Source organism: Alosa pseudoharengus, unplaced genomic scaffold (genome assembly GCF_046254945.1).
Source record: "Alosa pseudoharengus isolate Yale_2024_CS ecotype anadromous, Long Island Sound unplaced genomic scaffold, YU_APseudo_1.1 YU_APseudo_1.1_scf_5, whole genome shotgun sequence".
Classification (NCBI taxonomy): Eukaryota; Metazoa; Chordata; class Actinopteri; order Clupeiformes; family Clupeidae; genus Alosa; species Alosa pseudoharengus.
The window spans coordinates 29175637-29242186 of record NW_027468837.1 but is presented as its reverse complement, the minus strand read 5'-3'; the positions used below and the strand labels follow the sequence as shown (position 1 = coordinate 29242186).

At 43.6% G+C, this 66550-nt stretch overlaps 4 protein-coding genes across 6 annotated transcripts; 2 read left to right on the top strand and 2 right to left on the bottom strand.

Annotated features, from left to right (window-relative positions):
* The first annotated feature begins 11135 nt into the window (after positions 1-11135).
* On the top strand, positions 11136-17978 carry cyp24a1 (cytochrome P450, family 24, subfamily A, polypeptide 1). The gene is made up of 12 exons (XM_076267818.1): positions 11136-11537; positions 11775-11965; positions 12052-12145; positions 12250-12343; positions 12478-12569; positions 12955-13066; positions 13985-14130; positions 14387-14553; positions 16102-16180; positions 16544-16741; positions 17222-17333; positions 17637-17978. The coding sequence occupies exons 1-11, from the start codon at positions 11298-11300 to the stop codon at positions 17330-17332; spliced, it is 1524 nt and encodes a 507-aa protein (XP_076123933.1). The 5' UTR covers positions 11136-11297; the 3' UTR covers position 17333; positions 17637-17978.
* Positions 17979-20430: 2452 nt separating this feature from the next.
* Positions 20431-38530, top strand: nfatc2b (nuclear factor of activated T cells 2b). 3 transcript variants are annotated; one of them, XM_076267808.1, is made up of 10 exons: positions 20431-20824; positions 21407-22334; positions 22852-23020; positions 27740-27942; positions 28515-28687; positions 28808-28948; positions 32146-32201; positions 33944-34076; positions 34657-35409; positions 38015-38530. In XM_076267808.1, exons 1-10 carry the CDS (start codon positions 20686-20688, stop codon positions 38065-38067), a joined length of 2748 nt encoding a protein of 915 aa, XP_076123923.1. In that variant the 5' UTR covers positions 20431-20685; the 3' UTR covers positions 38068-38530. The 3 variants fall into 3 exon arrangements, with proteins under 3 accessions (XP_076123923.1, XP_076123922.1, XP_076123924.1); XM_076267807.1 differs by having other exon boundaries at positions 28805-28948; XM_076267809.1 differs by having other exon boundaries at positions 28805-28948; positions 34657-35437.
* Positions 38531-39126: 596 nt separating this feature from the next.
* Positions 39127-40293, bottom strand: manbal (mannosidase beta like). Its single transcript, XM_076267826.1, has 3 exons — positions 40156-40293; positions 39658-39852; positions 39127-39370 (listed from the first exon to the last, which is right to left on the bottom strand). The coding sequence occupies exons 2-3, from the start codon at positions 39808-39810 to the stop codon at positions 39257-39259; spliced, it is 267 nt and encodes an 88-aa protein (XP_076123941.1). The 5' UTR covers positions 39811-39852; positions 40156-40293; the 3' UTR covers positions 39127-39256.
* Positions 40294-46571: 6278 nt separating this feature from the next.
* Positions 46572-60470, bottom strand: syt2b (synaptotagmin IIb). The gene is made up of 8 exons (XM_076267820.1): positions 60263-60470; positions 59612-59769; positions 56818-56949; positions 52267-52434; positions 48339-48506; positions 47762-47879; positions 47096-47229; positions 46572-46787 (listed from the first exon to the last, which is right to left on the bottom strand). Exons 1-8 carry the CDS (start codon positions 60468-60470, stop codon positions 46572-46574), a joined length of 1302 nt encoding a protein of 433 aa, XP_076123935.1.
* Between the last annotated feature and the right edge of the window lie 6080 nt (positions 60471-66550).

The following is a 66550-nucleotide window of genomic DNA, read 5'->3' as shown; positions in this document are numbered from 1 at the left end:
TATGTAAATCGCGTGGTAATTACCTTTATGTTGGGGTAACTTGTAACTTCTCACATGAGGAGCTGGTAGTGTTAAGTGCATAGACAGTAAAATAAAGTGACAACGCTAACCAGGCTAATAAACAAACCATGCTACGGTGAGTTAACGTCAAAGGGCAAAGTCACGTGACTTCTAGTTGTAGTCTGTTTATGAAATGAAAGGAGCAATTTCGTTTCGGCAAAATAGTGTGATATTTTCACAGTTAGTAGGCTAGATTATTACTTTACACACAATGAAAAATATTGAGGCAAATTGTAGACCCTTCCATATACAACTAAACACAGATGTTGAAGGTCTTACTTAAGTGGATTTTAAAAAATCATTTTTCTATGTAATTTGCACTTTCAGAAATAAGAGATGCTGTAGATAGCTGATTGTCTTATTTTGTTTACAAGTTACAGATGGAGTCTGGGTACTTATTGTACTGTTTAGCCTACATCTTACACACTTCAGGCTGTTGCAGATAGCTCAGGGAAGAGACTGTATGACACTAGGTGGTACAGCCTGAGACATGCACAATAAAAAAAATGCTTTCTGCATTTTTGTTTTGCTTTTCCCTCCATTGTACCGAACTCGTACCGAACCGTGATGTCCGAACCGAGGTATGAACCGAACCGTGACTTCTGTGTACCGTTACACCCCTAATGGGGACATTTATTCATTTAGCAGACACTTTTATCCAAATCAACTTTCATTATGTCAGTTATATTATAAGGGCCAATGTCCCTGAAGCAACATGGGGTTAAGTGCCTTGCTGAAGGGCAGAATGGTGGAAGCCAGGAATTGAACCCACAAGTTTTCAGGCTACTGCATGCTAGTCCAGCTCCTTACACACATTACCACCACTACTTGGACAAATTCATTGATGTGTCAACCTAATGAAATGTGTTTCAAAATGAACGATGACTAGTTTGTGTAATTCCATGTTTTGTGGTTTAGTAACTATGATAACCTCTCGTTTCCTTTTTTAACAGTTCATTCAGATAGTGATTCAAATGGAATGCTCAATTGGAATGACTGATTTAACATAATAAGGTTGTGTTTCATACAAAACTAGACTGGTTCATGCAATTGTAACTTAATAAATTGGACAGCCATGACTTTCCCTTATGTACAGTCTAATTTCTTAGGTGTGTCTGCTGCTGCTGCTGCTGTTACATGTATTGTCAACAGGTGATTATAGTCACTCCAGCCTTGCCATAAATATCTTAATCTTGAATGTTTAACATATTTAAGGATCAAGGGGGGGGCCTCATGACACCCTGGCTTTTTGTTCCCACACAAACAGGGACCTGAGCAGCCTGACAGGTCTGTGCGGGTAATCTGCCCTGTCAAAGGCTGCTGGCTACTAAGCTACTTTGGGCCAATATACAGTACGTTATTTTGTTCTCTCTCGTGTTCCATTTTCCGCTCTTCTTAACTCTATTTAGAACACACCACTTTCTTGCCTGCAGTTATGTGTGTTACAACACAACACATGGTCATGTGTCCTGAAGTTTGGAAGTCAAGTGAAGTAGCTCAACTACTTAAATGTGCTCTAAGCGATGTTGGGTAACATCACTTCTGTTGATGTTCAAACAAAACAGAGGTCGCCCCTCCCTCCCCCTCCTTCATGTGCAATTGAAACTCTCCTGAACGCGCATCTCATTGGTGAATGGCTGGGAAAGTTTGTTATTTTTCATGGTCTAAGCTGTACCAGGCTGTTTTTGTTGCCGTTTTTGGAGCCAGGGCTGAGAGCGTTTTTTTTACAGTGCAGGAGACAGGAAGCTAGCGGATGGTAAGGAGATGTTTGCTGTATGCGGCAAAAAATGTTTTAGCTTAGAAACCGCGTAACATCGCTTAGAGCACCTACAACTACAATGACTGACTGACTGACCATTCAGACTAATCACATTAAGCAGCCAGCACCTGGTGATTTCCTTATCACCGAGTGATAGCGGAGGAATGGGAATACACACACACACACAAACACACACACACACACACACACTCTTACAGTTACTTCAAGCCATGAGAAAGTAATTTTCTCAGGAACCCTAAGAATGAATGCCCAATCATGCATGGAGGAATGCCTATACTGTACCTTTATAGATCTCGCGGACTAGTTCTCTCTTTTCACCCACTCTACCGGAATAAAGAAGTCATGCTGTGTTTAGGCATGAATGTTTATATTCATTGATTCTGAGTACAGAACATCAATTTTTATTTCTAAGTGAAGTGAAGTAAAATGTACTATTTGAATATGTACATTACAATTAATCATTACACAGGTGACTAGTAATATTCTGTAACAATACATGTGTATAGAGAAAGTAATTCACTGTCAGGAGCACACAATCTTTGAAGTGAAGAAAAACACGCAAGACTGATTGCTTTATCCCAGAGCCCACTGATGCCTATGTCCCTCAGATAGTGCTGCACATCCAGCGACAGTGCTGAGGTTGAAGTCCTAGGGTGAACGAGGCTTTGTCAACAGCCTGCTGCTCCCACTCATCACCAGCCTAGAGAGCAGTAGCCGCAGCAGGACAGAGCTCGGCCCAGATCTGGCCCTGATCCGCATTGGAATTTAGATCTTTAAGTCTGAAGTCTGAAAGCCATAGTCAAAATCCATCATCACCAGCCTAAAGAGCAGCCACAGCAGAAAAGAACCCACCTCAGTCTGGCCCAGAGCTGGCCCTGATACCAACGGCTTCGTGCAATGTATGAATATAGACGTCAAACTGTTTGTTATTTTGAAAACCATCTATTGTCTATAGTCTTTACCCAGCAAACAATTTTTGGTTCGGGGAACGTTCAGCGGATGTCTGCTGAAGAGTGCGGGAACGTTCGCTGCTCGTTCGCTAACGTTCCCTCACGGTCATTCAGGAAAGTTTACTTGACAGCGCCGGAACGTTCCTTCATGGTTAAATCTTTGGTTCCGGGAATGTCCGCGGAATGTTCTTTAAACCATGAATCTTTGGTTCCAGGAATGTCCATGGAACGTTCTTTGAATCATGTTTAAAACACGAGCAGAGAAAAAATTGCAGCCAAAGCTACTAGACAGGCATTGAGAATGGTTTGATTTGGGAGATATATCAGTGTACGGCAGGTGAGAGAATATGCTCATATTACCTCATGCCATCAGCTGATTTTGCAATCATCCATTCACAATAGCTACACCCTCCACCACAACATTTATAAAATTACCAGCTGGACATTTATACCGAGTTAGACTCACGTTAACGGTGTCTTTCTTCACGATAAACTAGCCTAACTAAACTGTTTTCAATGGGCATATCCCGTCATGTCAATGTTCAAAACACCAGCGAGAGAAGGTTAAACTGTTTCAACCATGTTTAAAATCAAAACAATAATATACATGGCAACTGACTTTAAATGCATGCTGGGAAGCAAATAGGCCTAACGGTAAATTACGAAGTGTTGCAACCTCAACATGAAAGACGCTTCTAAATCAGCACAGCTTCAGTGCTTTATTGAATCTGTGGTCGAACCAGATGGAGAGCTAAAAGTATAATACTAGGTTGAACCTTTGGGTCGAAGTTTATTGTTACCAGGCAACCCCCAAAACAAGTCACACTCTCTCTCTCTCACACACACACACACTCACACACAGGCACATTAGGCAAAATCAGCTGCGTATGACACGGTGACAGATCTACTCCACTGATTATACAAAAATTCGACCTTAATTAATCCTTCAGGGAACGTTGTGATTTTATGGTTTGACAAAAATAAGTATTAAGACCTCAAGCCAAGGGATCGTTCTGGGGACGTTCCTTAATGGATAAAGAATGTGTCCTTAAATGTTATATCAGTGATTGCGGGGTGACGTCACTTCTGTTGATGTTCAAACAAAACAGAGAGCTAGCTCGCTACTCCCTCCCCCTCCCTCTTAAACGCGCATCTCATCGATTATTGGTTGGAACACTTTATTTTGCCTTTGAGTGGTTGCCAATACTTGTTGGTACCAATTGATTTTGTGTACAGATCTCAGAGCCTAGGCTGCCTACAGAGACGCGTTTTTTTGCAGTTCTGGTGCTTAAAAACACAACGTTCCATTCAGTCATAAATCATTTAAGCTTAGTCCTCCTCATGAAAAGAAAACAGCGGTGTAAAATTTCCAGGAGTGTAACAGTAAAAGGCGCACTGTTCTTAGCAGTTATGCTGAAGGCAGGGAGATTAGGCATTACATCCTACAGTCACTCTGTTTGGAACATCGCAGTTCGGGTTTCTATATTTATAAGATTTAGTTAATGCGTATAGTATGGATCATCTCAAAGTTTGGGACAACCAAACAGCAGTGTAAGCAAATCCTTATTGTTAGGTTACCATAGCTGTCTTTTCTCTAGGCCTATCACGACATAAGCTCATTTTTCTTTTTTTACCTTGTTCGCGTGTTGGGTAGTGAAACGACAATGCAATGTTCACGTCATGTGAGCCAGAGCCGATATGGCCAGAGCTGATTTCTCTGTAAAGGTATTTCTGTCCCACCCAAATTGCGTTAAAATGCTGTATTTTGCTAGCCTAGAAATCTAGACACATTACATTTGCTGCCAGGGCTAGTCTAGCAACTCTCCTTTTGCTTGTGAGCTGGAAAAATTAAACTTCTATCAGGCCAATCAAATCGTGTATGGAGGCGGGCTTAACATAATGATTGATGGCAGAGTTGCAAAGGTTTGGCTTGAATTCCCTGCTAATTGAAAACAAAGATGATAGATGCTGCTGTTGGCGAACAGCGTGACACGAGTTAAGCTTTTTTTAAGTTGGCAAAAGTTTGAACTAGCCAACTAGCTCCGCTGGTGGGAAAACGCATGGGACTCATATCGATGTCCTATTGCGTGCAGAGGGAATTTGAAAGACAACAGATTATCCCGCCCCTCGGACGGAGCACTGTCAACGGTGAGTGCCCAGACCCTGCCATTTAATGTGGGTCTGGTTTGTCAGGCTAGTGTTTAGCAGCCAGAATTTCAAAAAAATTCCCGGGGGTGAAACCTCCCTCATCCCGGAACTTTAAAAAAAGTTTGAAACACCTCTGTGTAGGGTAGCCACCGTTAATTTTTTTTTTTTCGGGGGGTGGGGGGGGGTGGTAATTAGTGGCCTGGCCATGGTGCGTACTATGGAATACAACCCTAGCGGCGCCCCTGCTTAATATAACCATCAAGGAATGTTGGCAAAAGGTTCCCTGACAGTTGCACAAAACTATATCTTTAGGGAACGTTCTGGGAACGTCAGTTAAAGGATAAAAAATGTAAGTCTTTTAAAGGTTCCCAGAATGTTGTGTGTTTGCTGGGATAGTCCATCTGGGCCCAGTTCCCCAAAAGCATCTTAAGCCTAAGAGCGTCGTAAAGTCCCTCTTACGAACATCTTAAGATTTGCCAACTGTTTCCCGAAACTATCGTAGCTTAAGAGTGTCGTGAAAACACTCGTAGATCTACGAGTGCTCCAGGGTTCTCGTTACCGGCTAAGATCGTCTTAACAGTACTTCTCACTGAGGTCACCAACAGGACATACAGAGGAATTACAACTTAGAATACATAATCCAATTTACGTTCCCATTCTTTATTGTGTTTACCTGATGAATCAGATTTTAGTGTGCAAAATAGTATAGCCTACATTTAATGGTTATAATGTGATGAAAAGCGGACAAAAATGCAATCCAGTTATGAAAGGAGACGTTGCCAGAATAGTTTGCCATTATCTTTGCTAAGTGAAGGCTATATTTTATTAGGTCTATAGGTAAAAGCAGAGAAAGGAACATGTGGTTAAGTCTGTACTGCATCAAAATTTAAGCCTACACATTTCCTCACTTTCTTACTCGACTTCGTGCAACAATCAAATCTTAAATAATTACAATTATTTATGTCTGTGTGTGGTATATAACCTAGCCTACTTGGGATGCCTACATACAGATGTCTAAGTGTTTCTATTTTCGTATTGATGTGAATTAATGTGTAGATCCGAAGTTTAAATGGTAGGCCTATAGCTGTGACGTGCAGTCACCTGACATCACCATCAAACTAGATGTACCGCAGAGCGGTACAAAATATGACCGCCGCTCAGTCCAGCACATTTTTTCCACAAAAATAAATCACGCTGAAAGGCCTATATGATTCTAACTGTCTCACTAAATTGCATTATTCCCACTCAATTCTCACTGGTATCTGCTAGACAACAAGTACCAAAACATGATTAGTTCATAGATTTCACATGTAAAATTAATTTTATACAACCCCACCTCCATCTTGCCTGTTCATAATTCTGAGAAATTCTTGAATTGTGTGCATGTGTGCATGTACATGTTTATGTTATGTGTGCGTGTGTGTGTGTGTGTGTGTGTGTGTGTGTGTGTACCTGCAATTACAACACCTCATTTTTACTTTTTTGTGTTTAACTAGGTGGCGCTATACATGAAATGAGTGGTTATGGAATGGGTTGACATGGCTCCTTGAGATCAACATACAAAAAAAAATGGTCCTCCTAAACCCTACGGTTCTCGAGATATTCACAGAAAACTGTGTCTGCCCTACCCTCCTTTCGGGGGGTCCAGTCCAGCGGGGGGGCTACAGATCAAAACAAAAAACGATGGTTCCATGCTATCCATGTGGGGTTACATGCCCACCAAGTTTCGTGTACTCCGGTCTTTCAGTGTCCTGGGAATCCTTGACGGAAATTTGGGCATGCGAAAAAAAAAAAAAAAAATCTGACTAAACCTATATGACCGCCGCTTCGCTGCGCGGCGGTCATAATTACAGGATATTTCAGAACTATTAACGTGGACAGCTCCCCTTAAGAGCATCTTAAGAGCAGTGCATGTGCGTTCATGCTACGAGCATGTTCGTGAAACAGTCGGAAAAAACAAACGAACGATCGTAAGATGAATCGTAGAAAACCCTCTTAAGAGCGTATCTCCGTCGTTATCGGGAAACTGGGCCCTAGACTATAGTCAAATATCTGCCTTTGTGAAACCGCCCCCAGGTCTTCCTTGCTAACCTAGCTCTGACCTAGTCCAGATCTGGTGTGCAGTCCAGCACAGATATAGAGAGCTGATAGAGACCCTTGGTGTCCTGTCATATTTGCTAATTTGTTGCTCAATAACAACTGTCGCTTGTTGTTACTGGTCTGTTAGGTGCTGAGGAATAAAAGACAAGAAACAAGCGAGAGGGAGAGGGGATCAAATCAAATATACAGAATGGGAGACTCTTTGCAGCTATGAAGAAAAGAGAGGGACAGAGAGAGAGCAAGAGGTAAGGGTGGGGTAACAGGCAGAAGATAGAGAGACAGGTGCAGAAATAAGGAGGCAAGGGCAGACAGTGGCAGATAAAGGGGTAGAGACGTTGATGCAGGGGCAGTAACAGTGACATTGGAACAGTATGAGCAGAAAGAGATAGGCAGCAGCGGTAGCTGAGAGGTCGGGGCCTTTTTCTACTCTGGGCAGTTGCACTTTTGTGTGCATGGGGGGGGGGGGGGGGGCACTGAAGCCCTGGGATTGAGGGGCATCCAATGGAACATGCATATGTGGGTCAGCCTGTGTGGGTGTACCGATGCAGACTGGGGATAGGAGTAGCCAGCTGAAACCCTGTTGAAGTGTGAAGATTCCCCCCTCTCCACCTCTCCTCTCATCTGTCCATCATATTGCATCGCTCCAATTTGTTCATTCTCACACATACACACTGTAGCAGCCGATAATGTAATAACGTCCAATAATGTAATAACGACCGATAACGTAATGATTTTAATGTAATAAAGCCAATAACCTAATAATTTGAATGTAATAAAGCCAATAATGTAATAATTTGCCAATAATGTAATAACATTTCTGAACCAATAATGTAATAATGTTTTGCCAATAATGTAATAAGTTATTACATTATTGGCTGATTATTACGTTATCGGCTTGGTTGGGAAAAAAACTATAAAAATGTAATAACACACAGACACACTATCACGGTTTTTGCGGGGAGAGCTAGACCAAAACACAAGGCAAGCTGAGGAGCAAACAGAAATCTTTACTAGGCCGCAGCAAACCACATACATCAACATTACAGCACAGGCGGAAACACAGGCATAGGAAATAGACACATGGCAAAAAAACAAAGGAACACATGGAACAGGACACAGGAAGTAAACAAGAGGAGCAGACATGATGGAAAAAAACACTAAACAGGGAAAACAGAACAGGAACGAACCCCCCCCCCCCCCTTTGCGGGCCGGATTTCAGACGGCCCAAACCAACAAAAAAAGTCCAAAAAGGTGGGTGGAGGGGGCCACAGGCAGGAGGGTCAGGCGGACGGCTGGGTGGACGGCCGAATAGGGACGGAGGGTCAGGCGGGCGGCCGGGTGGATGGACGGACAGATCAGGAGCCTGAGTCGGAGCAGGATCAGGAGCTTGAGCCGGAGCTGGAGCCTGACTCGGGCTGGAGTGGGAGCTGGAGCCGGAGCCAGAATCGGGATTAGAGCCGGAATCAGGACTGGAGCCGGGCTCGGAACTGGAGCCAGAGTCAGACTCGGGACTGGAGCTGGAGCGGGAACTGGAGTCATGGGAACAGGGAGCTCAGGAATAGGAAGGGACCAGAAGGCACACGGAGCTGGGTCCGGAGAGCGTCCAGGGGCCGGGTCCGGGGTGCGTCGAGGGGCCGGGACCAGAGTGCAGCGTGGAGCCAGGACTGGAGCGAGGACCGCAGACGGAAATGCAGAGAGTTGGGGAGCCGGAACTGGGACTGGAGCTGGAGAGGGACCTGGCCAGTCCTCCTCAGAGGACCAGTCGTCCTCACTGGTCCCTGCATCCTTGTCCTCCTCCCAGAAAAGCTCCCAGGGCATCAGGTGCAGTGGCAAACCAGAATAAAAACTTGCCTTCTTGATTCATGTTTTATGGTCGGTTATTCTGTCATGGTTTTTGCGGGGAGAGCTGGACCAAAACGCAAGGCAAGCTGAGGAGCAAACAGAAATCTTTACTAGGCCGCAGCAAACCACATACATCAACATTACAACATCACAAAACGACTAATAACCAATGAAAACTGAGGCGAGACAGAGAGTTTAAATACACAGTGGTAACAGGGCACAGGTGGACAAGGAACAAGAGACAGGTGGAAACAAACAAAGGAACACATGGAACAGGAGACAGGAAGTAAACAAGAGGAGCAGACATGATGGAAAACACTAAACAGGGAAAACAGAACAGGAACGGACCCTTACACACACACACACACACACACACACACACACACACATACAGACATTCATTCCCTCTCCCTTTCCATCATTCTCATTTCTCACAAAAACAGAGTGCACCTGAACAATCTGAAACTTCATCCTTCACCTGTCTACTGACAGCATCACCTCTCTGTCCCTTTTGCCCCTTCCTTTGTGCCTGTTGCTCCTCACTTCCGCCCCAGCTCCCTGCTTTTACCCCCTATCGCCTCACTTCCTCCCTAGCTCTCTGCTTTTACCCCCTATCGCCTCACTTCCGCCTCACCTCTCTGCTTTTACCCCCTATCGCCTCACTTCTGCCCCAGCTCCCTGCTTCTACCTCCTATCGCCTCACTTCCGCCTCACCTCTCTGCTTTTACCCCCTATCACCTCACTTCTGCCCCAGCTCTCTGCTTCTACCCCCTATCGCCTCACTTCTGCCCCAGCTCTCTGTTTCTGCCCAGCGCTTTCTGGGCCATCGGAGCGTCCCGCTGACTGGCTGGCTGCTGGCTGGCCGGCCGTCTCCCTGGACCCGCGGGCCCCTTCAGAACCTGGCTTCTTGGGTGGCTGCTTGTGACCAGTGAATTCACTTGGTGTCTCATGCCTGAAAAGCTCTTTGTTGTCATCAGATTCATCCAGAGGGATTTCAGCTAATCTACCATTCGAGGCTCCATTCGAGATGTGGTCCCTGGACTTAAAGGTCTGGTCTCTCTGCTCAGCAGCGCCGATCGCACAAGCGCACTGCTGGCCAGAATACTGTAATAAACTCAACTATCCTTGACTAATAATAGGAGACAGAGGAGAATTCCTACCATTGACCATGGGATCAACAAGGGGGGGACTTTATGTCAAAAGAAAGAACAGGGTGGCCTAGTAAAATTAATTGGTGATTATAACATGTTTGGAGTTGGGACTGCAGACCTGGTTGAACACGCCAGGATAGGAGTGATGAGGCAAGAGCTGAGTGTGTGTGTGTGCCTGTGCGTGTGGGTGTGCTGCTGCTGCACATGTACTGTAGGGGTCCTGTGCGACTCTGCTACCAGCACACCCTGCACTTAGTCCAAGGTTAGGATGATGATGCCACCTGATATGCGATGAGTAAGCACTTTTACATTGCAATAACGATGTGTGTGTGTGTGTGTGTGTGGAGGGGTGGGGGGTATAGTGGAGTGGAGTGGAGTGGGTGTGGTAGGAAGGTGGAATGTTCACCTCAGCCACTCAGTCATTTTATCATATGACAAATGATTGGAATGGCATAACTGCCCCCCCCCAGACACACACAAACACACAAGAAAACACACATTGATTTTGTATGATGGGGAACTGGTTGTAGGCTAAGTGTGTTCCTGATCTGGTGCCTTGACATGCTTCTGTAATCTAATTTAATAGTCATGCTCGCCAGGTCATATGATACAAACAAACAATGCTTGTAAGGGAAACCGAATGCTTACAGCTGCTAATGAGTAGAGGGACAAACAGACTGTGACACAACGGGGATAAATACGTGCTCTCTGGGACAGTGCCAAATGCGATGTTGTTGTCTTGAAAACAAGCTTCCAACCAGTTTAGTGGCTTGTGTAAAGAGAAAAAAAAAACCCGTGTTAGATTAACTGGACGTACTTGGCCAACAGTACACAGGCTGAGAAAGAGTGTGTGTCTCTGACAAATATTTGCCCAAATTGGTGAAGCGTGGTGGTAATATTTACTCTGTCAAAAGATATGGTTGTTCCAATCGTACATGACGGAGCGCTTCAAGCGAACCGCCTCACCTTCACAGTGTGTATGTATGCAGGGAGGGGGCGAGAGCACTTCCTCGGGCTCAGAGGGGTCGAGATACTCACAACGTGGATCCATAAATTAATGGTGGGCTCGACCTCCACATCATGCAGGGCCGATTTCTGATTGGTTCCGTGTTCAACTGGAATACACGCGGCCATGGGTATATATTGTGGCAAGGTGTAACACCCTTTAAGCGAAAGAGGAATTTGAAAGGGAACGTTTACGCACTCTCCAAATATTCTCTCCAGATAACGCAGTGTTTTTTGGCAAAGGACGGGCTTATCGAGAACATGAGAACGCAAATCCAGAAAGCTCCGCAGATCATGGAGCTACTGAAGAAGAAGACTGTGGGGCTGCAGCATTGCAAACCGACGTCGTCGGTCTGCGTACTGGACGCCAAGGATGCTGTTCCCACCGCGACGTGCCCACACAGTCTCGATGCTCTCCCTGGGCCAACCAACTGGCCATTATTTGGCAGTCTCATCCAACTACTCTTTAAAGGCGGGCTGAAACGCCAACACGAGGCACTGGTAAATAATAATAATGATGATAATGACGATGATGTTGATGATAATAATAATAATAACAATAATAATAATAATGACGATTTCCAATAGGTGCATTTACCATATATCCATTCATAACTAGTGCTATTATTTTAATGCTAAAAGTTTGCCCCCCCCAAAAAAAAATATATATATAAAATAAATAAATAAATAAATAAATAAATAAATAAAATCACTTACATTAAAACTCTATTATTTCAGGTGGATTACCATAAAAAATTTGGAAAGATTTTCCGCTTGAAACTTGGCTCTTTTGAATCAGTACATATCGGTGCACCCTGCTTGTTGGAGTCGCTGTACAGGAAAGAGGGCAACTATCCCCAAAGACTGGAGATCAAACCGTGGAAAGCCTACAGAGACCTTCGGGACGAGGCTTACGGGCTTCTCATCTTGTAAATATACATTTCTGTACCCGTGTAGTGTTTGATGTTTATAGGTTTGTCTGAATATGTTAAATGACACAATGAAATCCACACAGGGAGGGAAAGGACTGGCAAAGAATGCGGAGTGCTTTCCAACAGAAACTGATGAAACCGACCGAGGTGATGAAACTCGACGGTAAAATCAACGAGGTCCGTCAGAGCTTAATTTTAACTTTCATCACATCTATCCATATGGATTGCGTGGAGAGATGAACTAACATTCAACGTGTTTGTCGTTTTTTCCCCACAAACAGGTCCTTGCAGATTTCGTCGAAAGGATTGGAGTAATCAGACATAACGGAAAAATCACCGACTTGAATCATGAACTGAACAAGTGGTCTTTTGAAAGTAAGTTTTATGGTCGTATTTGTCCGCTGTCAATAATATACTGAAGTTATTTGATTACACCCTCTTTCAAGTAAAGAGGAACATTAAGAATACTCTGAAATAGCCTATAACTAACTGTCAATTTCCCATTCCAGCAATTTGCTTCGTTTTGTACGACAAAAGGTTTGGACTTCTTCAGGAACATGTCAATGAAGAGGCAACAAACTTTATAGCAGCAATAAAAACGGTGAGCGTTTTAACTACAATCTTGTAATTTGTTTGTAAATTTAATCTTATTCAGTGCAGACCGGATACCGTTATCTGTTGTTCTAGCAGCACATCTGGTTTGGAAGGTTGCTCAGGAATCTTTTACAATGTAAAGTTCACTGAGTTCACTGAAATTCGGTGCTTTGCCTATGTTTACTCAGGGCTACTTAATGTCACAGTGTACCCTTCATTTGTAATAGGCCTATACACTGTGGCTTTTGGGTGAAAGACAAGAACACAACTTTTAAATGACAATACAAGTCTAAAAGATTATAAAGCAATTATTAGTTTGGGACACGGTGTATCTGTTTGTGTAATGCAGTTTGCAAGTTTTGACACAATACATCCTTCCCTGCGCTCCGCAGATGATGAGCACGTTCGGTACCATGATGGTAACTCCGGTGGAACTTCATAAAAGTCTAAATACCAAGACCTGGCAAGACCACACGGCAGCCTGGGACCAAATATTTAGCACAGGTAGGCTACTTGACAGCTCCTTGCTGACGTGATGTGTGACCTACAATCCGCTCTCTGCATGTACACATTTCCAGTCAGGTGCTGCAGTGCGCGCTCGCTCGCTGTGAACCGAGCGCTTCGCTCCCGCCTCATGTGCACTGCTCGCCATGTGTTCCCGGCGGGGGAGAGTCGTAGTAAACTGGATGACCTAAGGGGTGAAATTGCAGCCAAATATTTGTAGTAGGAGGGAGGGAGAGAGGTGAGGAGGGAGAGGGAGGGTTTACTGCGAGAGCAGAGGAGGGGGGAAAGAGGGGGGGAAACAGAGTGCAGACTGGGCTTGGGCTGTGCTGCATTTGTTGTGCTGCACTGGCTGCCACTGTGACACACACACACACACACACACAGAGAGAGAGAGAGAGAGAGAGAGAGAGAGAGAGAGAGAGAGAGAGACACACAGAGAGAGAGAGAGAGAGAGAGAGAGAGAGAGAGAGAGAGAGAGAGACACACACACACACACACACAGAGAGAGAGAGAGAGAGAGAGAGAGAGAGAGAGAGAGAGAGACACACACACACACATGCATGCAAACAATTCACTTTCCCCTGCTGCACCAATGCTCAAAGTCAGGCTAAAGTAGGACATGTATGTCTGTTTTATCTTTGTGCTCAGATTTGTTTAAGTTTACTGTGTCAAAACAGAGTGATTCATTGCGTAGAATATAATGACAATTTGACAAGCCCAGTAATTGATGCATGTGTGTGCACTTACAATATGTAGTAGCATGTAACAGTATACTTTATAAGTGGCTGTAAATTCAGGGCACTAAACATTTCGACACTCAACACAATGCAGTGATTCAGCTGTGGCTGTACTGATTTGCCCTTTAAGGGGAATAGAGGGGAAAATATGTTGCATAACACAGTCAGTATGTGTTCTTAGCTAAGGTGTACATTGACAAGAAGCTGAACAAACAAGGAAGTGAGAAGGAGGAAGACTTCCTGTGTGACATCTTTCACCACAGTCACCTGACCAAGAAGGAGATGTACGCCGCCACCACTGAACTCCAGATTGGAGGCGTAGAGACGGTTAGCATCAAATTACACATAGAGCATCCTATAACTGGAAATCACCGTGTGGTAACAGAGCAACAATACTGACTTATGGTATTCCCTCCCTTATCTTTTCCTCGCTCTCTCTCTTGTTCTCATTCCCCACTGCCTCCTTGCTCTCACTGTCTTTCTCTCTCATTCTTGTTCTGTCTTTCTCTCATTCTTCACTTCTTCCTCTCTCTATCACCCTTCCTCTCTCTCTCTCTCTCCATCTCTACTGTTTATTTCACAGACGGCCAACAGCATGCTCTGGGCTATTTTCAACCTCTCACGAAACGGCTGTGCCCAGGGGAAGCTTCTGAAGGAGATCCAAACGGTAGTGCCTGCGGGTCAGATCCCTACCGCGGAACACATCAAGAACATGCCCTACCTCAAAGCCTGCCTCAAGGAATCCATGAGGTATGCCACCCCCAAAACCACACAAGCGCTGGCTCTCAAACAGTCACAGTCATCGGGTGCATTTCCCGCTGGCGTGAACAACCTGAACAACTCCCATCATGTTGTAAATTATTGAGGGAGAGACTATTTGAAGAGTCATTTTGTACGCTTTCCTGATTAGTCACCACAGCGATTGCTCAACAACACTTTTGGAATTCGCAGAGCTTGGGTCAATCATATCCAAATTAGAGAGAGGTAACTCTGTAGGTAATGTATTTTTGGCGATTGTAGAGCTCCCTCTAGAGTCGCGATATACACTATTTACATTTTACTCTGCTGTTGTAAATGTTGTGACTTATCCCACCTATACACAATGAAAATGCTTTGTTGTGGAGGTGAAGGATTAACAACAGGCAAATAATATTTCCAAAGAGCTATATCTACTAACAAGGTAATGTTTCACGATTCTCACGAGATTTGTCGGGCCACCGTTCTTGAAGTTGCATGGCTGGTTTTCTCAGTAGTGACTCGTTATGTCTATGCTGTATAGCTATACCTATAGTAGGTAAACGATTAGTCTATTACAAGTTTGTTTACCATCAAATTGGCTTCGGAAAGGTTCTATTAAGGTGAAAATCTTGTATAGTGTACCTTTAAGTCTATACCAGAACTGCCTGCTGTCTGGGATGACTTTGCCTCATTGCTGGTTCTCACTGAGAGCAGCTTGGGCTCTTTTTGTTTGATTTGTGGAGAGAATGTAGTAAAGATGGAAGGTAGTTAATTTCTGCAACACTTGATATTAGATCTATAATGCAGTATATACCAGTAAGCCTAATCCAGTGGCTACAAATACAAATCTAAAACCCCGTACATAAAGGGGGTGTACTGACAGAAGCTGACTCACTGGCACTGGTGCCCTGGTGAGGGTGGGGGGAAGGGAGTGCAACAGATAGCAGCTGGCACCAGATCCAGATCCGTTTCCATTCAATGGCTATCTGAGTGAGGACCACCAGTTGCCCTCTCTGCCCAGTGGCTAGAGAGTTCAGGCTGAGAGCCCCCCCCGCCCCCCCCCCCTCCACTCATGCATGGATACCTCCATAAAACAATAATGCATTGAGACGTGAACGAAATGTCCCGAGACCCTCAAACAGGGCTTATTCTCAAGCATGCGTTGGGAATGTTTATGATGTTTGTGGTGGATTAGAGGTGGCCATCGGACTCCTGTGTGCATTCATGCTCCTCATTCCATGACGTTCTTAATTATGAGGGCTTATACAAACACTTTGTCTCTCTCTCATACATACAGTACATACTCAAACAAACACACACACACATACAACACACACACTCACACACACACACAAACACACACACACACACACACACACACACACACACACACACACACACACACACACACACACACATACAACACACACACACACGCAAACACACACACACACACACACACACACACACACACACACACACACACACACACATACACACACACACACACTTGTTTACCCTCAAAGTGCAAATTCTAAAATGGTATTCTCATGTTTTTAGGCTCACACCGTCTGTGCCCTTCACCAGTCGTACCCTGGACCAAGACACCATGTTGGGGGACTACACACTGCCAAAAGGGGTAAGGGACTCTAATGTGACTGCCTCCTGCCATTCCACCTAAGGGTGATGGGGTGCTACTGCACTCTTTACAACAAAATATTAAAAGATAACGTTCATGTAAAACTTCTGCGGAAGTACTGTATACAGATCTGGAAAAAATTAAGAGACCATTGCACATTTTTTCTGATGTCATTCTACGGTTGCAGAGTGACATTCGAATAAGTTAACGGTCATATTCAGACCACTACAAATTTGAATATGACCGTCAAATCATTCGAATGTGACTCAGCAACCGTAGGATGACATCAGAATGATGTGCAGTGGTCTCTTAATTTTTTCCAGTGTGTGTCCTATGCTAACAATGCTTTCTCCATCCACACAGACGGTTCTGGTCATCAACAGTCAAGCTCTTGGTTCTAACGATGATTACTTCAACAACGGGAAGCAGTTCCGTCCGGAGCGCTGGCTTCAGGAGAAAAACTCCATCAACCCTTTTGCCCATGTGCCCTTTGGCATCGGGAAGCGGATGTGCATTGGGCGCCGCCTGGCCGAACTGCAACTGCAGCTGGCACTCTGCTGGGTAAGGACATGTCCATGCCTTACCCATGCCTTTCACACTCATGTGTAGTATGCCACACATAGAGTGATTAGGTGAGAGAGAAATAGTTCTCCTCACTCATCACTCGTCCATAACCTTATGGACGAGTGACATATGCAGTAGTTGAGGATCACATATTCAGCACAGTCAAGCTAGGAACGATGCTTAAAAAAGTATTCTAAAGTTGTAGGAAGTGAGATGGTGTTTTCATGAAAGTTCCACGGAGTACATAGGAAATTAACATTCATAACCTTATGGAAGAGTTTTTTCTTTACATACCCTTAGACACACCATACGTATAGCAAATATGCCACTTTGGCTACAGGTCAGCCATATGAGGAGTCTTTTACTATAGTATCCCAAATCACACTCGTGTCTTGATGTTGAAAACGGTCTTTCCCCTGTCCTTCTGTATAGTCTTAATGCTACGCTAACCTCTCTCCCTTTGGGTTTCTGTTACAGCTGGTGCGAGACTATGAGATTGTGGCCACAGACCAGGACCCTGTGGAGGCCGTCCACTTTGGTACTCTGGTGCCCAGTCGTGAGCTTCCCGTGGCCTTCGTACAACGCTGAGGTAATCAGCATTCTGCTATCCCAATCAACAGACCAGGTTCATTAGCGATAGTTATTGGTATACAACTGATGCATCATATCATGATTTATAGCTAGTACAGCGAGGTATTATGAAAAGTCAAAATAGTTTGGCAACTGATAAAAAAGGGATCCTCTCCCTATCCTCTATTGGTTTTTGTGCTGCTTTAATGAACTGTTTATGACTAAATGTGAGCATAGTGATGAATGTATAGGGATGCTGTCAGGTGTGTGTCCATCCATGTGCACACCTTTGATTTCTTACTGTGTTTTATCTCTTCCACAGGGGTAAATCCACTACACTCAGATGACTCCTACAGTGCAAGAAGCCTGAAGATGCTGCTATATGACTTTACTCTTCCTCCCATATACCTCATGTCATGTATTCGTACATATCTTATTATATATTAACAGTAATGATTAGTTATTGACCAAATAGGCTAGTCAGTCATGCAGACATACTGATATGGTCTCCCATGGTGACTGCTTTTAACTACCTTGTAGTTATGTCTTTTGATAGTCTAAATGAAATGCAATCATTTCTATGTATACACTAAAATGTTTCTATGTACAGTATAACTTATGTATTCAGTAAATGTATCTAATAAGAGCATGGTATTTATGTATATAGATGTAACATATTCTCATTTATTTATATATTCAAATAAACCTTCCATTTGCTATTGGTGTTTCCCATGTTATTTTAGTTGTGCAAGCATAACTCTACATACATAACTATATTTTTAATTGCATATTATTTCAGACTAAAATGCCATTATATGCCCCCAAAACTATATCACATATTTGAATTAAATGACATGATATGCCCCTAAAACTATATCACATATTTGTGATCAGTCCACCTTGTTTTCTAGTCTATCAGAAAACCGACATTACAGTAATATGAAGCTTTGTTCTAATGCCACCTACTGGTGATAATATACATTCTCTACAGCTGCGTGCATGTTTATTCTCATCTATATGAACAGATGGATTAACCCGCATTCCTTACTTGGTTTTCTACTCTTGAATAAGCTCTCCCGTGTGTTTACATACATGAATGAGAATGTGATGTGTATATTTCTAGCACAAATACAGAGTTTTGGAACACCAAACATAATATGCGTGCATGGTTGTGTGTGTGAGAGTATATGAGAGAATATATATATATTAGGGCTCTCAAAATAACTGATTAATTTCGATTAATTAATTTGAGAAAAAATAACTGATCAAAAAAATTAGTGCAGATTAATCGATTCCGTATGACCTTTGACCCCGAGCCGTTCTAGTCAGTAAAAATTAAACTGTAAAATGAAGGAGAGAGAAGAAAACGTGCTGCCTGGATCATTATTTGAAACATCTACTTTTAAAAAATGGCCTGATGGTGTTGATAAAAATAAAGTGTTGAAAATAAAGTCCTTTGCAATGTCTGCAGCAAGGAATTTGCATATCACCGGAGTTCATCAACGGTATAGTCGCACATCAATGCAAAGAAATAAGTATTGACATTGAGGGGAGTGTTAATTTATTTTCATTGTGTCCCCTAGGTTATATCTGTGGCCTGAAATGCCTTTGATGTGAAAAAAAAACTTCTTCCCGAAGCACTTTTGAATTTATTTCCTCAGCATATTAGGTCATATCATAGATTATTATGGCAATTATTTGAACAGTGAAAATAATAATAAAAGAGTTTTTGAACATTAATGTCACTAATGCTGATTATTCAATGATTCGTTTGAATTTAAATATTTAAAATACTTTCACAGCAAAAATTATATATGTGATTAATTTAGATTAATTAATCACAGAGTATGTAATTAATTAGATTATTTTTTTTAATCGATTGACAGCCCTAATATATATATATATATATATATATATATGTGTGTGTGTGTGTGTGTGTGTGTGTGTGTGTGTGTGTGTGTTCTGTATTGTATTGTTAGATGTCCTGCTTTGGCAATGCAAATAAATATTTGTCATGCCAATAAAGCTACCTTGAATTGAATTGAATTGAACTGAATTGAATATATAACAATATTTTTTTTCTTAGTTTATGGTTATTTGTATGTGTGATACACATCTTATGGCTTTGGCAATATAAAATACTAAAATAAAGCTAATTAAATTTGAATTTGAGAGAGGTGAGAGAGAGAGAGATCTCAGTGTCAGGTGGTGATGACAATAGACCCTTTGTCAACAAAGAGTCGACATGCGTCACCAACACCTGTTATATAAATTTGCATTACCCTGTCAGTGTCAGATATAATCTAGTGTTGACTAGCATCTCCCCTGTTAAGTTAATAACAGAACGAGACACATATCATCTCACTTTAAAGTATTTGATTGATAATCCTGTTCTCTTGACAGATAAGAGTTTTTTTTTAAAATATATTTATTTAGTAGGCCTAGCCTAGGCCTACTTAATTATCTTAATTACAAAAATAAGCCATGTGTTATGTTAAACTTATATTGCTATATAAAAATGTGCTTCTGAGGATGACCACAAGCTAATTTATTCACTGAAATGTCGCCGATTTAACAAAGTAGGCTACTACTTCTTAAAGTATGTGATAGCGTATGTGATAACGCCACAAGTTTACTGTTAGTAGGCTATCACAGCATACGAACTCAGTGATTGGGGAACACGTGCTAGACTATGGCGCCACCTAACGGCTGTTAGTTAAGTGATGCAAATGGTTTACTTATAATGTAGCCTAGGCCTATTGCTACACAAACACAATATGCGTAGACATGACATAAAATAAATCAGCGAAATAATAAGCCCAAATGTGCCTATTCTTGAATTTGTCTGGTCAGTGTTTTTGATACTGCAGGTTTTTTTTTTTTAACACATTCACAGGAAAAAGCGGCCAAGTTATTCTCAGAACTCTCAGACTGCGTTTCGACTGACTGACGATGCATTGCAGCCTAATTCATCAAATTCATAGAGTGAAAGTCTTTAGCCTAGTGGGGACAACCGCTAATGTAGAAAAAGCAATGTAGCCTACACCAACTGTTTCAGCAGAACATCCTTTCTTTTCAAACAGGAAGTTGCTGTGCGATTTTTTTCTCGCTCTCTCGCTCACTCTGTCGCGCACTTGATCCGTTCAATTTGCTCTTGGATGCACGACTTTTGTAATTATCCGACGAGACTCCCCTGGGACTTTAACTGCGCAAATAATTTTCATTTTGGTGTAATTTGATAAGCTGTTGTGACTTTCAGGATACATTGAAGCGCGTGCCATTATACGTTATATTATTTGGTCGTTACAACCTTATTCGTTATTTCTAGTGTTGCTTCTCACAGTTTCGTAAAGAATATTGGAAAGAGACAAATGAATTCAGTCTATTATGAAGGGGACCCCCCAACCTCGGGGCTCCCCGACGACATGTCACAAGGGAATGGTCAAGAAGAACTCGACTTTCCCCACCTGTTTCTCTACAACCCGCCAGGAAACGATGATGATGAACAAGGTTGGTGCAGACTTTATTTTCAGTTACATAGAAGAACATCACTCACAGGCAACAACACTAAGAATGTGTGCCGCAACCTATTGTGTTTGGGATGTAGGCCAATTGTGTGGGTCATAAGCGGCAAATTCTACACATTTAGAGAGCAGCGGGGTTTGCTTTACAGGTACACTGACAGTTTTTTTCCCTCTCACGTGCATTGCGCGCGCTACTATGAAGGGGACTTTTGAAGTGAGCATGTAGCCGTCATGGATTTTCAGTTTATGTAGTTGAATGTGCATACACTTTTGCATACACTTATGGGCACTTATGTGCATACACTTTGGGTGTACACCTCGCCTGGCAACAGAGGAATATATTTTCACAAAAACTTTAAACAAAGCCCTTACATAAGCCAGTTCTGATTTAATTAATGGAAGAAATGTATTTTAGGCCTATATTAATTTCTGCGCACTTCGATGCTATGTAAAGTACATATTAAGATTCTTAATTATATTAACGCAAACCTGTGACTGTGTGATTGATATATGCGGGTGATACCCATTGTTTATCTCTGTGTGACTGCTTACTCTCCTGTCTGTGCAGGAGAGGATCCAAACGCCCATGATGCCCAGGACACTCTCAGCCCTGAGTCCTGCCTCCAAGAGAACCACACTCCCTACAGCCTTGAGTCCCTGTGTGACTCCCCGTACCACCCCGGGGCCCCCACCACCGATGGTCTGCCCAGCTTGGAGGCCGATCTGGGGGAGTTTCTGGAGCACCCCCTGCGCCCCGGTGGTCCACGCATCGAGATCACCTACTCAGAGCTGCACCCCCATGACCACTCGCACACGGAGCCCCTGGACATCGGCCCGCGCCCCACACTCACCGTGCCTGGTTACTACGACAGCAGCAATTACCGCGGTGACACGCAATGCCTGAGCCCGGCCAGTAGCAACTCATCCACCAGCTGGTCGGAGGCCTGCTCACCTTGGACGTCGCCCTGCGTGTCCCCGACAGCGCTGCCCGAGATCTGTCCTCGGCTGCAGGGCCTCCACACGGCCGGCTCGCCGCGCACCTCCCCCACCACCTCCCCGCGCAACAGCATCACTGAGGAGACCTTCCTGGCTGGACGCCGGTCCTCCTCGCCGCACCCTGGCTCCCGCTCGGCCTCCCCCAAGGGCAAGCGCACCTATGACCAGTACCAGAACCCCGGCCGGGTCTGCCCCCGCTCCCGCAGCCCCTCGCCGCACCCAGATGACCGCTATGACTCTGGGCCAGCCGGCGCTGTCGCTGGGGGTCCCGGCGGGTTTGACGAGCTGGAGCTGGTCAGCAGCCTCAGTGGCAGCCTGCCCAAGCCTGTGCCCACTAAGATGGTGCGTGGGAGCTTCGGGGGCGCCATGTACCAGGAAAACCATTCTGAGGGTGGCCTGCACTACCAGCACGAAGTGAAGCCAGAGCCTGCCGTCAGCCTGGAGACCTACTACGTCATCTCACCTGGCTGGCCCACTCAGTTGGCCCACGGCGTGTGCAGGTAGGTGGTGGGGGGGGGGGGGGGGGCACACACACTCACGGTCAGGATCATGGTCGTGGTGGAGACACACAGTAGTAGGTGGCCACTGTCACTCAGAGAGTGTGTGACAGGATGGAGATGACACCTCACACACACACACAAACACAAACACACCACAAATGACTTCAGCAGAATAACACACACACACACACACACCAGCTGTGTCTGTCACTGGGGATGTGGTTTGTCACCAGGTGCATGACATCATTAGACCTCTCTCTAGGACTCATTTACATTTAAGAGCCTAGGTGCATAACCAACATACATACACCAGCTTATGTCATCAGAAAAAAATCTAAATCAGTCTTCTATTCATATCCCATACACTGTTTTTATATTTGTGGATTGTTCCTGTGTAAGATACACAAAAAGCCACAAATAGTGTCTCACACCGGTGATAGTGGTCACCCTTATGATGGATTTGGGGACAGTCTAAAACAGAGCCATGCGTTTACCTGCCTTACTGCCCCCTCGACAGTGCCCCTGTGTCCTCGCTGCCCTCCCTGGAGTGGTCGCTGCCCAGCAGCACGGACCAGCTGGAGCTGCAACTGGAGGTGCAGCCCAAACAGTACCACCGCGCCCACTACGAGACAGAGGGCAGCCGCGGAGCGGTCAAAGCCCCATCAGGAGGACACCCCGTCGTCCAGGTGAGAAAGAGAGAGAGAGAGAGAGAGAGAGAGAGAGAGAGAGAGAGAATGCGAAGGAGTGATGTGGACAGAGCAAAAATGAGAACTGGAAAAACTATTTCTGCTAGAAATGGTGTTAGGTAGTTATCTGTGCTGGTCAGGGGTAGTCTTCCCATGGTGCAGGTGAAATATACCAGACAGGGAGAGAGAGAGCACTGGAGAGAGAGAGAGGTAGAGATGTGGAGAGAGAGAGATGTATTGTATTCACACAGTGTTTCCCATACATTGACTTATTTGTGGCACCCCAGAAAGACAACAACAGAGTGAAAGTGTAAGAAGAAGAGAGCTGAGGTGCGTTCAAATTTGGCAAACAGTGGTGAACGTTCGTGGTGAACATGTTCTCTTTGAACAGTTAAATTTGAACGATTTGGTATTAATATTCCACTGTAACAGTAATTGCATTGTTGCCTTCGTCAAACTCATGTGCAGTTCCCCTGTACGTTCGCGGAGAACTACCTCCTCAGACTGTTTGCGATTGTTCGCAAACGTTCGCCGAAAACTCAAGGCAAACGGAAAACTGTTTGCAAACGTTCGCCACTGTTTGCGAATTTGAAGGCACGTCTGGACAGTATGGAAGGAAAAAGAGAGAGACTGATGTGATCAAAAGAAATGGTGGGGGTTGTGATGACAGAAGTTCTACCTTATTGTTGTCACGTAGACTTCTTTTATTTTGGTAAATAGTTTGGCAATGCAAACACAGAAATGTGAGCCAATGTCATCCTGGTAGAGTTTTAAATATGGAAATTGCACTGAAATATGAAGAAGAAGGCTGTGGTTTGAGAAGTCGGTCAGAGAGAGAATGAGAGAGAGTAAGAGAGTGATGAGAGAGAAAATGTGATATGGGAGGAGGAGTGGGAGAGAGACAGCGCCCAGGTCTGTGAGATGCAGGAGAGAGATAGGGCGTTTCCCTGTTACTGCAGCACGCGTGAGCTGAGCGCGAACAGACCCTGTGTATGGAAATGAACATCCTCCACTCTGACCGCTCTATCTGTCTGCCGAGAGATAACAGCAGACAAGTCTCCCCCACACGTGGCCCAGAGCTGGCTCGCCCCCGGCATCATCTGGATTTGACAGCTCTGCACTAGAACTAGACCCAGCTATCTGGGTCACCTCGCTGCCTGTCCCTACCCAGCCCTTTCTCTCTCTCTCTCTCTCTCTCTCTCTCTCTCTCTCTCTCTCTCTCTCTCTCTCTCTCTCTCATACACACACACAAACACACACATTCTCCTTCTCTTTTACACTTTTACACACACACACTCACCCTCTCTCCCAGATAATGTTTTATTAGCTGTTGAGTATTGACTGTTAATTGGTCTTTTCTGTAGATCTAGTAAATGGCAATATTTAATAACCAACTATAGTGTACCATAAAATGGTCAGTTGTACATAACTGTCCAATAGTTTTAAAGATGAGATAAAAAAGGTTGAAAAACTAAAGATGCTAACATTTTAAAAGGTCAGAAGTGCACTTGTGCAAAATTGAGTTAAAGCAGTGTGTTAAGAATCCATGTTTAGTGAGAATAATGTTAGTTAAGTTATGTTAAGTCAGAGCTTGTTGCTAACAGGTTAGCAACTATGGTTTTGGGAAACACACCCCTGTTCAGTCAAAGACCTCCTTTAGGGGCCTTTGTTTCATTCTGGAAGTTGTGTTGTTGCAGGGCTTAAGGTGTGGTGGCTTTCCTGTAGAAGACATTGACAGAACGAAGAACAGTCTAGAAGCCTTTGTCCCGCCCGCGTTCTAGTCGCCTGCGTCTGCCTCTGCAGTCAGAGACATCACTGTAGTGCCAGACAGACCTCCGCCGATTTATGTATCCAAATCAAGTCCTTTTTCCAAGTCTGTGAAACTGAAAACTGTTAGTTTACTGGTAGTCAATTGCGCAAACAGACAAGTGTCTGAAGAAATACTTTTCTCACATCTCTAAGCTGTAGCTATTGATTTTCAGTAATGTTTTGAACAACTAAAAACTAACTGCAAAATAAAGGACCTCACTGTCATTATGACTTAAAAATGATCTTAATGACATGCAGCATTTGATACGATAGATATTAAAATTGCCATACTTGCTACTGTGATGCTACTGTGGTGTTATGTATAGTTTACTTAGACAAGGGCCATTCAGCCTGCCTCTCAGTTACCCAAACATTTAAAATGGAATCTGTTGACAGGGAAGTGTGACAGGGAAGTTTGTCTTTGCTTATGAATACCCTCAGTTTACACTGCAAAAACTGCTTATCTAACACAATCTAACCAAGTGTTATTATGACCGCCGCGCAGCGAAGCGAAGGTTTAGTCAGATTTTTTTTTTTTTTTTTTCTTTTTCGCATGTCCACATTTCCGTCAAGGATTCCCGGGACACTGAAAGACCGGGGTACACGAAACTTGGTGGGCATTTAACCCCACATGGATAGCATGGAACCATCGTTTTTCGTTTTGATCTGTAGCCCCCCCCCCCGCTGGACTGGACCCCCCGAAAGGAGGGTAGGGCAGACACAGTTTTCTGTCAATATCTCGAGAACCGTAGGGTTTAGAAGGACCATTTTTTTTTGTATGTTGATCTCAAGGGGCCATGTCAACCCATTCCATAACCACTCATTTCATGTATAGCGCCACCTAGTTAAACACAAAAAAGTAAAAATGAGGTGTTGTAATCGTAGGTATCTGTAACCTAACATAGTCAAAACTGCACGAAATTGGAAGTGTAGGATCATTATGACACCCTCTGAATGCACGCCAAGTTACGTGGAATTCCGTTCATGGGGGGCCACACAATAAATTAATTTATGTTACTATACACCAACTGGCCTGTAGGTGGCCGGAGACAGTTTTCTGTGAATATCTCGAGAACCGTAGGGCCTAGGAGGTCCACCTTTTTTTTGTATGTTGGTCTTAAGGGGGCATGTCAACCCATCCCATTACCACTTATTTCATGTATAGCGCCACCTAGTTAAAAATTAAAAACCAACAAAATTAGATGTTTTCATCACAATATCTCTGGCTGACATGGTCAAAACTGCACAAAATTAAAAGTGTAGGATCATTATGACACCTTCCGAATGCATGCCAAGTTTTGTGAACTTTCGTTTATGGGGGGCCTTACTAGCCTGGGTTTTCCCATGCTGCCTTGCGCGCGATTTGATTCACGCTGCTAAGGCAGCCTGGAGACCATGGAGCAAATTTTCGCCTGAGATAGGGGACCAATCACAGAAAAAGGGGGAAAGCAAGACAATGATGAGCTATGCACAGACGCATTTGATAGACATCCGTGGCACCCAATAAACGGATATTTTTCGAGAAAATGAACGTTTGGTTTCCAGACCACGTCTCATTGAGAAGTGGTGGCGCTAGCCAGGCTAGGGCCTTACAATAAAATAATTTATGTGTACATTTAGTGACCGTACACCAACAAGGATTCCTGGGACACTGAAAGACCGGGGTACACGAAACTTAGTGGGCATGTAACCCCACATGGATAGCATGGAACCATCGTTTTTCGTTTTGATCTGTAGCGCCCCCGCTGGACTGGTCCCCCTGAAAGGAGGGTAGGGCAGACACAGTTTTCTGTGAATATCTTGAGAACCGTAGGGCCTAGGATGACCAATGTTTTCCATATGTTTGCCTCCAGGGGTCATGTTAACCCATTCCATGTGCACACATGTGCATAAACAGATACACACGCACACACATACATTCACAGTAATCATACGTATGACACATACTCACACAGTAGACATATGTACGCATGCATGCACATGCACAAACACACATACGCAGACAAACACACAAGCACGCACAGACACACACACACACACACACACACACACACACCCACACATAAACATAAACGTGTGCACGCACACATGCACACAATTCAAGAATTTCTCAGAATTATGAACAGGCAAGATAGGGGTGAGGTTGTATAAAATCAATTTTACATGTGAAATCTATGAACTAATCATGTTTTGGTACTTGTTGTCTAGCAGATACCAGTGAGAATTGAGTGTGGATAATGCAATTTAGTGAGACAGTTAGAATCATATATGCCTTTCAGCGTGATTTATTTTTGTGGAAAAAATGTGCTGGACTGGGCGGCGGTCATATTTTGTACCGCTCTGCGGTACATCTAGTTAATCTTATATCAAGATAAAAAAAAAAATAGTTGGTATTGTTTTCAGTATAAAAAGACTTACCTAGTGCTTTCTCATGAAATCATTTGACTTAGAAATCATTTGACTTGAAAAGTTTGACTTATTTTAAGACATCTCATCCTGAAAACAAGCAAATTTGTCAAATTTGTTGTGTTAAGACTTTTCATACTAAAAACAATACCAAATAGATTTTTTGATCTTAATAGAAGATTATTAACACTTGGTTAGATTTCATTTTTTGCAGTGTACGTAAGCAATAATAAAATGAACAGGGCTCTGTGACGAGTCATGTATGGGTATTTGGTCAGGGGACATTGGAGTGTGGTTCACTTAATGATGCATGTTTTTGACAACATGACACATAGTACAGATTACTTTAGATTTGAAAAGATTTAATGCTCGACTGTTGATATGTATTGTATGGATCAACATATTCATATTGTTTAATATGGTGTCTATATACAGTATGGCATGTAGGCATCATATTTACTATGCTGCCTCGGTCCGATCTGACTGTGTGTGTTTTGATGCCAGCTGCGTGGGTATCGCGGGCACGAGCCTTTGGCCCTGCAGGTGTACATTGGCACAGCAGATGAACGCGTGCTGAAGCCTCACGCCTTCTACCAGGTGCACCGCATCACCGGCAAGACCGTCACTACGTCTAGCCATGAGAGGATCATCAGCGGCACCAAGGTCCTTGAGATTCCACTGGACCCCAAAGACAACATGAAAGCAGTGTGAGTAATATAAACACACACACACACACACACACACACACACACACACACACACACACACACACACACACACACACACACACACACACACACACACACAAATTCACAATATACTTCTCAGACATAAACACACATGCTATCCAGTGGGACACTGAAATACAGACAGACGCAAGCACACACACACACACACACACACAAGCACACATAAGTGTGTGCACGCATACACACACATACACACACACACACACACACACACACACACACACACACACACACACACACACACACACACACACACACACTTTGATAACATCTTTGTGGCACTCTGGCAGATGGTCAGTGTGGTGAGAAATACAAGAGTGTTTCCCATGAATAGCTGAGAACTAGAGAGAGCATACAGCACAAAAGTGTTCCCCATGTTTAACTGAGAACTAGAGAGACGATTAAGCACAGTCAAAGACACATACACAGAGAAGAGCTTTCACTAAGCTGGTATGTAGTCACAGTGTCAATGGTCCTGCACTACTGTTCTGGCTGCATCCTGATGAACGGCTGTCTCTTGTGTGTTGTAGCATTGACTGTGCAGGCATCCTGAAATTGCGCAACGCGGACATCGAGCTACGTAAGGGTGAGACGGACATCGGGCGTAAGAACACTCGTGTGCGTCTGGTTTTCAGGGTTCACGTGCCCCAACCAGGAGGACAGTGGGTCTCCCTACAGGTGGCCTCTCAGATTATAGAGTGCTGTAAGTATGTGTGGGCGCACACACACACACACACACACACTATTTTTAGTGCAATTTGCCTATTTGTCAATATATGGGCAGTCTAAGCGTTTGTGTCTGCATTTGTGTGCGTGGAAGCAGCACAGCGCTCTGCTCACGAGCTGCCGGCCGTGGAGCGCCAGGATGTTGACCACTGCTCGGTTCTGGGCGGGCAGCAGATGATCCTGACGGGCCAGAACTTCACCTCGGACTCCAAAGTGGTGTTCAGCGAGAAGACCCACGGTGAGCAGCTGTCATCTCCATCACTCACGCATGAAACATTAACGACCGGTTTCCCAACCCCAAAAAAATTTAATTCCACTGAAAAAAGCTTTAGTCTAGGACTTGGCTCCATGTCCATGTATAGGAAAATGGTCATAAAGGTTTATCACACAAAACATTGGCTTTTAAGGTACAGTCCACGATTCTAACACAGTCAGAGAACTCATCTTCTTGGTCACCTAGTGTCCATAGTGTCCTGATATCTGTACACAGACTTGGATGAATGGTTAATGGTTAACTAAACTAACTAATTAACTAAAGGAGTAAAGACGGGTGGAATTTTATTGGCTGGTTCAGCTCAACCAATGAACAAACTCCTGGCAGAATCACACACAGGCAGGGATGGATTACTGCACGGGCCTACCGGGCCCAGGCCCAGGGGCCCAAGGGGTCAGGGGGCCCTGAAGCCCAAGCCTTTGCATGGTGTATCTTGCCTCAATATCAACACATCAAGATGTAGGCTATGAATCTGATTGAATTTAGTATTGGCCATCCCCAAAATGCACCAGAATACAGGAAATCACATCATACAAATTAAAAATGTTCTGGAGAAGGACCCCCAACCCCCCCCCCTCCCACATATACGACAATAAGTGGGTGGGGGGCCCTTAATACATCTGGGCCCAGGGGCCCGAAAGTTCATAATCCGCCCATGCACACAGGCTGTTTCTCAAACTCAAGGAGGGATCCTTCAAGGCTGCTATTTGAAGGATGTTACGTCATCGAGTGCTGTTCCAATATCAAGCATCCATCAAATTATACCACGTTCCTTTGTTTGGTAGAATTGTCCTGTGTGTATCCTCAGCATGCTTGAAACACCCACAATCCTGTGCGCACATTTATGGAGGATTTTAAATCTGTACTAAACAAGGCAGTCCACTGTATATTTATATGTAAACATTGTGTGATTGTCACTGTGTAAAGTAGCCTAAATTAACTATGGGCTCAGGTAATTTCAACAACTTTGAACTCTCACACCGTAATCGTGTAAAGAAGGCATTTAGGAAGAGTATTTAAACCTCTTCCAATGACAGTGATTGAGATAAGAGTAAATGAGACTGACAGTGGTACATTCATTGTTTTTCAAAAAGAAGTGGGCAGAAGGCCTGATTTCCAATAACGCACAGCTGCAGCTTCCTGCACACTCACTAGTCTGTTCCATTGTGTGTTTCCGAATGCCAAGAAGAAGCCTTGCCTTGTCTTTGAAGGATCTGACTCGGTAGGGCTCAGTTCCACCAAGCAAGAATCCTCGAGGATCCTCGAGTTTGAGAAACAGCCACTGTAAGGAAGCCAGGTGACTTTTGTGCGTGAAATGTGTATAGAGACCAGACTCACTACATGGGAAAGATACTTGGAGTCAAAATATCAGCAGTAAATCATTATAACTCTGTGAATGTGACACTTGAAAATGTTACAGTGTTATTGTTGACAAACAAATTCCATCTTGGTAAAAAATTAATTTCTTGAGATTCTTTGCATGCGTTTGGCTCTGGATTGGAACGTCTTGGACGTGTTTGTGTCTGTGTCTGATCACTAGCCCTTGTCAGGCTTCACGCCTCCATCTGTTTCTCAGGTGTGCAGCACGTTTATGATTCTATGGAGGGGTGGTGTTGTTGTGTTGCGGAGTGACCGGTCAGTTTGTTTGTGCCCAGGGCACTGAACCAGACCAGTATTAGCATGGCATTTGGTTAAGGTTGTATTTTCTGACTCGTTTGCATGTCGTCAGAAAGGCTGCAGGCCATGAGTAAGTCTGTGCTGGGGCTCTACTTTGACTGTAGTGTGTGTGTGTGTGTGTGTGTGTGTGTGTGTGTGTGTGTGTGTACAAGCATGCGAGTGGGACTCGCACGGCATGATAGGATTTAATGCTGCTGAAGAGGAAGGGATAAGCATAAAGGTCTGTGTGTGTGTCTGTCTGTGTGTGTGTGTGTGTGTGAGTGAGAGAGAGAGAGAGAGAGAGAGAGGGTATAGGGTTTGCACAGTAGCAGCCACTCCCGTCCCGCTACACAAAGCCGGGCTCCGCGCCTAAACACCTGAGGGAGAAAAAAAACACTCAAAATACACATGCAGAAAATCTAGCCGGCCAGCCAACAAATCCCACTTGCCCACACTGACACAGTACCACTCCCACGCACCCTTAGACACTAGTGGTCTGCCTGCCTGCCAGTGGCCACAACTGGGTCACACGCCACAATAGAGGGAGAGATCGAGAGAGAGACGTGAGAAAGCAAAATAGACCCTCAGAGTATAAGCCAACCTCCTGGCCAGAGCATCGGGCGGGCAGGTGGGGGGGGGGGATTTGCATGTGATTTTCCAGTGGCGCCCAGCTGATAGGAGGATACTTGTCATACTACCCACTGTTTATTATGGGATGTGTTTCTCTGGCTTTTTGAAAGTTTAGAAAGTTTGAGGTGAAACTAAAGTGGGCGTTTTTCTTTCTTTTTTTTGTCACTGCTGCATGTGACCACTCAAACACCAACATACACACACACACACACACACACCTATATAGACATACACACAAAATACACAAACAGATATATACAGTGTGAGAGTGGGTGTATTTTGTTGTCGCTGCGTGTTGCCTCTAGCGGGTAGGTGAGCAGTGTTAAAGGATGTGGTTTGATGGGGACAGATACAATCTACAAGCACTGTGCTCCTTCCCTTCCTCTTTGTCTGAGTTTGTGTGTGCGCGCATTTGTGTGTATAGGTGTATATGCGCGTGTGTGTGTGTGCGTGCGTAGGCTGTAGGCCGTGTGAGATGACACAGCGGTGGCAGCTTTTGCAGACAGGAGAGTGGAAGAGTGTTTGCTTGCAGGCAGGTCATGCAAAGCGCCATACCTGACGTTTGGTGACAGGCAGCAGACGTGCTTCCACTGCCAGAACTGACCCACTTAGAGAAACACGCTGCCAGTGGCTCAACCCAGAGACAGAATAGGACAACCAGTATAACAGTGCCACAAATACATACTCACTTTTGTAACTTCTTACCTCACAGGGGTGTAAGTGAAAACCGCAGCAACATAACACGTGTCAAGTTATCCATGTTTCCATCTTTTCTGTTGCTTTTAACGTTGATAAGCTGATGAGCTTAACAGTTTAATCACTGTCACTATGGTAACAGCAGTGGTTGTGTGTCTGTGTGTGTGTGTGCCTTGCAGATGGGCTTCAGATCTGGGAGGCCGAGGCCACTGTGGATCGAGACAAGAGCCAGGCTGTGAGTAGATGCAGCTCATCGAAACACCAACACACACCAACGCACACCCACACCCACACACATCAAAAGAGGGGGTTTCCGTTACGCAACACTAACATTCCAAAGACACACAGGCAGGCTTCAGGGCTGTGTGTGGGGGTTGCTGACAGGTAGCACAGCATACTAGGAAGCCGTTTCACTTATTTTCTTATTTGAAATGTAAATAAAACTCATTTACAATTTGTATTTTCTATTTGAAAATATAAATGTAAAAGTTATTTTATTTTTAGACCTGCCTGGTTAATGTTTTTTGAAAGGAAAGGAAAGGTAGTCACACACTTCTGGTTATTCATTGATCAGAACAATTTACTTGGGGTAATGTTTTTGTAACATATTAGATATAACAATAATACTATAATAATAATAATAATAAGCTTTATTTGTATAGCACCTCTCATACACAGAATGCAGCTCAAAGTGCTTTACAGTTGGAGCATGTAACACAATAATAGAGAAGAGCCAGTCATTATCAGTCATTCCTCTTTGTTGCTGTGGCCGTTTATGATCCAATCCGCAACATATCAGAAATATAGATAAGAACATGTAACACAATAATAGAGAATAATCAGCCATTCCTCTTTGTTGCTGTGGCAGTTTATGATCCAATCAGCAACATATCAGAAATACTTATAATAGAATATACATAGGATTTGCTAACAAATGCTGAACCTGAGTTAAAAAGGGGAGTCCATCTGCTTCTGGCTGGCTGCAGCTCTAATGGCAGCAGTCAAATGTAGAATAATCTGAACAAGTAGTCTACAAGATAAGATGAGTTAACTAAATGCTCTCTTATACAGGTATGTTTTCAGATCTTTTTTTAAAGATATTCACTGAACTCGCCTGCTTGATGTACAGAGGCAGGGTGTTCCATAGCTTTGGGGCATAATGGATAAAAGCAGCTTCTCCACTTTGTTTGTGGAGCACTTGTGTGAAGCAATAGTATACTATTACTTTGTGTACATGAGACAAACAGTATACTGTAGTATTTCATTCTTTATTATGCAAAAGTACCAATGACAGTTATAACAAACTGAACAAAATTGTAAATATAGCATTTTCTCCAACATTTTTTATTAATTGAAGTAATGGATGTAAACATGATTTCTTCCATACACGCTTAAAAGGCTTACTTCTATTTGAAGGATGTTAAAAAAAACTGATAATGAGCACTACAACTTCACCCCCATTCACCCGACATGTGTGACATGTCAAGAGATGCTTATAAAAAGCATGCAGATGAGGTCACTCTAAATAATTTTATCACATCACACAATTCCTCTGACACACGTTTTGAGAGAGCGTGCAACTGGCATACAGAACATCCACAGTGGACACTTTGAACTGAATGTAAAGGTGAAGTGCTCTCTAATTCCATCATTTCTATCACTTTTGTGAACAATAGTCTGAGATCTTTTACTTGTGATACATGGGAGTGAATTCTCTTGCATTTATATTGTTGGTTAGTGTATTTGTTAGTGCCAGACCTGAGGAATGCAAGGATTGCCTTGTTCAGGTCACTAATAGACTGTCGGGATTCACCACACATGTGGCCTGTGTGGTTTGCTATTCATGGCTCTGAGTACACTGAGGAGATTGGTCAGAAGCAGAACACCTGCACACACACACACACACACACACACACACACATGAGGCCCATGCCAGACCCCAGTGTGACGCATGGCTTTGGTGTTTCCCCTGTGCAGAGTATGCTGTTTGTGGAGATCCCGCCCTATCGCGACAACACCATCTACCGCCCAGCCAAAGTCAACTTCTACGTGCTCAACGGGAGAAGGAAGCGCAGTCAGCCCCAGCATTTCACATACACCCCCCTCACCGGTGAGCCATTCTCTGCTTGTACACATAGCGATCAGTGCATGGCTACCTACAGTTTCAAGCCCTCACACATTCTTTTCCACTGCTTATTCCATTTACCTATTATTAGTAGGGGTGCATCAATATATTGGCCTAACTTCAGTATTGGCTGATATTGAACATTGGTATTAGCCCAGAATTTCAGTGCATCTCTAGTGCATACTTACCCACTAGTTATAGATTGGTGCATACTGTACTTACAGTTACAAACCCTCACAGATTAGAGTATTTTCCATTGAGTGTACCATTGACAGATTACTGCATGCTCTATCAAAGAACAGTATATAGTTAGGCCTATTTGTCCACTACACACGTCAATGCATTAATGTACCAATGCACATAACAGATGTTACTTACACATTATTTATTATTTATACCTACACACACTGCACAACTGTTTATCCTTCCTGAGGAGAGGACGAGAGTATTTTCCTTTTGTTTTCATATAAAATGTATTGTTTTTATATTGTGAGATGCAAAATGCTTAATGTACTCATTTTGAAGTGGAGACTGGCTGACTGGCGTCTCGTGTGTTATGTTCCAGTGCCGTTCATAAAGACAGAGCCGGTGGACGACTTCCAGTTCGGGCAGCTGGGCTGTGCCGTATCTCAGATCCTGGGCGTGTCTACCTCGTCCCGTCACGGTCACCCTATGACCTCCCAGATGCCCCTGGATGGCTGCGGCGTGCCAGTCTTGTCCACCCACCACCACAACCACCACCAGCAGCACCACCAGCAGCAGCATCACCAGCAGGCTGCTATACACAGTGCCTATGCTGACCGGGACCCGGAGTACCAGTTGCAGTGCCCACCGGTCGTCTACCGGCAGGCCAGGAGCCTGGGCAGCAGCCCCGTGCTGTACCAGCCCCTCCTGGAGGCTGGCAGCTACCCAGGCCGGATGACCGCTGGCATGGCCACTCAGCACAGCCACAGCCAGGGCTCGGGCATTGACCACCTGGGCATGGCGGCTGGCTACGGTGCCAGGGCATCGAGCGGGTCAGCGCTGGCCGAGCACCACCACCGCGTGGTCATGAGTAACAGCTTCCAGGAGGCCGCCTCGCGCTTCCCTGATGCCGGCGTCGTGCCCAGCGTCGTGCAACCGGGCAGTTACGGGCAGATGGGGGCTGTAGCGCCGGCGGTGCCACGTCAGAGCCACGGGCATCACCACCACCACCACCACCACCAGCAGCAACAGCAGCAGCAGCACCAGGGGTTCCAACCAGCCACTGGACAGCCTAGCGGAGCCATCCCAGGACGGGTGACTGTGAAGCAGGAGTACCTGGACCACCTGGATGATGGTGGGTGTGAAGCAGTTTGCTTCTGCAGGTCGGGAAAGTTCTCAAAAAGTCTGAATAGTTTTTTCTCATAATACATTAAAAGCTGCAAAAAATACACCCTTATCTTACCAAACTGCAAAAGTGGAGGTCTTAAAGATGATCATGATATTAACCCGCACAACAATACTCAAAAAGTTGCCTTGTGTATCATCAGCTGTAGTTACCGTGGTGATTGTTCAGCAATGCTTCTAGAATTCTTAGTCCTGCCCCATATTAGGGCAGTGTGTGCTGCAGACAGCTACTGCACTACCGCACTGTCTGTATTTGTTATCTGAAAATGTAAACTTGAATTAAATTTAGTATACACACTATAACCTGAACCCGCACCCTCACACACACACACAAATATGTATCTATATTTATATATATATTTCTCTCTCTTTTTCACACACACACACACACACACACACAAATATGTATCTATATTTTTCTCTCTCACACACACACATACGCACAAGCATGAGACAGACCTCTTCAGAAGGCTTAGCTTAGTGACTGGTTCAAGTCTACAGTTGACAGCTGTGTACATGTATGTGTGTGTTTGTGTGTGTGTGTGAGAGTGAGTGTGTGTCTGAGAGTGACTGGAACCGATGCTCGTCCCTGCTCCCTGTCCATGGCTCGTGTGCTGTGCTTGCATGTGGGTCACCACTTTAAATAGGCCCAAGCAAATCCTGCTAAATATTGACTACTGTATCCGCGCAACAGCTAGCACTCAAGGTCACAGAGGATGCATCATTGATCCCCTCAAAACACATTTGCACTCTCTCTATCCATCTCTCTGTATCTCTCTCCATCTCTCTGTCTCTCACTCTCTCACACACACTTCTCTCTCTTTCTCCATCTCTCTCACAGAGAAATTATCTATCCTACACATACACTCTTGGGTATGTACAGCCCAAAGCCCACAAGTATTCAAACCCAAAACCCAAACCCAATCCCAATGAACCCATGCCAAACTTTGATTTTGTAGTGCTTTATTTAAGTTTTTGTCTCTCTTTCCCTTACAAAGTCAGACACACATACAAGATCTCTTTGTCACACACACACACACACGGGTATGTAAATCTGCACCACATAAAGACCTGGTTATCTGAGATGGAACTCCCTGGAGGTTTCACAGACGCTTTCATTACTTCTCTCAGAATTTGGCTATTAGGCTATTTTTTTTCTTTTCGATCTTACAATGACTGGATCGTTCTCTGCTCGCTACGTAGCCTACCATGTCAGGTATCTGCCAGATCTGCCGCAGGATCTTAAGTGCTCACAGTTTAGCCGCACACAGTAGAAGGTGCGAGGTGGGGAAATACTTAAATGACGCAAGAGGCACTGAGACTACCTTTCTCTGTTTTTCCACCTTTGAGAATTTTCCACTGCTATAACGGTAACAGACGCCTTCACGTCTGGGTTAACTGTGACCAAGTGCTAGTGAGCAACAGTGCCTGAATCACATACCTGAATACTCAGTGTCTAAACACATACTTGAATGCTCAGTGTCTAAACACATACCTGAGTACACAGTGTTTAAACACATACCTGAGTACACAGTGTCTAACACATACCCGAGTACACAGTGTCTAAACACATACCCCGTTGCATCAGACACACACTGCATTAACCCATACTTGGGTAAAAGCATGACAAAATGAAAAGCACAAAGGAATGCAAGGAATGCCATGTGAATCAAAAGTAGCATTCTGACAATCACCTTATATACAAGACTGAATTGAAGAAATGTGTTGTTTTCAACAAGTTACTTTTCAGCCAAGATGGCATGCTTTCATCTCCCTGGTTAGTTCAGCATTTCGTTTGCCCTGTAGGGTTCAGACTGTTTTGACTGCAGGAGCTCCCACCTTACACATGGAGCGACACAGCAAATACTTTGTTTGTGTTTGTGTGTGTTGGAGTGGGTGGTAGCTATAATGTGAACAGCTACGACAGACACCACTCATCCTGGTGTTTCCATTCAGAGCCCAAATACACCCCCTTTTGACTTGTGTGTGTGTGTGTCCCTGCTGCCCCACTCCTATTTTTAGATGGGTGAGAAAGTTTCCATTTATAGCCCACTACAACTTTCCTCTGAGCAACAACAGGAAGCACCACCAAATTAAGCATCCAAGGTTGCCAGGAGACAGGGTAGTATGCAGCCACACGCCACCACCTAGTGGTAAAAGAGGGGCAGTGCCACAACTGAACAACTGTATAAGTATAAGTATACTCTTTTGATCCTGTGAGGGAAATTTGGTCTCTGCATTTATCCCAATCCGTGAATTAGTGAAACACACACAGCACACAGTGTACACACAGTGAGGTGAAGCACACACTAATCCCGGCGCAGTGAGCTGCCTGCATCAACAGCGGCGCTCGGGGAGCAGTGAGGGGTTAAGTGCCTTGCTCAAGGGCACTTCACTGAGAAGGTGGCCAAGAAACACACTGAAGAGAGAGTACAGACAGCTAAAAGCAAAGAGAGCAAACTCACTGACAAACAATAATCAGCTTTGCAAAACAAAAACAAAAAAAAATCATGTGACGTGAAAGCATCCTTAATCTGTTTTGCTTTTGTCCACAGTCAATGACATCATTCGGAAGGACATGCCAGTCCTCGGACGGGAGCACACGTAAAGGAGGAACAGTCCCCAGCTTGCACCTCAGAAAATGTTGGGAGGAAAAAGCTAATCTTCTAGCCTCTTTTCACTTTACTTTCTTATTTTATACTTACATCTTTGTCTACCACATATCTTTATTAAAGTTAACATGAAATTATGCCTTAAATTGCAAGTGCAAGGAAGTAAATATCAGTTCTCATAATTTTTTCAATTTTTTTTTATAGTTTCTTTTTGTATGAATAAGATCTCTACATAGTAGGACATCTGCATTCTGTATTTAACTGTACATTAAATAAATAATCTGATGTCTGAATAAGATCTCTACATAGTAGGACATCTGCATTCTGTATTTAACTGTACATTAAATACATAATCTGATGTCTGTAACTTTCACACCATGTATTGAGATTTCCAAAATTCTTTTTACAGTCTGTAATCTCATAAATTGTGAGATTTAATAAAATATCAACCAAAAACAATTTGATCTGTAACGTGATCGGTACTGTGATCAGTAATTTTAAGATTTATCTATTAGATCATCATACAACATTAAATACATTCAGAAGAAAAGTATTGCACAACAACAGGATTTTTACATTGAAGAACAATATTTTATTACATGTAGTGGTCGATTTGGATTTAACAACACAGGACCCACTGAAGGCTCACATCCTGTGTGCAACTTAAGTAGTGGCCCTGACACCCTCATGATATCCCAAGAGATTAATAGAAATGTATAAAAAAACACACACAAAACAAGACAGAAAACATGATGTCTGTGTTAAAATATTGCATCCCATACTGTCAAGATTTGCTCACACATCAACTCTGTCGTTTTGTCAGCAGTTAAACAACAATAGTTTTATGTTCGTTAGAATGGCATGTCTACCAGTCACAGATTAATTATGTGTCATGGTGTAATTATGTGTCACTGGTAGTGTTAACCCAGTGTGTTGACTGTAGCTGCAAGCACCACAGTACACACTTGCACTGAAGAGGTATTTCTCAGTGGTCATTCGTACTATAAAATAGCACAGCATTGGTTGATGCCAGAGCTGTAAAACACCTCAGCATGGAGGTGTTTACATCAATGATTCATGCAAAAACTGCAGCATTTCCAAGCCTGAATCACTGCAGGAACATAAATACACTGGTACACAGTGTGTGCACAGACACAGTATGTGCACAGACACACACACACACACTTATCTCTTCTTTTTACTTTCTTTTTTGGGTTTCTGGCGGGCTTGAGGAACAGGCCCTTTGGCCTTCTTGGTTTGGTCTCCAGACTTCGTTTCACTTTTCTCTGCAGATTCCTCCTGAAAACAAAGGGTGGTTTTAGGCTAGATCAGATTCAATTTCATAGTTTATGGAATGTATACTGACAAATGATACACATAATCTAGCCACTTAAAAACAACATTAGGCCTACTCGTATTCACTATGACACTCCCAACTATCAACTTTACTAACCATTTTGCCACAAAGACACCCACTATAATAGTCTTACTCATAATTAACAAGGTGGGTCTATGTACCAATTGCAAGCGTTTTCAAGACATCAGTATTGGAGTTTTTAAGTTATAACATTTTAAAGAAAACTCACCTGTTCGTAGCTGTTGTTGAAGGGCATTACCACAGCCAAGATGCAGACTAGCTGGAAGATGGCCCCTAGTAGGAGTCCATAACGGAGGAGACTCTCAAAGAAAGTGGGCTCCGGAACCTCCGGCGGTGACAGATCCAGGTCCGCCGCCGACATGACCAGAACGGTGAGAAACGCCTTCGTAAGTGATTTGTTTGCCTGATTGCAGGAGTTAATTGTGAACAATAGAAATCATGGAAGGCTGAAAACAATATGTTAACAAGAGCTTTATCTCTGAAAGTTTGCAAACGAAGGGAAAGTTAACGTTAATATAATAGGCTACAACAAATGCTTGCCTACTTAGCCACAAATAAACATTGATCAAATAGCTAACGTACAATTTAGCTAACGTCTAGCTGCTACCAGATAACTAATGTGAAGTTCCCGAGCTGTCTGGAGCTACTGTAGCATTCCTTCCTTGCAGACATGCATTTGCCGTGGAAAATAATTATGATCACAAACCTCCTTTATCTTCAATCACAAAAACACAGGATTGTATTCAAGTATATAGGAACAGTTATTTGTAAATGCAAGTGATGAAGAAGGCTAACGTTAGGTTATTCATAAATTTTAGAGTCGGAAATGAGCTCATCGCTCCAACGTCTGCAAAATTCGCATTGGGTTATCCTCTGGGTTGATCTCTGCCACCAGGTGGTCCGGAGGCTGCATAACAAGTCTGCAGGTTTCCCAAGCTCATCCAACCATCATTATTTAAAACTTTAACATAGGTTACTGTAGATTATGCATAGTCTCAGACTAAAAGATGCAGCAAAAATCTCCATTGATGTTGTCTTTAGTCAGGACTAGGTCTTTCTCATACTGGCCCTAAAAGATTGAGAATGGTTTAGTTGGAAAAGTTCATAGTGAATTCAAGGAACAGCCCCATTCGATTTAGCCTAGTTCATGATAGCCTGAATTATGTTTTATAGGCCTAGGCTACACACATTATTTAGTAGACTAAATCCTGATTAACAGGGAAATACTCAACCCAAATAACCCTCCAATTTGTTTTTATGTGGAATGTTTTAGAGAGGAAAGTGTTTACGTTCCCACAGGGTCTACTTACATGTAGGACTTTTTTTCAGTGTGTCTGAATACTCCTGGTCTGATTTAGAGTCGTTGCACTTCAGCTGGTACAATGGCTGAATTTTTTTTATGATCTGTGAATTTTTATACATTCTGCACATTAAGATTCCCTGCTATAATATTGATTTACTATCATTTTCTCATACAGTGCCACTCCATGTAGGCCTATAATCCAGATCTGACTAAAAGTATTTTAAAACTTAATATATATATATATATATATACTGTAGCAACGGGAACACACAAACACACACACACGCACGCACGCACACGCACACGCTCAGACCGGGAAAGCAGGGGGAAAACTGGGGACAGTCAAACAGGGGGTAAATAGCCTAGCCTCAGCTCTACTATTTATATATATATATATATATATATATATATATAATATGAAGAGTTTGGTTCCAAAATGCCATATCCTCCATTTTTTATGAATTTTCATTTCATCATTCATCATTTTTTTACATTTTGTTTTCCAAGTAATTTCAGTAGAACTGTATATATAATAGCAATACCCAATTAAGTAATATATATAATTAGTACCTGTACATATTTTGCAATTATGTAAGCACATAATGCAATCTGAAAACTGCTGCCCTGATTAAAAAAACAATGCAACTGATCTCAGCTGGTATTATGTATATAATGGAGTGGAATGGTGATTTCTAAGTGACCCCAAACTTTTGACTGGTAGTCTGTGTCTGTGTGTGTGTATATATAATGCTATTTTTATGTTTTTGCTCATGAAAAGCGAAAAGCAAAGGATATATTTTCATCTTACGCTTAAAAATGTTCATGGATTCTCCCTCTGTATGTTTAGGTAGGGTGCTATACAGCTCAGGTGTATAATGAATAAAAGTGGTGCAGGAATGGAGCGGCATTACCAACAAACCACTCAAGACGAGAGTAGTTAAAAGGCCTTTATTTCTTACGATTGCTAGTTGATAACACATGGAGTAAATCTGTTATGGAGACCTTTTATGTGGTGCCCTTGAGGATTCAACACTGTTCACTGTTTGATTTACACAGGGATGACAAAAAGCCTTAGGGATTTATTGTAGAATGGATGTTATGTTCAACAGTGATATGTCCTTATCATAAGGGAGCGAAGCATGCCAAAGCATCCACAGTAGGAACAGCTACCAACACAGATACCTCTACAAGAGATTGAAGAAGAAGTAGAAGAAGAAGAAGGAGAAAATAGTAGGAGGAAGAATAAGAAGAGGAAGAGGCCAGAAAAACAGGAAGTAGCTGTGAGGGGAGAGGAGGGGGCGATGAACAGTAGTCATGTTGGAGGTGACGGGCATGGTAGAGGGCATTAGTAAGCTGCAGGGGGTCGGCAGTATTGCATTGAGAAGAAAAGCTTTGTGACAACATTGGTCCACCTGGAAAATAAGAGTTTGTTCAACACAAGGCGAATATGTGGGGCCTCCACAGTGTCCCAAGAAGGGAAGGGGCAGGGGGGGATTTCTGTTGCCTGCGTCACAGGGGTCACTGGATCCCCCACAGTTTATTTTCTTTCTTTCTTTCCTTTTTTTCTTTTTTGAAAGTCAGGGACAGAGAGGACACAGTAGGCTCCGTTTATCCTAGTGCGAAACACAACACTTAAAGCCAACACACACAGAGAAAAAGAGAGAGCGAGCGAGCGAGCTGCTGAAGAAGAGTCCGAAATGGCTCAGAGAACAACAGAAAGCACACAGCACGTCAGAGCACCTACCCCAGACCCCGATGCATAGCACACAACACAACCCCATGGAGAACCATGAGAAGGAGGGCAAAATTACAATCAAAATCACAATCAAGGGTTGTCACATGGGCTAGTTTAAAATGCACACTGAAGGAAACAGATAAATGAAGGAAATCATTGAGATGATTTATTACTCTTCGTACACACAGTGATAAACACAAGTAAATGGCATGCTTCTCTGAGTAACCATCCGCTCTTTGAGATACTTGGAAAATCCATGTTTCAAACCAACATTGATTGTTTAAGTTCCTAGCCGTAAAATCTATATTTTTCTCTGAGTATATTTTTTTATTATTATTCATTATAGAAAAATCTTTGTTATATATACTGCATATATCCAAAATCTAGACTGCTGTCATACTATTGTATTAATCCATATAGTATTTTTAATGTTTTACACCATAAATGATTTTCATCAATCATGATAATTTGAATTGAAAAAACGTATGTATCAGATGATATTTCTCTCTCTCTATATATATATATATATATATATATATGTGTGTGTGTTCATGTGTAGATTCTAAATCAATGCAAAATGAAGCAAACCGTGTCCACACTATTAGAAAATAAAGTACTAGACTATCTGAAAGTGACTGTGGAAACAGATGCTATATTTCAAAATCATGCCACCGACACTCATGGAGCGCTACAGTTTCACCACACATTGAGCAAGCAGTCATACATTTGTCTTCTTAAATGCAAAACACCAAATGAACTAGCATGTGGCTACATTACGCGTGAGCACATTTAATGCCCTCCCACTCTCTCACTGCATGTCATCCGCACTCTTCTCCGTGTGTACAAAATACATCTGGGATTCAAACACAGTTGATGTTGATTAGGAACAGTAAAAATAAAACCCGGGAGGCAGTCTTTGAACAGACTGCCTCAAAATGTAAAAGCTTTAAATCTCTAACTCTACAAAAACAAGGGAGACATGTCCTCCCCACCTTCACAATGACTACAACATTTGTTTTACAGTAAGAGTCAGAGGATCTTCTTGTCTCATGGCATTTATGGCTTATTGTTTGGATGAGAGTTCATACACGTAAATGAAAATACATTGCAAATGTTGCATCAGATAACCTCTGACTCTGGAATACATCTGGTCAAGCTCTGGCCATTGGGTCCAGTGCTCCAGTGTCATCAGCTATATGAGGCAGTGTGTCTAGCTAGCATGAGAGAAAGCTGAACAGAGGGACAAACTAATCAGGGAGGGCTACAAGTCTAAGCGTCTGAGTGTTTTGCTGTTCTTTAGTATACACTCAGTGTTTCCTGTGCATTTTAGTTTGGGCCAGGATGCAGCTTTGCATTTTCTTTCTCTTTTTTTTTGGTTTACCTGTCATTCGATCGTGAATGAGCAGTTCTGACCTGTGCAGTCAATCAAACACTGCAATCACACAGTAATGCAATCAAACAATGCTTGACTCTGGAGGAGCTATGGAGCCTGGTCTGGCATGGGTTTAGCGGATGAAGGCCAGATCTGAACCAGATCCAGTTAGCTGTTTAGGAATTTAATTGGGATTCCATTGAAAATCAGTTGACTTGTAGCCCCCTATGTATAACCAGATAAGATTCTCCAGTGCAGTTTTTCTGTAATATTGACAAAATACAAATAACTGTTAAGTATATAAAAATAACACATAAAAACATAAACATTTGAAATAAAATCCAACAAGATGCTGAATATGGTTTCAACACTGATCTTGCACACAACTCTTAACAAGCGTGTTCTAAACATGAAAAGAACCTGAATTTTTTTAAAATATATAACCATTTTATCTACTTTTATGTCGAGTCCAGCACCCGCCCAGGAGGAGTTACATAAAATGTGCAGTCAGTGCATTTTCTCTTCTCATTTTATTATCAAATCGACAAATGCCACACGCTCACACACACATACACAATATCATTATGTCCTATCTTGAAAACATGCTTCTATTTACAACATTGTCTTGGTACATGCGGTATTGACAAGTTTTGCTGAATGCATTATGTACACAATCGGGTGGGGAGAAGAGGGGATTTGAAAGTGCTCACTGATGAACTGACTTGATGGAGTCTCTTGTCTTTCTCCTTGGTTCTCAGTTGCTCTATATGGGCTCATCTACACAGCAGGAGACGGCTGCATCCTGTGGAGGGACACTGACACTAACGCATGCCTGACACACAACTGCTGTTAGACCTCCAGAACTGAGCGAGTACTTTGGCTTATTAAATGGGCGACGCTGTGAGTTGGATGGGTTTGAGAGGGACACATCAGTGAGGTTTGCTTAACACAAACAAAAGGCAGTGAAATTAAAACACATCGCAGACAAGTCTGAATGTGTGTGTGTGTGTGTATGTGGTTGGGTGTTTGTGTGACTGTGTGTGAGTCACTCTATCTGAGTTCTGTGCCTGCGGATGTGAGTGTATATGTGTGTTTGTGTGAGAGTGTGTGTACTGAATGAGTAATCATCACTTTGTGTGTGTGTGTGTGTGTGTGCCATGTCACTAAATGAGGGAATGTCCTAAAACATTGAAATAGCAGATGTGCGCAGCCACAGCATGCTCTATGCAGCATGTCTGTGTGTGTGTGTGTGTGTGTCCTTAGTGTAGAGCTGAGGTTCTCTTATAGCATGAGTGATGTCCTGAACATTGTAAGACTACATGTTTCAGTGTGGACAGAAGAAACAGAGACATAATTGTGTGTTTACAAATGTACCCGGGTTAGTGTGCAGAGGGTCTAAGACTAATATACAGTAGGCTCTGCTGTAACAGTAACTGTGTCCCATGAGTCGCCTGGTGGCTGTATGTGAAAGCAGTGTCCTCTTACCCATGAGGTACATGAGATTGACCCCTCTATGACAACAGATAAAGTGCCCCACTCTCACATGCGTCTCCCTGGACATTCCTGCACGTGTACCCTCATCACATTCGAAGGACACTGAATTGGGTGGGTTGGGTTAAATTGCTTTAGTTGGCTCAGAATTTCCCAGCCATATGTGTAACATTACGCAATGTGTTGCCTATGCCTACGTGAAATGATCTGACTCTTTCTACCGGAAAAGCACATGAGAATACATGTTAAAATAATTGCCATTTCTTTTCATGGCACTATATACTTAAGGTATGTCTGTCATCGCTTTAAAGAATATCCTTTGCCTATTTCTGTTCTCTCCATAGTTGGGTTATTGGCTGACTTTTGAATTCTTTTGAATTGCAACAATTACATTTATTACAATGCTCTGGTTTACCTGTGTCAATGGTAACAGTTAGGCACACATTATCATCATTCAAGATGCCAAAAGGCCATAAACTATGTCTACCCAGCCCCAAACGGACATCATAACAACACCTGGAGTACAACTAGTTCTTCAACCAGAGAACAAAGAAAATAATGGCAAATATTTCATGTGTATGTTATTCACTAGTAGTTGCTGATGAATTCTGTTGCTATGAATGGCACTTTGCTCACTCAGCACTTTGCAATGCCTGAGTGCTGTCTGTGATATAACACCTATCGGAAGACTCATCCAGAAGGTGAAAAAACGTAATGGCATCTATGAAATTTAGACTTTCGGAAAGCTCGTCTTTAGTAAACACATTTCAACAAGTTACCAGTCAGCGCTGAGCTATAAACAAGTCACACACGTCGATCTATCCGGCTCTCGTCATTTCACACACACTCGGCCCTCACTGTGCACTAACTGGTGATGAAGACAGTGAGAGTGTAAATTTGGAGTTAAAACTCATCAATGGAGTTTACATTTGACCCCCCCACCCCACCCCACCCCTCCCCCCCCTATGGTGTTCATACTGTGAGTACTGGATACGGAGGATTGCTGAGAGGCGTGGGGGGGCTGGGGGGGGGGGTGTACAGTGGGTCATGACACTCATGCAGTGGAGCGAGGAGTACGAGGAGGAAGAGTATGATCAGGAAGAATACGAAGATTAGGAGGAGGATGAGGGGAGGGTTGGTTAGTCGGTTTGTGGGTTTGTTGGTTGGTTGGTTGGTTGGTTAGTTGGTTGGTTTCCATGGCGTTAGCTGGTCTCCATGGCATTACTTCTTGGCAAAGAGCGTGGCCAGGTTTCCGTCCACATCCTCCTCTGGACGGAGCGGGTGCCACTGGGCAATGGGCCGGCGTGGGTTGGCCAGCATGTCGGCCCAGTGCTTCATCTCTGTGCCGGACGCCTTGCTACCGATGAACAGCTTCCCGATGGCGTCGTTTGAGCCGATCTTGTCGTAGTCAAAGACGGTGACCACTACCAGGATTTTCTACAGAGAAATGTGCAAATGAAAACACAAGTGGGTGGGCATCAGTCACCATTTCTACATTCCCATTTCTTACTTGTTGATTGATAATGTAACTTCAAAATAATGTGGGTTGCAATAATTGGACTCTTAGGGTCATCATTCTTGGCAACATTTGAATGTATGTACTGTTTGCAGATTATTTGCCACAGCCAACCATTTTGTCAGTGAGAATGACAGTGTTTCAGTCTTTTTGACGCCACACACAGTGTGAGTGTGTAGGGGTGTGTGTGTGTGTATGTGTGTGTGTATGTGTGTGGACTGGTCCTTACCTGCATCTGTTCCAGAGGGATCTCAAAGCTGAAGGACTCATTAAAGTAGGGATTCAGGGTGTTCTTCTTCACCGTGGTCTTCTTCTTCTTGAACTTCTTGCCATTCTGAAGCACCTGGATCTTCACATAAGGATCTGTGTGTGTGTGTGTGTGTGTGCAGTACAACATAAACCATAAAACATCAGGTCCACTCCAAAAACTCGCTCAGAGTGTGGTGAGGTGTACAGTAGTGTCAATTATTACACGGCTCTTTCGAGTGCTGCAGAAAGTTCCATTCACATGAATGGGCCTTCCAAACGTACGGAGGTCTGTCAAAACTATATAATTACTGCTGAAAAGTATACAATGACCACTGTCAATGGCAACAGGTTTTGTGCCTCTGAAACACGTCTTTCATAATGAGTACTGGCTCAAGGTGCTTTGAATAAATGTCCGTTCCCTCTAACTCTGTCCCTTTCACCCCAGCAACATGTGTTCAAATAGCTCTCCTGTAAAGAGCTCATCCCTACAGTAAGCACTGTCCTGCTCATCAGGAAACATGTAAACTTCTCAGGGCTGGACAAGGAGAAATGTACAAGTGGACACAGGCAGAAGTCAAAAGGGCTGAGGTGACAATGGACAGACAGAGAGAAATGCTGCGAGAGAAAAATAATTAGTTGATCTCACCGGAAAGTCCACCAACGTCCATCTTCTTGAGGTTCTTGGCCTCCAGGACGTTGACAGTGAGTTTGCCGGCTGTGGGCACGTAGCGCAGCGAGATGCAGATGTCTCCCAGCTTCTCCGGCTGAGGTGGGGAAAAGCACAGCAGTGCAGTCAAGCTGGAGCTACAGTAACCCAGACTACAACAAACAGCCACACTGTGGACTGAGCATCTGTATGCAGAAATCTGGGCACCCATGGGTGCATTCCACAATTGCTGTTTGTGTGTTTGTTTATTTGTTTTCATTGTTTGTTTTTATTTTCACCCCTGGGTACATTCCACAAAGTCATTGAATAAAAAAACATTGTCATTATTATTTAAATCTTTCTGCGGAAGAGCTTTAGTTACTCCTTTTCAATTTTCAGCAGAATAAAAAATACTAAAATGATATAATTCACTTGAGAGGTGTCCAAACTTTATCATGTAACTCCTTCTGCTAAAGATGCTCAGGGATCGGCCCCAATAGAAGTATACTATAGATCTAGATACTATGTACTGTATATTCCAGTGTAAGTATTAGTGGTGGCGGGGCTCTTGACCAACCTCCTCTTTCTCGACACTTTCCAGCTCCTTCCACTCCTCAATGGGTTTTCCCAGGTCAATGGATTTGAAGTCAATCTTCACCTCCCCGATGATGTCGTGCTTGGAAAAGCGGTCGTAGTCGTACACAGACATGACCAGCGTCTTCCCTCCAAGCTCTTCATAGGGAAGCTGAGGGCCACCAGGGCCGGGGAGACACAAAGCAGTGTGAGAACATTGACAAGGCAGTGACCATGTGACCGAATTATTGGTCAGGCTGTAGCCATGTCACAGGGTCGCTGTGTTTTTCGTTTTCTTTCTCATTTGGATATGTGCTGCACAGTCCAGCTTCAGATTCAACCTCTGTCCATCTGACTTGGAAGAAGCTCATCCTAATGTCAACATATTTGCGTAATAAAAGGGTAAAAATGGTTGTTCAGTTTTGTAGCTAAGGTCTGTCAGCACTGTTTGGTATGATTAGTACTAAACACTGTTTAGTATGATTAGTATATATTGTTTATGTATTGACAATGTTCACTTTAGTGCATCTTAGAGCTAAAGGACAGTGCTTATGCTAGAAAACAGTGTATTACACACACACACACACACACACACACACACACACACACACACACCCACAGTATTAGTCAAGCGACATCAAAGACATAATTACTGAGCTACAGGGTCCTTACACATCATTAGTGTTTGAAGTGAGCCCCTCACACTTCCACTCTACTGTCTAGATTGTGTTTCCATAACGCTTCTTAGCAACTCACAGGGCAGAATTTGATTGGCTTCAGGTTCTGTATTAAAGTATTAAAACATTTTCATTCCTATGTATTGCTTCATGGTCTATTTTAGAGTGTTGCATTTTCATTTGTAATATTTGTGTCTGGTTCTATTTTAGATTGTATACTGTGGATGTTCTGCTGCACAGGGTGGGGTAGTAAGGAGGATAGAAATCATACCATCAGTGCATCACTGCAGAACTGTGTGCAGCTGTGTGCAGAGCACTGATCATTCACACACACACACACACACACACACACACACACACACACACACACACACACACACACACACACACACACACTTACACACTTACACTTATAGCCACAGTCACACACACATTCATACACACACACCGCCTTGCACATAAAGTATAGGGGCCAGAGATCTGACCACTGGACGCTTTTAAAAGTCCCTCCAGACCTCATTAGGAGCTGGGGCTGAAGCTCCACTAGCTCATTCACACACCCAAGCTCTGGAGAACCTCCCATCGTTCTCTGAACCTCAGACGCTGGACATAACACTGTAAATAATGGTGGTCTAGGTCGAGGGGAATAAGGGAAGATGATTTTCAGACAAACCCTAAACATTTACTCTTATTTTTTACTTACTTTTTAATCCTTACTTTGATTTATTTTATTTCTATTTTTATCTTTACCTTAGTACATTTTACATTCTTTTATTCTTATTTTTACTTCCTATTCTTATTTTTACCTTAGAACATTTTACTGTTTTAGGTTTAGTCAGATTTTTTTTTTTTTTTTTTTCTTTTTCGCATGTCCAAATTTCTGTCAATGATTCCCGGGACACTGAAAGACCGGGGTACACGAAACTTGGTGGGCATGTAACCCCATATGGATAGCATGGAACCATCGTTTTTCGTTTTGATCTATAGCCCCCCCGCTGGACTGCACCCCCCGAAAGGAGGGTAGGGCAGACACAGTTTTCTGTGAATATCTCGAGAACCGTAAGGTTTAGGAGGACCATTTTTTTTTTGTATGTTGATCTCAAGGGGCCATGTCAACCCATTCCATAACCACTCATGTCATGTATAGCGCCACCTAGTTAAACACAAAAAAGTAAAAATGAGGTGTTGTAATCGCAGGTATCTGTGACCTAACATAGTCAAAACTGCACGAAATTGGAAGTGTAGGATCATTATGACACCCTCTGAATGCACGCCAAGTTTCGTGGAATTCCGTTCATGGGGGGCCACACAATAAATTAATTTATGTTACTATACACCAACTGGCCTGTAGGTGGCCGGAGACAGTTTTCTGTGAATATCTCGAGAACCGTAGGGCCTAGGAGGTCCACCTTTTTTTTGTATGTTGATCTCAAGGGGCCATGTCAACTTATCCCATTACCACTTATTTCATGTATAGCGCCACCTAGTTAAAAATTAAAAAGCAAAAAATGAGGTGTTTTCATCACAATATCTCTGGCTGACATGGTCAAAACTGCACGAAATTGAAAGTGTAGGATCATTATGACACCCTCCGAATGCATGCCAAGTTTTGTGTACTTTCGTTCATGGGGGGCCTTACAATAAAACAATTTATGTGTACATTTAGTGACGTACACCAACAAGGATTCCCGGGACACTGAAAGACCGGGGTACACAAAACTTGGTGGCCATGTACCCCCACATGGATAGCATGGAACTGTCATTTTTCGTTTTGATCTGTAGCCCCCCCGCTGGACTGAACCCCCCGAAAGGAGGGTAGGCCAGACACAGTTCTCTGTGAATATCTTGAGAACTGTAGGGCCTAGGATGACCATTTTTTCCGTATATTTGCCTCCAGGGGTCATGTTAGCCCAGTTCATGTGCACACATGTGCACAAACAGATACACACACACACACACATTCACAATAATCATGACACATACTCACACAGTAGACATATGTACGCTTCCATGCACAGGCACATACGCAGGCACGCACACACACACACACACACACACACACACACACACACACACACACACACACACCCACACACATAACATAAACATAACACAAACAATCAAGAATTTCTCATAATTATGAACAGGCAAGATGGAGGTGGGGTTGTATAAAATGAATTTTACATGTGAAATCTATGAACTAATCATGTTTTGGTACTTGTTGTCTAGCAGATACCAGTGAGAATTGAGTGTGGATAATGCAATTTAGTGAGACAGTTAGAATCATATAGGCCTTTCAGCGTGATTTCTTTTTGTGGAAAAAATTTGCTGGACTGGGCGGCGGTCATATTTTGTACCGCTCTGCGGTACATCTAGTTTTTCTTTAACTAGTATGTTTTACTCTCTTTTTATTCTTATTTTTACTTGGTTTTGATCATTACATTTCTCCTGTTCTCATGTATGTACTGTATCTATCTGTTCAGTGAAGTGTCTGCCCCTTTAAGCTTCTGTATTCACATCATTCTTGTTTGCCTGCCTCACCTGTACAGCAGTTTGGGTCAACTGCTATTATGTGCTATATAAATAAAGTGACTTGACTAGGATTACTTTATTTGAAAATGTCTTTATGTGTACTTTATTTATTTATAGCAAAATGGGTGGTTATATATTTGAATGTCTTGGTAATGTCTGAAAGTTAATTGATTTTGTCGTGTTCCCCTTTTAGTTATTCATGGTCTGGCCAGTCTGTATTTAAGTTCCCCTTTGTCTCATTTTGTCGGTTCATGTCGTGGGTTTATGTCATCGGGTGATGTCTGTTCTGTTTAGATACCCTTATTTTGGGCACAGAACTTTATTCAAAAAGTTATCCTGTTATTTATTAAGCTTTTGGTAAATATTTTTTTTTTTTTTGAACCCTCAAAATAATTAAACCACGCCGGTCGGGAAATTCGGTCTGGACTTGTTCCATTGAGAAGCAACTATGCCTGAACCAGAGCAGTTAGAACCGACTGCACCAATCAAATGGTCTGGGCGGCCTTTATACGACAGGTGAGCAACAGTAGTCTATCACGTCACCTGAGCGCGCTTCGGTTGAGCCTGTCTGTTGTAGCCTACAAGATATTGACAGCGCAATAACTTTATTGAAAGCAGCGTATCAAGCCATCTTCAATCTCTTTGATTCTTTTGCTGAGAACCCAGGGTCTTGCAAAAAAAAGAAAAGAAAAAGCCCTTTCAAGCTGTTGACACTGTACTCACCTTGAAAACGAAGGACTCGTTGAACACTGGATTCAGGTTTTTCTTTTGCACCTTTGTGTCAAATTTCTTCTTCTTGTCGGGAAGAATGAAGACCTTCACATAGGGGTCTGAGGTGCCACCTGAATCCATGGAAACCAGGTCGGCGCACTGAAGGATGCCCACGGTCAGCTGAACAACACAAAAGCATGGAAGATTAAAGAACATTCCAGTCTTTCGGTATTTTTTCTGTTCAGTTATTTTTTTATAAACTGGTGAAAGCACAGTGTGTATGTCGGTGGCAACTCAAGGCATGCCAAGGAGGGAGGCTACGCAAGCCTCTGTTCAGAGCAGTTGTACGGAGTTTACGTTTGAGGACACCTGAGTACCTCAGAAGAACTTTACAGTTCCTGGGTGGCAGTTCAACCTCTGATGAACCACTGATGACCCGTGTTGTTCTTTGTAGCACATGGCAAAAGATCAGTGTCATACCTTAAGGAAGACATTGGCTAAAATGTTCTTTAAAATGCATTGCACCAGGTGAGCTTTTATGTGCCTTTCAACTGTTCTCAGTAGCTTCCAAACTGAATCTGAAAGCTACTGATAGCTGCTAATGAAATGAAGATATTGAGTATTGAGTACTATAAATCTGCTAAGGCTTTCATGGCCTGTCTGGGAGCTCCATTTACAGACATGCACTTCCATACTGTACATCCATTTACCCATGTTTCCTCTTCTGTATCGAGCTGTAGTGCAGAGTGTCACACACACACACACACACACACATACACACACACACACAAACACACACACACACACACACACACACACACACACACACACACACACACATAAACACACACACACACACATAAACACACACACACACACACACACACACATGGATATTGCTACACTACACCACAGATTAGGTCCTAACACGTCTGCTGCTCTTGTCAAAGCAGCTTTGGCAGAGGAAACTTCTCACTTCTTCTGCTCAATGCACATTACTAATTAACACAAGTACTTAAGCCCACCATAAAAGTGCACCATATTTAACCACACAGGCTTGATTTCATCTACTATGCTAGTACTACCAGCTGCATACAAAAACAGAAATAACTCACTGTGCAGAAGATTAATTATGCATTCATTAAATTGATCCATAATTGATGACTGAAGCAGGCTCAGGCTGAAACATTGATGTGAATGCTGCATGGTTTGTGGTAGTTGCTACTCTGGCCTAAGGACATCATAGTGTATATCATGACAATGAAAGTGAAAATATTAAATTGGATTGCCTTAAAGTGGTCTGCATACCATGGAGAAATCAAAGGAAGATAATGACGGTGGTCTGTGAAACTCTAAATGCTTTTTTGTCATCAGTGCTTAAGTCCCCTGTTGCCCAGTGCTGACTCAGCAAGTCCTCAGGGACCCTCCACTGTGACACAACGCTCCCATGGCGCTCCAAAGCTCGTCACAAATGTCATTACAGGACCCACGCTTGAGCAGCCAACACAGCCCACATATTGAGGAATATAATCTGACACACACACACACACACACACACACACACACACACACACACACACACACACACACACACATACACACATACACACACACACATGCAAAAAACTGCTTATCTAACAAAATCTAACCAAGTGTTATTAATCTTATATCAAGATAAGAAAAACTAGTTGGTATTGTTTTCAGTATAAAGACTTTCCTAGCGCTTTCTTGTGAAATCATTTGACTTAATTTAAAAAAAAATTCACTTATTTTAAGACATCTTATCTTGAAAACAAGCAAATTTGTCTGCCAGTGCGTTAAGCAAATTTGTCCTAAAAACAAGCAAATTTGTCTGCCAGTGCGTTGAGCAAATTTGTCTTGATAAGACTCCTTAAAATAAGTTAAAGTCTTCTTAAATTAAGTCAAAATGATCTTTTGAGAGGGCTCTAGGTAAGTCTTTTCATACTAAAAACTAGATTTTAGATTTAAAATTAGATTTTTTAATCTTAATATAAGATCAATAACACTTGGTTAGATTTCATTTTTTGCAGTGCACACACACACACACACACACACACACACACACACACACACACACACACACACACACACACAAATTCACAGACTCACAGATTCACTTTTTGTGAAGGTATGCAGATTGACTCAGCAGCTGGCATGCACACGAACATGGTTCATGCACACACACACACACACACACACACACACACACACACACACACACACACACACACACACACACACACACACACACACACACACACACACACACACACACACACACACACACACACACACTGACCTTACATCTCAGGGATACACAAACATATCAAAACCTCTAAATTTGTTATATGAAAAACAAATATTATGAACAGCTCAAGGACTATGTGACATAACACACATCATTTATGCTGTGTTCAAACTTCAGTGCATCACCCATGCCTGTCAACCCTCCCGTTTTTTCTGGGTTTCTCACGTATTTTAACTTTTTTCCCACTTTTTTCCCACTGTCTTCCTGTTTTTAATATTTTCCCGGACCTGTCAGTCTCTGTACTGTTGTCCTGTTGCTACCCCTTGCCCTTCCAGCGAAACAAATGTTTTCAAAGCATTGTTTTGCTTGCTTGAAGGCAACATTAAAGTGATATAAGCCTATTTAAGATAATGGTATGGTTTATGTGAGAACATGATTTGACGCCAATCTGTAAGTAAAGTAGGCCTAGCTCCACACCTCGTTTAGTTAATGCAGCAGTTTTGTAGTCAGAATTTTTGCTGTTAGCAGAGGGATACAGAAAGATGAATGTTGACATTTTCCCGTATTTTGTGTGAGAAACCCAGGAAATATCCCTTATTTTCAAAGCTCAATGTTGACAGCTATGGCTTCACCTCCATGTGAATCAGCTAATCAGAATCATAAATCACCATTTACAGGTTCAAATCCTGGTGCCCCCTCAAACATGCTCAAAAGCTGGCCTGTGCAAATGCGTTTGCCTAACTGTTTGGGCCAGCCGTAGCCTACTGGTTAACGCTTTGGACTTGTAACCGGATGGTTGCCGGTTTGAACCCCGACCAGTAGGCACGGCTGAAGTGCCCTTGAGCAAGGCACCTAACCCATCACTGCTCCCCAAGCGCCGCTGTTGTTGCAGGCAGCTCACTGGGCCAGGATTAGTGTGTGCTTCTGTTCACTGTGTGCTGAGTGTTTCACTAATTCACGGATTGGGATAAATGCAGATGTCACGTGTGTGAATATTTTGGTTGTTTAGGAACTATTTTTCTGTGCTTTTATTTGTGTGCTGTGTCAATTCACATGTGTGTTCTTGTGTGCTGTGTATTACCCTTCCCTGGTGCTCCCAATGTTGACTGATAATGAGGGATAATGGACCCATAACTTTCCACCAATCCTGGCGGGTGGCTGGTTAAATGAGATTTGGGACAGGTGTGTTGGGGGAGGGGGCTTTCCTACTTTATCCCCTGACCAGGGATGCTCAAGGGACGCGACAGCATCGAGTTGATGGGTGTAGCAGGGTGATTCTCCAGCTGTGGTCCGAAAAGTACCATAGTTGGAGAGTCACCCAGCACCAACAGCGGCAGATAAACTCCAGGGTGATAGCATCGTTCCCTTCACGTTGATCCTGGATGAGAGGCCGCGATCGGAATATCCGGCTGCTGTACTAGAGAGTCGAGCGTTCGTCACATCTCCGGGCCTCAGACTATGTCTGTGCCCGGTTTAGGCGGCTGGGACCTCTACCGACGGAGGACGAACCATACGGAAGGACGGTAGGCTACCCTGCTGTTCCGCTTGCCGCCTGCTCTGCTGGCCGCTTGCTTGCCTACTCCGTTGGGGGACGGAACTCCTGCTTGCTCTACTGGCCGCCTGCTTGCCTACTCCGTTGGGGGACGGAACTCCTGCTTGCTCTGCTTGCCTCTTACTACTACTCCTGCCGCTGTGTCTGTTGCTGCCACGCTATGCTAGTTGTGGGTGTTTGAAGTTTGGCCGCTAGCTTGTAACTGCTAGCCGTGGTCAACCTGACCGTCAGCTGTTTGGGAAACGGGATCGTTTGCTCTACGCTTCACTGTGCTGGTGCGGTGGCCGGAAGGAGTACAGCGCTCCTAGTGGCTAGACGCGGTTTTGACTCTTGATTGTTTTACTTGAAGACTGTTTTAGGAATTTGTGACTGCCATCCTGACATGAATGGGATTATAATCCACTTGTGATGTTTTAATATCTTCTGCCTAGAACATAACTGATTAATAAATTGAACAAAATAATATTAAATCCTTGTCTTGGTATCCTTCGCCTGCCCACCACATTCCCTGCTGTTGATTAAATTGTTTGCCTGGTCACGGGTAAACCAAGCCGATAGACCCGCGTGACACAGAGACCAAATTTCCCTCACGGGATCAAAAGAGTATATATATTATACTAACATATACTAATTTCCAGTTAGGTGAGATCTGATGAGTGAAGTTTATCTCTGTGTCACACACACACACACACACACACACACACACACAGACAAACACACACACCCTGTATGACTGACCGACCTTATTGTCCGTGAAGTCGTAAGCCAGTGAATACTGCAGTTTTCCCAGCATCTCAACCTCCTTCACCTCTTCCTCCTTCTCTTCCTCTGTCAGCCCTGTCTCACCTTCCTCATCGTCATCATCCTGATGTTTCTGTATGGCAGGGGATCAAAGAGGGTTGGTTAAACTCTTGAGAGATGCATCATGGGTAACACTGGTCCCTGCTTCAGCATGCCACAGACTAGGGCCCCCCTCAGGGCCAGGGTTCTGTAAAGGGGCCCCAGGGGGCCAACAGGGTTGCGTGTTTGGCCTTGCGGCTCTGTCGTCACTGATGGATGCTGTCAGTCATTCATGGGAGGATGCAGGCAAGTGACTTGAGTTCACAACCGGGTTTTGGTGACACACACTCTCCTGACTGCACACATGCAGGGATGCTTTACTTCAGTCAGATTGGTCAGGGATCGTCTGATGGAAGCTCGGGTGCACTACTGTACCTGTCTTAAGAGGTACCTAAGCAGTTACCTGTGCTTAAAGTAACCTGTGCTGTATGTTTTTTTTTTGTGGTCAGATTTACCTGTGGTCATATCTACCTGTGTTTAGAGTAACCTGAGTTTTTTCTGAATGTTTTATGCTCATTGTGCTATCTGAGACCAGTACTTTGAGTGCACTATATAGGCTACTCAAATACCCGTACCCACACTTACCTGTACCTATGCTGAATTGTACAGTCTCAAGGTCTTCTTAGTTTAATGTCATCATTACAAGCCGATCACAATACAGATTTTTGTTTTCTTGAGCGTCTGCTTCAGTCCTGCTTGTTATGGTGTGAATATTACTGTCAACTAATTGCTTTCTACTGCCTGCATTTAGAATCTAGCCTCTCCCTTCAGCTAAATGCTTTGAGAAACACACAAGCACCAGGGGTCCATCAGGGACACACTGATTGAGTCCAAGTGATAAAAAAAAGACCTGAGTTGATTTTTAAATTTCATTTCTTTGTTCTATTTCTGGACGCAAGACTTGCTGAGTCGCAGTTTTTCGTGTTTTCGAACAACGTCCAAAATCGCCAGTTTAAGTGGAAAGCTCTTCAAAGATCCTGAATAAATTTTCTCCTCAAGCTCTCCATTCCCCATGGAGACAGAGCCTGCTGAAGGGCTTTAAAGAGCTTCTGTCTTTGCCATCAGATCCTCCCTGCTCAACCGCACACTCCTCTCAAAATGCACAGGAACCACTTCAAAAACATGAGATAGTACATATGTTTTTTTCTCTCTCTCAGTTTAGCAAAATAATTGGCAATTCTTAGCAGAGATGCCAAATAAAACTTGTGGACTTTTTGGTCTTTCACTGAGGGAGAGAGCGCCAAATTCATTAACTAGCCCACTCTCAGATTAATGGCGATTTTGTTCACAAATGATCTTTCCACATCAGTCATACACGTGTCAAACCAAAGACATCGAATGAACAAAATAATGTGTCACCAAGTGTTGCTACTTTCAAGTCAATACATCATCATCTCCCTAGCAGCAAATTAAAGAGCACAGTGATGGTCTTAAAAACTTTTTTCAGTTTTCATTGTTTTCATGAAAAAAAGTTCAAGTTAGTAGCAATTTGTTATTGCTAATTTGCTATTATAAATATATACAGCATAACTGTAGCATTAGTGTTCGTATGAGTTAGCATTAGCTAGCATGTTGTAAGCTAACTGTGCTCTTTAATGCATGCAGCCATATTGTTTCTTGTGGGTTGCCTCTGGCTTCATCCAACACATGTATTTGTTAAATATTACAGTGAGTCGAGGTTCATATAGTATTCATATCTCATCAACAGTGTTAATGGTTTGGTGTTATTCAAGTACCATTAGAAGTGTTAAAAGGGCTGGGAGGCAGGGCATAAACCACATTGTAACTGTCCTTCGTTTTAAAGTCATCATCATCATCAAGCAGCTGTAGCCGATTGGCTCAAACCAGGAAGTTACAATGTGTTTTTGGTGTCCAAGCCCCACCCCCCCTCCACCACAGGCGCCACCTATACTTGCACCTGGCAGCCAGAGAGCATCGCCGCTTAACTGTCCACCTACCGTCAGCCGGCCGTCCCCACAGGTGGCGAGAGACGGCGCGCACACACCACACACGATACAAAGCGAAGGAGGAAGAAGGAGAAGAGGAGGAGAGCAGAGAGAGAGGGAGAGGGTGAACTCACAAACACACTACTACTCCACACAGTACACACACACACACACGCGCGCCCAACAACAACAAGAACTAAAGCTCCAACAACACACCTGAGAAATGACACACTCCAGCAGTTCTAACGTCACAAGAGTTGTAAGAAAAAGCATGAGTACACTCTACAGGCTTGTTTGTCACTCAGCGTAGCTTTGCTTGGAGATCTGACAGCTTTGGAGATGGCTGCTGTGCATTTCAAAATCCTCACTGACACCCTGACTGGGCTCTAAAAGAGTGTGTCATTTGTCATGGAAGCAACAATGAATTACATAATGCATAGTGTATCACAAACACAGGAACGAAAACTGTTGAAATGACAGAAGAAAATGGACGACTCTAGTGCTGTAGAGACTAAACGAAACATAAGAGATTGTTTTTGTTTGTTGTTTTTGTTTGTTTTTTACGCTATGTACTCTGTCTCCTGACATCTGCAGTGTGACAGTATTCCCTGCATTAGCTTCTCAAGTTCAACTTGAGTTTTAGGAATATCTTGATGTGTAAATGTGATCGGGAGTGGGGAGTGGAGCGCTAAACATGGTTGTCGCCATGACAGCGGGCCATGTTGCCATGGCGGCGCCACAGTGACGTACATCTCCCTGCATGTTCTTCATGTTGAAGCCGTCCTTGCCCTTCTTGCCCTTCTTGTTCTTCTTCTTCTTGCAGCAGCACTTCTTGATGATGCAGAAGCAGCAGGTGATGATGAGCAGGCCCGCTACCACGGCGATAGCGATGATCGCCCAGGGTGGTACTGCAGGGGGGGTGGGTGTGGTGGGGGGGGGGGGACAAGGTCAGGAAGGTCATGGTCACATACTTCAGTATGTGCAGTTCACATGTCCACACACATAGAAGTACATCACATAAACACTTCACCTGCCTTACCTGGCTATATGCACACATGCAAATCTAAACGTTTTCTTATGACCAGGTAAGTGAGGATAGGAGCAGGCTTCACTCAATGTGTATTTTTCTAAACTATTAGAGTGCTGGCCTGAATAGTTTTATTTGCAAATAAAAGTATTCATGTATAACGGCCTCTCTCCTACTTTTTATGACCAGGTGCATATACTGTTGGTGTATTCCTACAGTATGTAGAAAACCTACAGCTGAGAGATTTCAAACCATCATAACCTTACTACTGGATACCTGGAGCGAGAGAGCGAGAGAGAGAGAGAGAGAGAGAGAGAGAGAGAGAGAGAGAGATGTCAACTTAGCAGTCAGAGGATCAAAGGGACATTACTCACGTGGGATTTTGTCAATCTCGTTGAGGAACTTGCTCTTGATCTCCTCAAAGACGTCGTTCTTGTTGACGGTCCCCTCGGATTCGCTGGAGTTGCCGGCGGAGGTGGAGATGGCAGGCGCCGGGGACGCGGTCATGGCGCTGGTGGTGCTGGCTCCCGTGGGCTCCGGGGCCACCATTGCCTGGGGCTGCCGCAGCAGGTTCAGCTTCATGGTGGTGGTGGTGAGCTAGCTACACACACACTCACACACACGCTCCTCGCTCCGGGCCTGCAGAGGACACACACACACACACACACACACACACACACACACACACACAGTGAGAAAGAACACATCAGTCTGGGTAAGTACACCTATACACTTCAGGAGGTTATATTATATCATGTACAATATGCACAAGTCACTCACACACACAAGCAAACAGACAATGAGGCAGAGAGAATAAATTAGACAACAGTCAGATTTGCATTACATCACACACACACTGCTCGGAATAGTCCTGCAAACTGACAAACAGTGTGTGATAAAAACATTTATTTCTTTTTTCCCCCTTTTTTCAAACAGCAGTAATTAGCAGCATATCTCCCAACTGTTCAATCAGTAGGAACAGCAGTGGATGTGGCTCGAAGTGGCAAAAACAGCTTTTCTGTTTCTTTCTATGCACACCAGTGGGATGAATCATTCTGTGTCTGGGAGAGGGCAAGCCTCTCTGCTGTAGCTCTCAATGACACACACACACACACACACACACACACACACACACACACACACACACACACACACACAAACACACAAACGCTCACGCACAAACACACAAATGCACACGCACACACACACACACACAAACACACACACACACACACACACAAACTCAGTGCCTGGGAGGGTGCATTCCATTCTGTAGCTCTTAACCCCCCCCCCCCCCCAACACACACACAAACACACAGTGTCTGGATGCTGGTCTGTCCCCATTCTGCTTTGGCATGTTTTGTCTGTGCAGCTGCCTCACTGCAGAGCAGCATGTGCAGAGAGGATCATTGGTGCACAGTGCTGAGTGGAGGTGTAGAGGTGGTGTGTACGGTGGGCACGGAGCATGGATGTGTAGGGTGCAGTATGTGTGCGTGTGTGTGTGTGTGTGTGTGGGGGGGGGGTGGTGATGTGCGGGGTGTGTGTGTAATGTGTAAGGTGCAGTGTGTGTGTATGTGTGTGTGTGGTTGGGGGGGGGGCAGTGATATGTCGGGTGCAGTGTGTGTGTGTGTGTGGGAGGGGGGGGGGTGTGTGTAGGGTGCAGTGTGTGTGTGTGGTGGTGGGGGGGGGCAGTGATGTGTACGGTGCAGACGAGGAGACAGATTAAACACGACCACTGAGCAGAGAACACAACTCCTCAGGGCCTGCTACTGCTGTACTAATAACAGACTCTAACTCAGATGTACACACACACACACACACACACACACACACACACACACACACACACACACATAATGTCTCTGAATATGAACACCGAGTCCCTTTCATTCTTTCTCTCTTTTTCTGGTTCTTTCTCTCTCCTTCAAACACACACACACACACACACACACACACACACACACAAAGGCCTCTGCTCCCTCTATCATCTGCTAAGGCTGGGATAAATTAGTGGACAACGCAGCATTCAGATAATTGGCCTGGAAGTAAAAAGTGCTGACTCAGAGCTTTTGGCGCAGCAGCAGGAGTAAGAGCTGGAGCTGCTCGGCCCTTTGTGAGAGCAGAGCCATGACTCAGTTAGTTACACACTGCTGCTTAGAAAAGACAGCCACAAAATGGATGTTCACACACACACACACACACACACACACACACACACACACACACACACACACATAATTGCTGCCTTGTCTTTGTCTCTACACACTGCTGTTGCTGTGATGCATATGTTGCAGGGCCTCTCTGAAGCGGGTCGAGTGAATGGCAGGAGTGTAAGCAGTAAGCACAGGGCGGCAGCCATAAAGCCCAATAGCATCTGCCTGTGGTTATGGCATCCCAGCCCATCCCGGGGCAGGAAAAAATGAAAATGGAGGTTGTGAGGCTCGTTTGAATGCGGTGGGCATAAGCTGTGCCTGACCTGGCCTCGTAAATGCCGGCGTTGGACATGATTTCTGAGGAGTGGACACTTCAAAGGCCAGGGGGAATATTTCATAGGGAATATTTAACAAGGCTTAATTTGATTAGCAAGGGTAAATGACAGCACTGTCTCCCTCTCCCGACAGATCATGACAGCTCGCAAAAAAAAAAAAAATCAAAGGCTTAAGACTCTATATTTATCAACTGATAGGTGGAAAAAAATTAAAATGACATTAATTTGACTCACTTCTGCTGGTCTGGACTAGCTACATCAGAGGAATATATTTTGCCTTTAAAAATGGTTTATAGGGACTTCTCTATGTATTTCATTGAATTACGAGAGCCTGTGATCTATAATATATAGATCATATACATATAGATCATATTACTATCACATTATTCAGAAAGGTGCAGAAATGAACTATAATGGCTTTAAACTGTTCAAAACTATGTTTGCTCAGTTATTTGTGTATGAAACTTAATTTACCTGTCCTTCCTCCTCTCACCTCTGAAATTGTATTTGGTGGGTTACAGTGGCTTGTATCTTTTGTTTAAGGTTGATCAACTAAGACTAGTAAGACAACTAATCTGTTTTAAACATGTAGATATCTATATGCAGTATGTTAGAAACTGAAGCAAACATGCCATTGCATATGGCTTAAATATCTGAACTGCTTGTTTTACACAGCATAATGTCTCTGAAAATTGGAATTAGTTACAGTGTCAGTCCATCAGAAGTTCTTTTAAAGGGACACCAGGCAACGTTTTCGTGTTAATTAATCATCTTCGTAAGTCGGTATATGGTTAAATGACTCATTACGGGGCGAATGAAGGCTCTCTCGCCCACCCCTACTGCCTGTAGGAAGAATATCCCACTTGCAAGTTCGGTGTATCCTATCCGCCGGCCGAAGCAGGATCAGTTTACAGCAGGCTAACAAAACGCTAGAGATTGTTGAAAACGTGTGTATAATGGCAAAGCCGGCGAAAAAGCAGCGAAAACAACCCCCCCCCTCTCCTCTCCCCCCTTCTCTCCCTCTCTCCCTCAACTCTCCCTCTCTTGCCTATTCCCACCATGGTATACTGTAACAATATATAGTACTACTGATTACTTAATGACATTAACCATTTTGATTTTCAGTAATACTAACCCACTCTACATCTCTCTTTCTTCCCCCTTACTGTACCTCACTTGTGAGGTATATCATCACCAGTCATCAACCATCCGTGTGTTGGCCCTCCTCTCACCCATCTCACCTGAAGTCCCATCCTCGACTGCCCTACTACTGCCCCCTATCTGGACTCCTGGCCCGTACAGCCTAGCGACCCACCACCAGCCTATGACAACTCTGCCTGGATTACTGGCCCGTCTGCCAACCCACCACATGCCCTTCGACAACTCCCTTCCCCTGGACAATCCCAACGCTGGACTATTGAACTTTCTGTCACTAAATCAGGAATAACGAATTACCATAACGGATACGTAATCATCCCACCTCTTGTAACTTTCAGCTCAAGTGCTTAACACCATGTCTTATTCTCTACACCCGACTATCATATGCATTTGTCATGTATACAGACCTTACTGTCATGTACTGACCCTAGGCAGATGGGTCAGGCCCTTGAGTCGTGGATCTGCTCGAGGTTTCTTCCTATATATATCTCCAATTCTAGGGAGTTTTTCCTCGCCCCTGTTACCCATGGGCCTCTCTCTTGCTTTTCTTTTCTTCCTTTCTTTCCTTCTTTCTCTGATTGCCTACATTCTGTAAAGCGCCATGATACATGTGTTATGTTTTGGCGCTCTATAAGCACAATAAATTGAATTGAATTGAAAACCCTTAACGGAAGACGCAAAGAAAAGGAAAAGAGCTTCAGACCGAGCGAGGGGGAGTTTTGTAGAGAAAAAGCATCAGGCTTGCCTGGTGTCCCTTTAAGAAGCTGGTTTCATTAATCTACCTGATAGGCAGAGGAACCTATCCTCAGTCCCTGCAGTGTCCACAGATCACATTGGGCCAGAGTTATTAAACAGTAAAAAGAGTGAAGAAATAAATGCAAGCCCCCCCCCCCTCTCTCTCTCTATCTCTCTCTCTCTCTTTGTGCCCCCACCCTCCATCTCTCTACTAACTTATTGTTTAGTGTCTAAGCATGTCTCTGCTGAAAGCTCACCGAGTCAGGAAGTATGTTGACACATCTGATATTTTAGACAGCCACAGCAGCCAATACATCATTGTTGCAGCTACATACCCATGATAATCTGTATCATCAGTAGACATTAGCAGGCACTACCTTATGTTATAGCCTAACTGACACTGACACTTCCACCAGATTCCATCAAATGAGACAGAGGAAAAGTGTCAACAACCTGCTGCACAACTCTCCTTTTCCAAAAGACTTCTCTCAGCTTGTTAATTGGTTTGCAGAAACCCATTCCTGGGAATGAGTCAGTGTGAGGACTGTTTAGTGGTATTGTGTCTTTGGGCTTATTTGTGTCGTATGCTGGAGCTTATGCCTTGCTAGTAGGCCATTTCAATTAAAAAGAAAATGGTTTATTATGTAGCTTCTCATTTCTGTTTGGATTGAGACTAGTTTCCCCCACTGCTCCAAGGGCATGTCGCCAATCACATTTTCTGGAACATCATATTACTTTAGCTGTGTGTATTAATCTTGACTACGTGAGGCTATTACAAGTGGCATTTTGTTATATAATGATGTTGATCAAAGAAGCAGGGCTACAAGCAGGCCTCTTATCTAAGCATCTGCATTGTCCTGTTGGCAGATCAGTGTTTTGGCCCACTCAACTGGTCAGTGTTTTGGCCCACTCAACTGGTTAAAACCAAGTGTGTACTAAATCGGTGCCAGAACTGGACCTGGGCCAAACCTGCACCAGAGTCAGCTCCTTAGCTTGTTTGATTGTTTTTACACAGGCTGCCGTTTTTACCATGGGAATACCATTTGATATACTATGGGAATGCCATGGGATTGTATTTACCATGGGAATTCCATGGGATTGTTTTTACCATGGGAATACCATGGAATTATCTCCTATATTTTATTTGTTCCCTGCTGGATCAACATGCCGCAATGCTCCGCATATCAAACGGTTCTTCCTACAAAGGCCCTGGCTGCTTTAATTATTCCTGGTCACAGACTCAGGCAGACTGTTTGTTTGTTTGTTGGTTATTATGTCTCATGCTGCAGAGGTGCCTGCCTTCATTAATTATCTCCTCTCCTTTCTCTGGCACGAGTCTCCCTCATGGGGAAAACAGGAAATAATGACCACGTAACCTCTAGCCTACTGTACTCTGTACTGTCTCTAGGGTGCTCTTGCTACACAAATAATACATTGTCTATTTTGACCATATATGGTGTTGACCATATAGGATTTTACAAACTATATTTATTTATTTATTTGGTGTTATTATATTTTGCTCATACAAGAGTTTGCAAAACGTGCAGTTAGTTGCCTGTAATGTACTTTTATATAACCACTGTATTACCTCTAACAGCAACTCATACTGTCCCTTTACATTGTTATTGATGAGGAAGAGAAACAGTCTGAATGAATATGTGCTTGAGATAATAGCTATCTCTGCTGCATCCATGGCAGACCATTAGACAGAGTTAGCCGTTGGCTGTGCTGGGGTGGCCTTTCCTTCAGTCAGGCTCTGCTTGTGGCTGAGTAAAGGTGAGTCTAGTCTGGTATCTTACATGACAGCTAACTCTGCCAGATTGTCGCCAGATTGGTGTCAGTCAGCGGCTGTCTGTCTGTGCCGTTACTGCAGTGTGGGTTGGCTTGCAGGTAATGGATGTCCAGCAGTAGCCCGGTGCTGTGTGCGGACTCTCCTCTCTGCCTGGATGGTGGACATTCAGCTAATTGTGACAGATCTGAGCCACATTAAGGCCAGGTCCGCGCCACATTCATGCCAAATCCTCTCCAGTGTCAGTTGTATCCATGCCAGAGCTTGGAGCATTGTGGTCTTGAGCAGTGCAGTGTGTGTTTTTTCAATGGATGTTGTGCTGGACATTGGCTCTTCTCTGCCTGCTCCACTTTACTGGGATAGCTCTGTATAGCTGGCACATCAGCTAACTCTGTTACAGCCATGCCAGACCTGGGAAAAATCCATGACAGATCTGTTTCATTGTCAGGTGCTGCCACTGTAAGATGTGTGGGTTTGGGTTCCATTTTGGCT

What these genes read in the sequence shown, in the direction of transcription:
- cyp24a1 (XM_076267818.1), top strand. Translation starts at nt 11,298, where the DNA reads ATGAGAACGCAAATCCAGAAAGCTCCGCAGATCATGGAGCTACTGAAG. An exon ending in TCGACGGTAAAATCAACGAG is followed by an intron (nt 12,146 to 12,249) that starts GTCCGTCAGAGC and finishes CCCCACAAACAG; the next exon opens with GTCCTTGCAGATTTCGTCGA. An exon ending in TGCCTCAAGGAATCCATGAG is followed by an intron (nt 14,554 to 16,101) that starts GTATGCCACCCC and finishes TCATGTTTTTAG; the next exon opens with GCTCACACCGTCTGTGCCCT.
- nfatc2b (XM_076267807.1), top strand. Translation starts at nt 20,686, where the DNA reads ATGAATTCAGTCTATTATGAAGGGGACCCCCCAACCTCGGGGCTCCCC. An exon ending in AAACGATGATGATGAACAAG is followed by an intron (nt 20,825 to 21,406) that starts GTTGGTGCAGAC and finishes CTGTCTGTGCAG; the next exon opens with GAGAGGATCCAAACGCCCAT. An exon ending in CACATACACCCCCCTCACCG is followed by an intron (nt 34,077 to 34,656) that starts GTGAGCCATTCT and finishes GTTATGTTCCAG; the next exon opens with TGCCGTTCATAAAGACAGAG.
- manbal (XM_076267826.1), bottom strand. Translation starts at nt 39,810, where the DNA reads ATGTCGGCGGCGGACCTGGATCTGTCACCGCCGGAGGTTCCGGAGCCC. An exon ending in TCAACAACAGCTACGAACAG is followed by an intron (nt 39,371 to 39,657) that starts GTGAGTTTTCTT and finishes CTTTGTTTTCAG; the next exon opens with GAGGAATCTGCAGAGAAAAG.
- syt2b (XM_076267820.1), bottom strand. Translation starts at nt 60,470, where the DNA reads ATGAAGCTGAACCTGCTGCGGCAGCCCCAGGCAATGGTGGCCCCGGAG. An exon ending in CGAGATTGACAAAATCCCAC is followed by an intron (nt 59,770 to 60,262) that starts GTGAGTAATGTC and finishes CCCCCCCTGCAG; the next exon opens with TACCACCCTGGGCGATCATC. An exon ending in ACGAGTCCTTCGTTTTCAAG is followed by an intron (nt 48,507 to 52,266) that starts GTGAGTACAGTG and finishes GGTGGCCCTCAG; the next exon opens with CTTCCCTATGAAGAGCTTGG.